The sequence below is a fragment of the Cryptomeria japonica genome, chromosome 8 (genome assembly GCF_030272615.1).
Source record: "Cryptomeria japonica chromosome 8, Sugi_1.0, whole genome shotgun sequence".
Lineage (NCBI taxonomy): Eukaryota > Viridiplantae > Streptophyta > Pinopsida > Cupressales > Cupressaceae > Cryptomeria > Cryptomeria japonica.
Window position 1 is genome coordinate 313873249 of NC_081412.1, and position 72089 is coordinate 313945337.

Here is a 72089-nt window from a genome sequence, read left to right on the forward strand (position 1 = left end):
CGCGGCCAGTATCAAATAGAATGTGAAGGGAATTTTAAGGCCAATGATTCGATGCCACGTGGTATTATGTAGCCAATAGAAAAGCGGGACCCAGATTAAAGACAAAGCCGTCAGTAACGAAAAGGTAACAGTGAAACACTTGCAGGAATGTTATGATCCGTTGGAGCGAAAAATACGAATTCTCGTATGAATTCGATTTTGAAGGGACGACCGAAGCATGCAAAATTAGTGTCATAGTTAAGGCCCTGAGTACAAGTATTTGATTTCCTAATAACTAAGTGAAGATATATTTTAAAAGATTTTGCAGAAGAGCAGGCGCAGAGTTATCTTTTTCAGATACAGAGCAGGCGGTTCAGTTGTAGAGCAATTTCCTTCAAGCAAGCATCAGGTTCGCTCATATTTTGTAGCAATTCTTGTGGGGTGTTTTAAGTAAAATCATTCTCGTGTTGCAGGATTGTTTAAGAGTGATATTCATTTTCTGGCATTTTCAAATGGCTCCTAAAAGGGAATTTTCCGGCAAGGTTAATTATTTAGAACGAAGTGTATGTGATGATTTTTTAGAACAGTTGACATTGTCAACTAACCAGGCATCAAAGGCCAAGGAGTTAGTGCCCAGGGCTCCCCGTCTGAAGATAGGAGAAGGATTGTATGACAAGGGTAATTGGCTGAGAGACCCACAGGTGGGAATGACCGGGTTGGGGTTATTTAAAGTCGGATTTGGAATGAGAAATTCGCCTGCCCCTCAAAACAGTATTTGGGAACTAGATGTTGGGAAGTTAGTAGTCCCAGGGGTATTCATGGATACAGACTTGTTAACCCAAATGGCATTAAATTATGATCCAGTAACAAGATGCATCCAGGATATAAATGGGAAAACCCTTGTGGAAATTAATGCTGAGGAATTTAGGACAGCATTCGGACTCAATGAGTTCACAAACTTCCTGGAACCCATCAATTTCACATCATTAGCCCAAGTGTATAGTGCACAGAGGAGTCATCTCAAGAATGGGCCTCTTAAAGAACTTTTTCTGAAAATAGGAGGGTTAGCAGTTGTAGGACCCAATACACAAGAGCCTTTCTCATTGAGTATGTTTACCTTGAGGGCTAAAGGAATGTATTGGGCACTTTGCCAAATTCTAGGAGAGGATGCTGAAGCAAATATACCAAATCATTACTTGCTAATGATTGTTCAGATTTTGAATCCTTCTCTTGCTATCACATTTGATTATGCTTCTTTTATTGCCGATGCTATCCATGGAGGGTTGATAGGAATAAAGAATGGAAAGGTGGATAGACCTTTTGGATGGTATTTGCTCTTAATGCACCTTTTCCTCTTCAAAGGTGGTGATTATTTTGCTAGTGGACTGGACCTAGTTAAAGAGAAGAAAGGAGAGAAAATGCCAGTACAATTATGGAGTACTGTGTTGTCATGGGACAGAGAGGATGCTAGTTTCCTAAAGTTTGATAAATATTTTGCATCTAAAATAAGGACTCTCCTTTGCTCTGATAACCCAAGAGTCCCCAAAGTTCTTCTGGAATTCATAAGGCCAAAAGAATTCGCAGAGAACATCAAAATTGTTCATAACTGGGGCGACATGTATTTATATCCAGTCTCCACAGTTTTTAGAGTTTTTGGTTTCAGGGGTACTCCATTTTTGTTACCTTACCAGGTCCCTCTCAAAGTGGGATTAGCGGAGATCCTTAGGCAAATTGGTGGCCTACAAGAAGCATAGTTAACAGGAAGAGGCAAAGGGACTATTTTCCCTGCAGCTACCATAGCCCACCAATTCATAGTTACAAAGGGAGGCTGGAATTGCTTTGAGGATTTCCTCAAACCTTACCATTTATCCACTGCAGTGTCCAGGTGTGCTGATCCAGAGGACTTCTTCAACGATGTGTTCAGGAAGAAGGTAGCATGCAGAGGTAGGCCTCATCAATTCCAATTTCCTGAAGACCTCATCAGAAATGAATTTGATTTGGATGAGCAGGAATTAAGGAAGGAAAAGTGGGTGGCTTACAAGAAAGCCTTGGATTTTGTGCATCAATTTGATGCTAGCTATGACCCATTGTCTAGCTTCTTCCCATTGGAAGAAAAAATAAAATTCTTGATTGTTTGTCTTGAAGATGTGATGCAAACATTGAAGGAGAAGAGGGAAGCTGTGATTAAGAGTAACCCTGAAAAGGCTAGAATGATCCTGAGCAAATCAGCCTCTACCAAAGCAATTCCTCCTGGTGATTACACATTGCACAAGAAATCAGGTTATAGTATGATAGTGCCTACAACAGGGGAGCCCTCCACATCCAAAGGAAAGAGGAAGGTACAAGATGTCATTCACATCTAGGATAGCCCAAAGAAGCAAAGGGTGGGGAAGGAAGTGCAATCAGATACACCTTTGTATTCCCCATCCCAATCCCCTATCCATATAGGAGATGAACAAGCAGCAGCCGAATACCTCTTGCAGTTGGGTAGCTTGGGTGAAATCGCATACACTTATGATGAAGTGGAGGAGGGAATGCCAGAAGAGCCCATTGATGCTGAAATGGACATCACCTCTACTGAACTTAAAGGCCAGGAGTGGGATCCTGAGATAAAAAAGGCAAGTAATGCCTTTTTAGCTGATGACAACTTTGTTACATCAGAAGCATTCATGCAGTTCATTTGGAAACAACATATAAATAGATATAATGCTAGATGTGAGACAAGGAAGGTTGAGCAGCCTGATAAAGACCCAGCCTCAGTGGAGGAAGAAATAAAATAGGAGATGATGGAAGAATTCAAAACCATCACTCCTGAACAGGGAAGAGATCTAGTAGCACAAGCTGGAGTGCTCATCTTACCAGAGTGGGATATTGCTGATGCTCTGGTGCTAGATGCAGTAAGAAAAGAAACTAAACCCATGGAAGTGGTTACATTCAGTAAGGATAATTCTACACTGGTTATGTGGTCCCTCAAGAGAAATGAGGACAAGAAAAGTAAAGACACCCCAGGGTCAAGTCACCTTGGTGGATTGATGGTAAAAAGAGTGCAGAGTATAGGGGTAGTAGAGGCTGCTAGCACTGTGTTAGAAACTGCAAAATTCAGTGTTGCAGTGGCTGAAAAGGAAGCCAAAGAAAAGGAGGCCCTCCAAATTAAGTTGGAAACAGTTTTGAAGGCCTACAATAATGCCAAGGAAGAGGTGAGAGGTAAAGATAGCATCATTGCTAGATTACAAAGCCAGTTGATGGGACAACACCAACAAGGTGAGCCTTCAACATTAATGATTTATTCCTCTCCTGCAAGACCTCCACCTACAAGCCCTATCATCGAATTTCCACTATCCCCAGCACCTTCCAGCTCCCAAATGATTGAGATTACTCCTCAAGAATTAGAAAACCTGAAGCAGGCTCAGGCCTTGTATGCAGGGAAATATGAGGAGAAAGTAAGGGCCACAATCTCCAGTTTTGCAGAGACAATAAATGCCTCATTGCTCTACAACAATGTGGGAAAGATTATGGAGATATGGAATGAGCTGAGAAGAGATAAGGCAATTTTGACACCCATTTTTGACAGATGGAGACCAAGGGAGCAAGATTTAGAGTTCATGTGTGTATCTTGTGATGAAGCAAGAGCTAATCCCATTATCAAATCCACTTCTGATGTCGCTAAGGCCTTATTGCAATTGGAAATAGAAGTGGATAATGTAGATAGAAGGGTTAAATTGCTTAAGAAGGAATACACTGATCAAGTTTGTGAGTTGCTCCCAGGAATTTTTGCCAATCCGGATCAGTTGAAAGATAAGCAAGTATGGCTTAAAGAGATAGAAGTCAAATTGTCAGCAAGGGTTAAGGGAATCATTGATCTTGATGATACCTCTTTCTTTGTTATAACAATACAGGAAATAGAAAAAATTAAATCACATTATAGTTTTCTTAATTCAGAAGTCAACAAACTGAGAAATTCTTGGAAAAGGTTGACTAAAAATAAAGATGATGTGATTAATTTTTCATGGCCGATAGAAGAGACATTTAATGAGTGGGAAGTTAAATATTCCACCCATGACCCGGAGTAGTTGGAGAGCGCCCTTGAAAAGATAGAAGAGGTTGCAACCGAACAGCCCGTTGAACAAACTGCAGAGGCTAAAAAGAGCGCATAACTGCTTTTGCGCAAAAATTGTAATCTCTTCAATTTTTGAAATAATTGTAACAAACTCTCCTCGAGAAGTCCGAAGCTTTGTGCATCCATGTTGTTATAAATGGATACCAGGACTAGAGGAAAAGGGATCACAAAATTTTTGTAAGAAAATGCTGCAAAAATTTATCTGAGCTTTTCTAAGTCTAATGGAGAATCAGAATTTATTGTAATACTCTTTGAAATGAATATCAATATACAGGCCATCGGTTTTGAGTAAAAGTTATGTGTTGTCTTCAAGTTTGTTCACAAATTTATTTACTGTCTTTATTCTGAATAATCCAGGGTTGTTTAGTTTGAATGGAATTGCAAAGCAATCTCAGTATAAGTGTTTGTTAGCTTTTCTCTTTAGGAGGGAAATTAAATACGCGGGATCACTCATACCAGTAAATTCTTTGGAAGGAACTTTGAATTTTGAGGACCATAGCTTAGTCTAGAATGATTGAATTCTTGTATGTGTCAGGCATATATCAGGATTAGTGGAAACCAAGCCGACGGGAAGCATAAAGATATATTGCTTCAGGAGTTTTATTTGAGTTTAGGTGACTCTGTAACCTTGGATAAGGCACTGGTGTTAATCAAGGTTGTTTATTGCATACTTTGTTGATCAAAAATGCTGAAGTTAAGTACAGTTTCTATTATTTGTTTTCAGTTGATTTCAAGGTGAATAAATCCACTGGTTTTCTGGACTGGTTTGTTGTGGGTTTATTGTTTAAAAGTGTGAAGTTAATTCACAAAGGTATACCCACCTGGGCTCTAAGGAAGCCCGAAGTGTAGAAGGTTTAAATAAACCTTGTCATATGTTGTCTCTGGAATTTCCTTATCTTTGATGTTTTCTCTGCACCCAGTTTAGACCATATTATCTTAAGGACATTGAAGGGAATCAAATTTTGAGGACAACAAGTACTTTGCTCAGGTGTTTATAAACTGAAGAGTCCCAACATGCATTATCGGAAGTCCATGAAGGTATTTGTGGATCTCATTCAAATGGTCTAATTTTAGCTCAGAAACTACTAAGGGTTGGCTACTACTGGCCAGACATGGAGAAAGACGCTATAAAGTTTTCTAAAACTTGTGAGAAGTGTTAGCTACATGGGAATCTCATTCATGCTCCAGTAAGGGATCTCATACCCTTCATTACACATTGGCCTTTTTAGCAATGGGCCTTTGATCTCATTGGTCAAATATATCCTTCATCATCCAACAGACACAAGTTTATCATAACTGCCACTGAGTACTTCACTAAGTGGGTAGAAGCGGTTTCGCTCATCAAAGCAATTGGTAAACAAGTAGCTCTGTTCATCCTTAATTATATCATTTGCAGGTATGGGATACCTTCATCCATTGTGACTGATAGTGGAGGACAATTCAAGAATAAAGATCTAGATGAGCTCTATGAAAAATTCAAAATTAAACAACACTGGTCATCCGTATACTACCCTCAAGGAAATGGACAAGCTGAAGCATCTAACAAAAATCTGCTGACTATCTTACACAAAACAGTAAACAAATCTAGGAGAGATTAGCATCTACAACTCAATCCTACACTATGGGCTTATAGAACAATTATTAGAACACCTACTGGGGCTACACCTTTTTCTTTAGTGTATGGATCCGAAGTAGTTTTACCTATTGAGGTGGAAATACCATCTTTGAGAGTTTCTTTGCAAGGTCTTGTTACTGATGAAGACTACATAATATCTAGATTGCAAGAACTCGAGTTGCTGGATGAACATCAACAAGTGGCGTTTTATCATCTAAGAGTGTGTCAAAAGAGAATGTCTAAAGGATATAACAAGAAGGTTCAACAATGATAATTTTAGGTTGGTGATCTTGTTATGAGAGAAAATCCTAAAAATCAACAGTTTCAAGACAACAAAGGGAAGTTTGAACCCAACTGGCTGGGTCCCTACATCGTTACTATAGTCTTTGGCTTTGGTTCCTATCAGCTCTCAACATCGGAAGGAGAACAACTCTATGAACCGATCAACACCATCCACTTGAAGAAGTTCTTCACTTAGTATTCTCTTCTCCAACAACATGTACAGATAAAAAGTCCTGAAAAAATCATAAAAAGTCCTCAAAAAAAAAAAAAGAAACTTTGCCAAGCAGGTGAAAACCTGGCAAATAGGTGCCTCTTGTACTCAAGCACTCCACTATCCACACAACGTTGGCATTTCCTACTTTCATGCATCTTTGATTTCACTCATACATATATTTTACTTGCTTTTGTGACATCCTAGTTCTTTCAAAACCCTCATGGCTTGAAACTGATCAATGTCCTAGTCTTAGGGTAATCGATTGAGCAATTTACGTGTCCTAAGCAGTATCAACCAAGTCATCATTCTGTCAGTGATACCTGATTGTCCAATCTGAGTCAGTCACCTGTCTCCTAACTACTGAAGAGTTTTATCACTGAGTACACAAGCAAAACAACATTACTAAAAACAATCACTAAACAGTTTGAGATATGCATGAAATTTTCTTTGTGTGTTGTCTTTTATATTGGTTTTCGATTATTATTCCCTATGAGTAACTCGAGGAAGTCTATCTTGACTAAGAGGAGCAAGGATTGGGGGCATAATATTTTCTTTGTTTTCTGCTTGTAGGAATGATTCTGATGATTTTTCCTTTTTTACACTCATATGGGTATTTTCAAAAATAATTTGGCGGAATAGATAGAGTCTTTATGTTCGTTAGGTATGGTTTGATCAGTTTTGAAATAATTCAAGATTTTTTTTCCTTTTTCAAAACAGTTTGAGTCAACTGATTCGTGTTTCACTTGATCCACCGAATAATTTGAAAGTGATTTATATTTGTCAAGAAGAAGTTCTGGAATATCCACTTGATCTTGATCTGAAGAAAAAGGTACTACAATGGATTCATATATACTTCCCGATAATACCCATAAATGAGTTGTCTCTAATATAAAATTAGACACAGGGATACTCTGGTGCATTTCTCCTGTCAAGTCAGAATATATATGTTTCTTTACTTTTTCTTTAAAGGGGGATCTTCTAGCATGAACCTCGACAATTACTTGTTCCGATTCAACGAGTTGATTATTCTGAATGAATAGCAAACTTTCTGGCGGAATCGTTAAGTTTTTTACTTCATATTGATTATTGATAGTCACGTCTAAACTATTATGACATATATAAGCAGGATGCCCATGACAAGTACGGGTAGGATAAACCAAATTTTCATTTAATTCAATTTTTCCGATGAACGGGGCTCGTACATGTTCTGCAATATCACCCGTGAATACTCCACCAGTATGAAAAGTCCTTAGTGTTAGTTGAGTTCCCGGTTCTCCAATTGATTGGCCTGCAATAATGCCGACTGCTTCTCCTAATTCGATTAAGTTGCTATGAGTAGTATTCCGACCATAACATAATTGACAAATCCAATATATACTTTTGCAAGTAAAAGGGGTTCGTATATATATTGGTTGTACTTGGAAATAATATAATTGATTGGCAAGTTTAATTCCAATATCTTCATTGTGCATGGCAATACATCTCCCGTGTATATATACATCATCTGCTAATACACGACCAATTAGTGTTTGTAGAACAAATTTATTTTTGATTGTTTCTCGATCTTGAATGAGATTTACAAAAAGACCTTGGATAGTACCACAATCTACTTTACGTACAACGAGGTGTTGTACTACTTCAACAAGTCTACGTGTGAGGTATCCAACATCTGCTGTTCATATAGAAGTATCCACAACTCCTTTACGAGCACCGTAACATGAAATAATATATTCCGTTAAAGAAAGTCCTTCGCAGAAATTCCCTTGAATGGGTAGATCAACAATTTTTCCTCGAGGATCTGACATTAATCCTCTCATACCTACTAATTGGTGAACCTGGGATGTACTTCCTCTAGCTCCTGAAAAGGACATCATATGTACTGGATTAAGAGGATCAGTCATCCTAAAATTTGGATTCATTTCTCGTCTCAAATATTCACTGGTAGCATGCCATACCTCAATCAATTGACTATAATAAAACTTCGTGAAAAAATAGCTCAAGAAATATTTGAAGATAGAAACGAGTTTCAACAAGGAAAGAGGTATTTCACTAGAAAACATAGGTTTCATTTTGGATCCAGTATTCTTATTGAAAATAAGGAGGAGAAGTTTTTTCATCAATCTTATGAATCTCGGTTTGAGTCGACTTTAGAGATAACTCCCAAAACATCTGAACCCATTTCAGAGATATCATACCCTTTTAAAAATTTGAAGAAAATACGAGAGGTTGCTGGCAAATGAATAATCGTTAGTAAAAAGTAACGAGCAGGAAATAAAAAATAAATTTTAAAAATTCCATTAGAAATGTCAAATCCTTATACAGATACTTTGACAATAAATAGTAATCAAATGCAAGGTCGATTATCTGCTTGGCTAGCCAAGCATAAGTTAGCTCATAGACCTTTGGGTTTTGATTACCAAGGCACAGAAACATTACAGATCAAAGCCGAGGATTGGGTCTCTATAGCCGTTGCTCTATATGTTTATGGTTTTAATTATCTTCATTCTCAGTGTGCTTATGATGTAGCACCAGGGGGTTCCTTAGCTAGTGTATATCATCTTAAGAAAATAAACGATAATGCAGATCAACCCGAAGAGGTGTGTATAAAAGTATTTGTCCCAAGGGAAGATCCCAGAATCCCGTTTGTTCTACATATTAGGAAAGGTGCTAATTTCCAGGAATGGGAATCTTATGATATGTTGGGAATATTTTATAAAGTCATCCATGTCTAAAACATATATTGATGCCAGAAAGTTGGATTGGGTGGCCTTTATGCAAAGACTATATTGCACCTGATTTTTATGAAATACAAGATTCTTATTGAGTGCAAAAAAAAAAAGAATGAAATCCCAGTATGAAAAGAGTTTATGCACGTAGATATAGATCTATATGTATAGATCTATGTCTATCTATCTACATAGGTTATACATGTAAAAAAATAGATTCTTTCTATAGGGATCATCTATAAAGTGAATAGGTATTCTATATTTAAGGTTGTTCACCTAAAATTAAGAGGAAAGAAAGAACTACAAATAAACTAACATAGATGTTATGGAGCAGAGCAAAACTATTTTTTAATTTTCTTTTTTTTTTTATTCACAAATATTTATTATTATTTGAATAATCATTTTTCATTAGACCTCCCATTCTATCTCTCTCCCATGGAGGAGCCGAATGAAATGAAATTTTCATGTTTGGTTCTGAATTAGAGGCGTTAATCAACGTTGACTATAACCCCTAGCCTTCCAAGCTAACGATGCGGGTTCGATTCCCGCTACCCACTCATTTATATTCCTTATTCAAATTTTTCATGTCAACTTCTCTCTCATTCACATGAATTTTTTATGCCCATGTTACATATCTATTCTTTCTCTTTCTTTCTCGAATCTGGTTGTGGATGGAGAAAAAATCATACTTTTTTGTTCCTGATAAAGTATTTCAAGGAATAATGAAAATAAAGCATCCATCGTCTAATGGATAGGACAGAGGTCTTCTAAACCTTAAGTATAGGTTCAAATCCTATTGGACGTAATAATGCGTTATGCTTTGTAAATGTTGCAAAATGATTATTAAACTCTTTTATCTTATTCCCAACATAAGAAAAAGTTGGATATTTTATTGAATAGCTTCTTTTAAAAGGCCTTCTGCTTGTTCCGTCAATATCCCAGTAGAACGTATAATTTCTCCAAACTGGGGTTTATTTTTTACTAAATACTCGCACAACTTAAGGATAAATTTTTTAACTTGTACGATATCTAATGCATCTAGATATCCATTCGTTCCAGTATAAATCATAGCTATTTGTCCTTCCACTGTTAAAGGATCCGATTGAGATTGTTTGAGCAATTCGCGTAATCGTTGACCTCTTGCCAATTGATCTTGTGTAGCTTTATCAAGATCAGAAGCGAATTGTGCAAAAGCTTCTAACTCTACAAGTTGAGCTAATTCTAATTTTAATTTTCCAGCTACTTGTTTCATAGCTTTCATCTGAGCTGCGGATCCTACTCTAGATACGAAAAGACCTACATTAATGGCAGGTTGAATTCCTGCATTGAATAGAACAGTTGATAAGAAGATTTGCCCATCGGTAATGGAAATTACGTTAGTTGGAATATAAGCTGAGACATCTCCAGCTTGAGTCTCCACTATTGGTAAAGCAATCAAACTCCCTCCACCTAACTGAGAATTTAATTTAGCTACTCTTTCTAATAAACAAGAATGTAAATAGAAAACATCTCCTGGATAAGCTTCCCGGCCAGGGGGTCTTCTTAATAGAAGAGACATTTGTCGATAAGCTTGTGCTTGTTTGGAAAGATCATCATAAATGATTAATGTATGTTGTTCTTTATACATAAAGTATTCAGCTAAAGCTGCTCCTGTATAAGGAGCAAGATATTGTAATGTAGCAGGAGAATCCACAGTTTCCGCTACCACAATGGTATACTCCATTGCGCCACGGTCTTCAAAGGTATTAACTACCTGAGCTAGGGAAGAAGCTTTTTGGCCAATAGCGACATAAACACATATTACATTCTGATCTTTTTGATTTATAATCGTATCTGTAGCTACTGCCATCTTACCGGTCTGCCTGTCCCCAATAATCAATTCTTGCTGACCGCGTCCTATAGGGATCATAGAATCAATAGCAATAAGACCCGTTTGAAGAGGTTCATATACAAAACGTCTTGAAATAATACCTGGGGCGGGAGATTTGATCAATCGAGATTTGAAAGATGAAATCTTCCCCTTACCATCAATAGGTCGAGCTAGCGCATTTACAACTCGACCCAAATAAGCATCACTTACTGGTATCTGAGCAATTTTTCCTGTTACTCTTACGGAACTGCCCTCTTGTATCATCAAGCCATCACCCATTAATACAACTCCAACATTATCTGATTCTAGATTTAGGGCAATACCTACTGTACCATCTACGAATTCTACTAATTCCCCTGCCATTACTTTATCAAGACCATGAATACGAGCAATGCCATCCCCTACTTGAAGTACAATACCAATATTAACAACTTGGACCTCGTTATTATATTGTTCAATCTGTTTACGTATTATACTATTGATTTCATCGGGTCGAATAGTTACCATTAACACTAGTTAATTCTCTTTTGAAAAATAAGACCTACTATATTATATATACTATTAATCAGTTATGTTTTTCATGGCTAGGAGTAGGTCGATATTATGCTCGATCGTACGTAAATGTAACTCGCTATTCAAATGACTATTCAGAGTTCCTAGAGCTCTTTGGACAGCTTGGTAAGAAATTTGTTTTTGAACCAGTTCAATTACTCTTTCTTGTTCCAAGTGAATGGTTTCATTCTTTAAATTTTCTAATTGTTTCAAATTAATAGAAGCAACATTGATAAGATCATTTTTTTCTTGTTGTATTTGAGAATATCCATTTACCCGAATTTCGCGTACCCACCTTTCTACTTCCCGTAAGCGAGCCCGAGCTTGCTCAAGTTGATTAGCAACTCCTTTACATAGTTCTTCAGAACTCTGAATAGTACTTGATATTTTCTATTTACGGTTATCTAATAGATTACTTAATGAAAGTAGATTATCTATTCATAAGTTGAACGAATGGATAATCTCTTCCCAAACCGAACATGAACCTTTCGATTCATTCAGCTCTCCCGCTCGGCTTTTTTTTTATCGAGCCTGCCCTTTTTGTTCATATTATGTATAAAAATAAAATCAATCTATCAAAGACCAAAATCTACGAAGGGCTCTTTTTCCAAAAGGGATTTTTTATTATCAACAAAGTTGTTTTTTCTTTTTCTTCTTTTTTTCTTTTCATTCATATTTCCTATTTACTTTTTCTTGAATAAATTCGCTTTTGTGTAGGTCGTTGGTTCCGCATTTAAACCCAAAAAATTGGATGGGAGATTAGGACTATTTTTCATTAGATAGATTGAATAATTCCATTGATATGAATATTATATATCGGATCTGGGCGGTCCTGGTAGCCAATTTGGCTACTTTTTTCTCGAGAATCCATACATATCTTATCAGTGTATGGAAGGCTATCTCTCGAGCACAGGTTGAAGTTCTTATTTATAAGCCTAAATGTGTAAAAAAAGCACCTAATAACACATCTTCACAGACCAAGAACTACGAGATCACCTTTTATTCTAAGGTGACAGAGGGATCATATCATTCGAGTCTTTTCATGCTTTTTTCGTAGGATGCGGGAAAGAAATCTATAGTATAGGATTCTTGTCCGACCGGGATACTTTTTATAGTTATAAGAAGAAGAGAAAAAAGAGTGGAAGTAAATACTTCCTTGGTCTTCGACTCACTCAATCACTATGAACAATTCCTGGATCAGTACATTAGGAAATCGTTATTCATCTCCTAATGAACGATGAGAAAAGCAGGATCGAAAAAGGATCTTGGAGTGTCTAGGATTGGGTTAGGAGGATCTTATTAACGCCTCCTTTTCTCTTCTCATCCAATTTTTGACTTCTTTTCTTGCCGTTGGCGAAGAAGAAGAAGGAAGGGGAACAAGTACACTTGCAGAGCGCAGTACAACGGAAAATTGTATGCTATGTTTGGGAAGGATGAGTCGCTCTTGAATGAAGAGAGAGCTGATTCTCACGTAATCATAGGTGCGATGATTTACTTCACGGGTGAGGTCTCTGGTTTAAGCCCAGGATAGCCCACCCATTATGCGCTATGTAGTAGGATTGTTGTCTGCTTCATTTGACATCTATGGGGATATAGCTCAGTTGGTAGAGCTCCGCTCTTGCAATCGGGTCATTGTGATTACGGGTTGGATGTCTGATTGTTTAGGCGGTAATGATAGTATTTTTTACCTGAACCAGTGGCTCACTTTTTTTCAGTAATGGGCGAAAGGACCGTAACATGCCACTAAAAAACTCTATTGAGATGAAGATAGACTATCAAGAACGTAGAGAAGGTAGGGTGGGTAGTTGGTTAGATCTAGTATCAATCGTACATGGCCCATAGTTGGAGTCGACGGCTCTCCTAGGGATCCTTCTTCTAGGATCCTTGGGGAAGAGGATCAAGTTGGCCCTTGCGAACAACTTGATGTGCTAACCCTTTTGAGCCCCAAAAATGGGGCAGAAGGAAAAGTCATGCCATGGACCAACCCCATCATCTCCACCCCGTAGGAACTATGAGATCGCTCCAAGGATGCTTTCAACATCCAGGGGTCATAGACCGACCACATACCCTGATTTGAGAAGTGGAACGCATTAGATGTCCCTTCCGATTGGGCAGGAAGGATCAAAGAAGGGAACTCTTTTTTAAGACCAAAGAGTTGGGTGGAAAAAAGAAGAGCTTTTTGTTCCTGGTTCTTCCGGAGTTTTAATTCTTCAGAACTTCAAGAATTCCTAGGGTCGACAACTTTTTCTTTTGGGAGGAGTTTCTCTTTGGAGAGCATAGTACAATGAAAATTATGAGCTGTGTTCGGGGGGAAGGCCATTGTTGGTTGTTGACCTTCTATAGTAGACTTAATCAAGAGGGTCCAATAGACAGTGGTTGACCCTGTGGCGGATGTCAGCGATTCGAGTCCACTTATCTCCATCCCGTGATGATTCTGCAGAGCAGATTAGTCAGAATCGGCAATTTTATCTATTATTTATCATTCATGGACGTTGATAAGATGCTTTCATGTCTTTACTATAGTAGCTCCTTAAGACGACCTTGAATGGCAAGGTTCAAAAAACTAAAGGGCCTACGGTGGATACCTAGGCAGCTAGAGATGAAGAAGGGTGTGGTAAGTGACGAAATGCTTTGGGGAGTGGAAATTGAGCATAGATCCAGAGATCCCTAAATAGGTTAACCTTTTTAACTATCTGTCGAATCCATAGGCAGACAAGGGGCAACCTGGCGAACTGAAACATCTTAGTAGCCAGAGGAAGAGAAAGCAAAAGCGATTCCCATAGTAGCGGCGAGCGAAATGGGATCAGCCTAAACCGTTTAAATGGGATTGTGGGAGAGAAATATAAGTGTCATGCTGCTAGGCGAAGCAGTGGGTGGAATACCGCACCCTAGATGGTGAGAGTCCAGTAGCCGAAAGCATCGTGACAGCTTACGCTCTAACCCGAGTAACATGGGGCACGTGGAATCCCTTGTGAATCAGCAAGGACCACCTTGTAAGGCTAAATACTCCTGGGTGACCGATAGCGAAATAGTACCGTGAGGGAAAGGTGAAAAGAACCCCCAGTGGGGATTGAAATAGAATATGAAACTGTGACGCTCTCAAGCAGTGGGAGGAGATCCGACCACCTGCCTGTTTCTCATCTCAAGCAGTGGGAGGAGATCTGACCGCGTGTCTGTTCAAGAATGAGACAACGACTTATAAGTAGTGGCTTGGTTAAGGGAACCCACCGGAACCGTAGCGAGAGCGAGTCTTCATAGGGCAATTGAATTGTCACTGCTTATGGACCCGAACCTAGGTGATCTATCCATGACCAGGATGAAGCTTAAGTGAAGCTAAGTAGAGGTCCGAACCGACTGATGTTGAAAAATCAGCGGATGAGTTATGGTTAGGGGTGAAATGCCACTCGAACCCAGAGCTAGCTGGTTCTCCCCGAAATGCGTTGAGGCGCAACGGTTGACTGGATCTTCTAGGGGTAAAGCACTATTTCGGTGCGGGCTGCGTGAGCGGTACCAAATGGAGACAAACTTTGAATACTAGAGATAAACAAGGGTCAACTAGTGAGACGATGGGGGATAAGCTTCATCGTCAAGAGGGAAACAACCCAGATCACCAGCTAAGGCCCCTAAATGATCGCTGAGTGATGAAGGAGGTAGGAGTGCAAAGACAGCCAGGAGGTTCGCCTAGAAGCAACGATCCTTGAAAGAGTGCGTAATAGCTTACTGCTCGAGCACTCTTGCACCGAAGATGATTGGGACTAAGAGATCTACCGAATCTATGGGATGTAATAAAAAATGCATCGGTAGGGGAGCATTCCGCCTCAGAGGGAAGTGTCTGCGCGAGCAGATGTGGATGAAGTGGAAGCGAGAATGTCGGCTTGAGTAACGCAAACATTGGTGAGAATCCAATGCCCCGAAAACCTAAGGATTCCTTTGCAAGGTTCATCCACGGAGGGTGAGTCAGGGCCTAAGATCAGGCCGAAAGGCGTAGTTGATGGACAACAGGTTAATATTCCTGTACTACCCTTTGTTGGTCCCGAGGGACGGAGTAGGCTAAGTTAGCCGTCTTTCTGGTTTGCAGTTCAAGGTCAGAAGGTGACCCCAAAAAAGCGGGGTCAAAACGGGGTAGAGAAAATACCTCAAGCCGATGTCCAATGAATTCCAGTGTGTTTCCACGTCGGGTAACCCACGTCATACTCCCAGGAAAAGCTCGAACGACCTTCAACAAACAGGTACCTGTACCTGAAACCAACATAGGTAGGTAGGTAGAGAATACCTAGGGGTGCGAGATAACTCTCTCTAAGGAACTCGGCAAAATAGCTCTGTAACTTCGAGAGAAGGGGTGCCTCCTTGTACAAAGGAGGTCGCAATGACCAGGCTCGGGTGACTGTTTACCAAAAACACAAGTCTCCGCAAAGTTGTAAGACGATGTATGGGGGCTGACGCCTGCCTAGTGCCAGAAGGTTAAGGAAGTTGGTGACCTGATGAAAGGGAAGCCAGCGACCGAAGCCCCGGTGAACGGCGGCCGTAACTATAACGGTCCTAAGGTAGCAAAATTCCTTGTTGGGTAAGTTCCGACCTGCACGAAAGGCGTAATGATCTGGGCACTGTCTCAGAGAGAGACTCGGTGAAATAGACATGTCTGTTAAGATGTGGACTACCTGCACCTGGATAGAAAGACCCTATGAAGCTTTACTGTTCTCTAGGATTGACTTTGGGCTCTTGTTGCACAGCTTAGGTGGAAGGCGAAGAAGGCCCTCTTCTGGGGGGGCATGAGCCATCAGTGAGATACCACTCTAGAAGAGCCAGAAGTCTAACCTTGCGACTGAACCTACTGTCCAAGGGACAGTCTCAGGTAGACAGTTTCTATGGGGCGTAGGCCTCCCAAAAGGTAACAGAGGTGTGCAAAGGTTTCCTCGGGCTGACCGAAAATCGGTCCTCGAGTGCAAAGGCAGAAGGGAGCTTGATTGCAAGACTGACCCGTCGAGCAGGGATGAAAGTCGGCCTTAGTGATCCGACGGTGCCGAGTGGAAGGGCCATCGCTCAACAGACAAAAGTTAATCTATGGATAACAGGCTGATCTTCCCCAAGAGTTCACATCGACGGGAAGGTTTGGCACCTCGATGTCGGCTCTTCGCCACCTGGGGTGGTAGTATGTTCCAAGGGTTGGGCTGTTCGCCCATTAAAGCGGTACGTGAGCTGGGTTTAGAACGTCGTGAGACAGTTTGATCCATATCCGGTGCAGGCATTAGAGCATTGAGAGGACTTTTCCTTAGTATGAGAGGATCGGGAAGGATGCACCTCTAGTGTACCATTTATCATGCCCTCGGTAGACGCTGGGTAGCCAAGTGCGGAGCGGATAATTGCTGAACACCTATAAGTAAGAAGCTCACCTCAAGATGAGTGCTCTCATAAGGTCATGGCGAGACGAGCCATTTATTAGATGATAGGTGTCAAGTGGAAGTGCAGTGATGCATGCAGCCGAGGCATCCTAAGAGACTGAAAGATTTGAACCTTGTTACTACATGACATGACCCGATTGATCTGATCGGGTACACAGAGTATGTTTTGATATAACATTTTACTGTAGATGTGATAAAGAATAAAAAAAGATCAATAAAGGGAATCGAGTCTTTCCGACTCCTAATCAATATGTTCTTTCCATAGATTCGATCGTAGTTTATAATTAATAGAGATAGCTTTCGTACTAATTACAACATTTTCCATAAAAAAAGTGGAATCAAAAGATTTTGATTCCTGAGATGCCATTTCTCACTATTGCATTAACGAATAGAGCAATACCATATTAATACGATGTGAGATGTGCTAGCAAGTTCAACTTTATCTATTTGTTCCATATTCAAATATTAAAATAAAGTTAACAAAACTAAACGACCTAGTTAAATATATTATTTGAATATGGAACAAATAGATAATGTATTTGACAAACCCAAACTATCTAGTATAATATAGTATTCGAAATAGGGAAATAATTTTTTTTTTTTCTGCCTTGATGGTGAAATGGCAGACACACGAGACCAAAACAGTCTCGTCTCAGTAGACACGCGTCGCAAAATGGCCCGTATACCCCGCATACCCCACGTATCTCACATGTGCTTACAAGCACAGACGTGCTGATACACGGAGCGGTAGTACCTCTGCTCCACCTTATAGACACGTAGATTTTCTCACTTGCTCAATGAGGACAGAATAGTTCTATATTATTCCCCCAAGCGGAGAGGTATATTGCCCGCCATGCGGGTCAACAAGAGCAGACGTGCTCTATAAAAGAGCATACGATATGCACGAGGTAAACACCTAACACGCGTTACTGCTGAGTGTGGAGGTTTGAGTCCTCCTCAAGGCACACATATTGGAATAAAATGTTCAAGGGGAAATCAAATTGATACTATGTCTTTCTAGCAAATCGAAAAAAAAACAAAAACAATAGAGTTCGATTATATATCGATTATAATCGATAGGTACCGATCGACCCGTGGAACCTATGAAATCTTTCATAAAAAAAATGATTATGTGCCCATATTCCGACATGATTTCCGATCTATTATTCTGTATAACTCAGATATTGGGGAATAAGACTCTGAGTCGCAGTCAAAAGAATATTATTTCTTATAATTCTATATTCTTTTTTGCTTTTCATTCATATTTCCTCTTTACTTTTTCTTCAAAAAATTATCTTCTGTGTTCCGCATTAAAAACAAAAGCGAGATGCTCTATTTTTAATTTAAAATTAGCATCGAATAATAGGGACAATATGAGAGAGAAAGAATAGTTTTCTAATTGTTGTTGACATTGACATGTAGAAAAAAGAATAAACTATCGAACCATTTTATTGGGAATGACAAACACATCTCTGAATACTCAAAGTTTTCTGTTAGAAGCGAGTTTTCAGGAGACTACTCAGGTCCTAGCTAAATCTTCTCTTCAAGGTCGCATTGATTGGTTGAAGGGCTTGAAGGAAAATGTTATTCTGGGGGGAATGATACCCGTCGGTACTGGATTCAACCGTTTGGTAAAACGGAGCAAAATGAATTCGAGAACGAGTAAAAAAAGTCTATTTATCAATAAAGTCAAAGATTTTTTTTTTGAGCATCAATATCAAGTCTTGATTTTATCTCTTAAACAAAAAACAAAAAATAAAAAAGAAGCTAGTAAAAATAAAAAAGAAACTAGTAAAAATAAAAAAGAAGCTAGTAAAAATAAAAAAGAAACTAGTAAAAATAAAAAAGAAAAAATCAAAACGAGCAAAGCAAATTGTTAGATTTCATTTAAAAAATGAAATGAATACTTGTACCAAGTACGCTATGGCAAGCAATCTAACCCATTCCATTGGAATGTAGATATTACACATAGTAAAAAAAGAAAAGCAAAAATGACGAAAAAAAATTGGAACATCAATTTGAAGATGGTAAAAGTAGGAGTTCATTTTGGTCATGAGACCAGAAAATGGAATCCTAAAATGGCACCTTACATTTTTAAAGAACGTAAAGATAATCATATTATAAATTTAACTTACACCACTCGTTTTTTATTAGAAGCCTGTGATTTTGTGTTTGATGGAGCAAAAAGAGGAAAACAATTTATGATAGTTGGTACAAAACATCAACAGCTGATGTTGCTAAATTAGCTGCTTTAGCAGCTCGATGTCATTATGTAAATAAGAAATGGCTCGCGGGTATGTTAACTAATTGGTTTACTACAGAAGCAAGACTTGAAAAATTCAAAAATTTAACGAAAAAAAAAATACGGGAGGATTTGATGGATTTACGAAAAAAGAAGCAGCAATACTCAAGAGAGAATTGAACAAATTGCAAGAAGATCTAGGGGGTATTAGATACATGACAAAATTGCCCGATATTGTAATAATTCTCAATCAAAAAGGAGAATATACTGCTATTCGGGAATGTAGAACTTTGGGTATTCCAACAATTTGCTTAGTTGATACAGATTGTGACCCAGATCTCGTGGATATCCCAATCCCAGCCAATGATGATGGTAGAGGACCAATCCGCTTGATCCTAAATAAATTAATTTTAGCAATTCGCGCGGGTAGAGAATTGTACTATAAAAAGTGAATTAAAAATAAAAAAAGAGAAGCTATAACTAAGTTGGCTACTATTCCCAAATCTTATAGAATAGATTAAGATAATCTATTTTGATAGAAATAAAGAAATCTTCTTAATCAATCAAATAATCATTCCATTATTTTATTTCGTAGCCTGACTGATGATAGTGTAAATAATTGAGGAATCGGTCATTGAACCAAAATCATTTTTTTTTGAAGTTCATATTTCTATATAAAGGGTAATATGGATATTTTACAATTTCCTATTAACATGCTGAATTATTTCTATGAGATATCCGGTGTGGAAGTAGGTCAGCATTTTTATTGGCAAATAGGGGGGTTTCAAGTTCATGCACAGGTACTTATAACTTCCTGGATTTTAATTGCTATCTTATTAGGTTCAGCTACTCTAGCTGTTCGAGACCCACAAATCATTCCGAACGGAGCACAAATTTTTTTGGAATATGTTCTCGAATTTGTTAGGGACTTGGCTAGAACTCAGATTGGTGAAGAAGAATATGGTCCCTGGGTTCCTTTTATAGGGACTATGTTTCTATTTATCTTTGTTTCTAACTGGGCAGGTGCTCTTTTTCCTTGGGGAATTATTAAATTACCTCATGGGGAATTAGCCGCACCTACAAATGATATTAATACCACAGTAGCTCTAGCTTTGCTCACATCAGTAGCTTATTTTTATGCAGGTTTTACACTATTTAAATTTGTTGCTTGTTCCGCATCTTTTTATGTCTTTGCCAAAAGGCAAAAGGAGATATCAACGTTGCTTGCTCAATCCAAAAGAACATGTTTTGGATTTTATCAAGTTATAACACAAATCTGAATCAAATAGATGATAGAATATCTGAGAAGCAAGAAACAATAAGTTGGGAAAGTCCTTCGGAGAAGGAATTGAATGGTGTCGAATGGGAGATTGAATAATTTTCTACTCGCCTTTTATTATTCCGAAGTTTGGATCGTTAATGAAAAAAATCTTTTCTCTATGGGCAAATCCCGTCCAGAGATACAATTTATTAAAGATTTATTAATAATTTATCAATTCAAAGTTCTTTTGAATTATAAAAGTGATCTGTAACATATGGGTCCAGAGATATGGATAAATAAATCTGGATATGAAGATAATGATTGTATTAATATTGATATCTTTTTTACCACTCGACGAGAAAGACATTTTATATCTCGCAACAGTCCATTAAGCACCTATCAGATATGTCATAATAAATATGAACACCTCTCTCAAATCGACTTCCCTATCATAGTCGCTCTAGTTTTGAACTGGGAAATAAAGAGAGGAACGAGTTGAGAATATATCTTTTTTTTTATTCGGCGGGTTTTTTCTCATGTCTCGTTTGGAAAGAGGAGAACTCAATGACCATTTGTTCACCGGAACTAGAAGTAAAGATCATAGTGGATAGGGATCCTGTTAAAACCTCTTTTGAAAAATGGGCTAAACTCGGTCATTTCTCAAAGACACTAGCCAAGGGACCTAATACTACCACCTGGATCTGGAACCTACATGCTGATGCTCACAATTTTGATAGCCATACCAATAATTTGGAAGAGATCTCCCGCAAAGTATTTAGTGCTCATTTTGGTCAATTAGCAATAATATTTATTTGGCTAAGTGGGATGTACTTTCACGGCGCTCGCTTCTCCAATTATGAAGCATGGCTAGGCGATCCTACTCACATTAAACCCAGTGCTCAGGTAGTTTGGCTGATAATAGGCCAAGAAATTTTGAATGGAGATGTGGGTGGAGGTTTTTGAGGAATACAAATAACCTTTGGGTTCTTCCAGATTTGGCGAGCATCCAGAATAACTAGTGAATTGCAACTTTACTGCACCACAATTGGTGCATTGATCTTTGTAGTGTTAATGCTTTTTGCTGGTTGGTTCCATTATCACAAAGCTGCTCCAAAATTGACTTGGTTCCAAGATGTAGAATCCATGTTGAACCACCATTTAGTAGGGTTACTAGGACTTGGCTCTCTATCTTGGCAGGACACCAAATACACGTTTCTTTACCTATTAATCAACTCTTAGATGCTGGAGTGGACCCTAAAGAGATACCACTTCCTCATGAGTTTATTTTAAATTGTGAGCTTTTAGCTCAACTTTATCCCAGTTTCGCTAAGGGATTGACCCCATTTTTCACCCTGAATTGGTCAGAATATTCAAATTTTTTGACTTTTTGCGGAGGACTCAACCCAGTAACGGGGGGTCTGTGGCTGACCGATACTACACACCACCATTTGGCTATTGTAGTTCTTTTTCTAATCACTGGTCACATGTATAGAACCAATTGGGTTATTGGTCATAACCTCAAGGATATTTTGGAAGCTCATAAAGGTCCATTTACAGGGGAAGGACATAAAGGTCTTTACGCGATCTTAACTACTTCATGGCATGCTCAATTAGCTCTTAACCTAGCTATGTTAGGGTCTTTAACTATTGTCGTAGCTCACCATATGTATTCTATGCCTCCCTATCCATATCTAGCTACTGACTATGGTACCCAACTGTCTCTATTCACGCACCATATGTGGATTGGTGGATTTCTCATAGTTGGCGCTGCTGCACATGCAACTATTTTTATGGTAAGAGACTATGATCCGACTACTCAATACAACAATCTTTTAGACCATGTTTTGAGACATCATGATGCAATCGTATCACACCTCAATTGGGCATGTATTTTCTTAGGTTTCCATAGTTTTGGTCTATATATTCATAATGATACTATGAGTGCTTTAGGATGTCCTAAAGATATGTTTTCAGATACTGCTATACAATTACAACCTATCTTTGCTCAATGGGTGCAAAACACTCATGCTTTAGCACCCAGTTTGACAGCTCCTGATGCAACAACAAGCACCAGCTTAACCTGGGGAGGCGGCGATTTGGTAGCAGTAGGTGCCAAAGTGTCTTTGTTACCTATTCCATTAGGAACTGCGGATTTTTTAGTACACCATATTCATGCATTTACTATCCATGTGACTGTATTAATATTACTAAAAGGTGTTTTATTTGCTCGCAGTTCTCGTTTAATACCTGATAAAGCGAATCTTGGTTTTCGTTTTCCTTGCGATGGGCCTAGTAGAGGAGGAACATGTCAAGTATCTGCCTGGGATCATGTCTTCCTAGGATTATTCTGGATGTACAATGCAATTTCGGTAGTAATATTTCATTTTAGTTGGAAAATGCAGTATGACGTTTGGGGTAGTATAAGTGATCAGGGAGTGGTAACTCATATTACAGGAGGAAACTTTGCATAGAGTTCCATTACAATTAACGGGTGGCTTCGTGACTTTCTATGGGCACAAGCTTCTCAAGTAATCCAATCTTACGGTTCTTCATTATCTGCCTATGGCCTTTTATTCTTAGGTGCTCATTTCGTTTGGGCCTTTAGTTTAATGTTCCTATTTAGTGGCCATGGATATTGGCAAGAACTTATTGAATCTATTGTCTGGGCTCATAATAAATTAAAAGTTGCTCCTGCTATCCAGCCAAGAGCCTTGAGTATTGTCCAAGGACATGCTATAGGAGTAGCTCATTACCTTCTAGGTGGAATCGTCACAACATGGGCGTTCTTCCTAGCAAGAATTATTGCAGTAGGATAATGACTAGGAGGATTTGAAAAGCATTATGGCATCAAGATTTCCAAAGTTCAGCCAAGGCTTGGCCCAAGACCCAACTACTCGTCGTATTTGGTTTGGTATTGCTATTGCACATGACTTTGAGAGTCATGATGATATTACCGAAGAGCGTCTTTATCAAAAGATTTTTGCTTCTCACTTTGGTCAGTTAGCTATAATCTTTCTGTGGACCTCTAGTAATTTGTTCCATGTAGCTTGGCAAGGCAATTTCGAAGCATGGGTCCGCGACCCCTTACATGTAAGACCTATTTCTCATGCAATTTGGGATCCTCATTTTGGTCAACCGGCCATAGAAGCCTTTACCCGAGGAGGTGCCCCCAGTCTAGTCAATATTGCTTATTCCGGTGTTTATCAGTGGTGGTATACAATTGGCTTACGCACTAATGAAGATCTTTGTACTGGAGTTCTTTTCTTGCTATTTCTTTCTGCTCTCTTTTTAACAACGGGTTGGTTGCATCTACAACCTCAATGGAAACCAAGTGTTTCATGGTTTAAAAATGCCGAATCTCATCTCAATCATCATTTGTCAGGGCTTTTTGGAGTCAGTTCTTTGGCTTGGACGGGGCATTTAGTTCATGTCGCTATTCCTGAATCAAGAGGAGAACACATAAGATGGGATAATTTTTTAGATGTATTACCGCATCCCGAAGGGTTCGAACCACTTTTTACAGGTCAGTGGAATCTTTATGCTCAAAATCCTGATTCCAGTAGTCATTTATTTGGTACTACTAAAGGGGCGGGAATTGCTATTCTAACTCTTCTCGGGGGATTTCACCCACAAACACAAAGTTTGTGGCTAACTGATATCGCGCATCATCATTTAGCTATTGCATTTGTGTTTTTCATTGCCGGTCATATGTATAGAACCAACTTTGGGATTGGACACAGTATAAAAGATATTTTAGAAGCACATGTTCCTCCGAAAGGCTTATTAGGATGCGGGCATAAGGGTCTTTCTATAGAAATAGAGAAACAAATTATTTTTCAATTTTGTTTCTATTGTAGAGAGAAAAAAAGATATGTTTCAATCATTCATTTCTAGTTGAAACAAATTATGGCAGGACAGACCCGGTGAACCGACGATCAGAAATGGAAGAGTCTTTTCCTTATTTCATAGATTTCAGCGTTGATAATGGAAGAAATGAAAAGAATAAAAATGAGCCAGCTATTGGGATCGAACTGATGACCATCACATTACAAGTGCGATGCTCTAACCTCTGAGCTAAGCAGGCTCATATGCATGCAGTATGTAGTCACATACTTATTGGCTGAAATGAAAAAATCTCTTCAAAATTGCTAGAATTATAGTGAATCGAATTAGAATAATGCAATTCAGATTAAAATGAATTGCATTGTGTCAAATTCCTGGAGAGTTATACATTTGTGTATTTATAAGACCATTGGCTATTTCTTGAAGTTCAATCTCTCCTCCAGATAGACCATATAGCCAAGAAAGACCACAAGCAAGAATGGAAGAACTTGTTCCACCCATAAGTAAATATTTCATAATAGCCTCATTAGACCGTACATCTCTTTTGGTATATCCAGATAATAGATAAGAACATAGACTTAAACATTCTAAAGATACGAAGATAGTTGTTAAATCATTAGCACCACATAAAAACATTCCTCCTAGAGTAGCTGTTAATATGAACAGCAAAAACTCTGTTACAGCCATTTCTATACATTGAATGTATTCCACGGATAGAGGAATACATAAAGTGGAACATAATAAAATTAGAAACCGAAATATTTTATTAAAATTGTTTGTTTGGAAATTACCAAAAAAACCGATTGTAGGTTCTTCTTTCTATTGAAATAGCAAAAAGGCTGTGCTTAGCACTAAATTGGTTAAAGAGATGAAATAAAACCAAGTTGTCTTTTTCTAATCAGAAATGAAGTCGATCACTAGAAGAAGGAATAGGCCGAAAATCAGGATACATTCTCGAAAAATGGAACTTCCATAGAAGAGAAGCAAATGAAATTCTTTCATAAAAATGATTTAAAAGTATTAATTGAAAATGAGTTTTTCATTTTGTCCGGATCATAATTTAGTAACTTCAATGAATCTTCGAGCAACATTTTCTTTCTTTTACATTTCTATAAACCTAATGAATAAGATTGAATATTCACCCATAATCTCCTTATTATCATTTATCTACGATTTATTTTTCATTCTTCTTTTCCTTTCGTTTTCGTTCCAATAAAAGAAAATTTGGATAAATTTTGACAAAGTAAGTTTTCTTTTATTGGCCAGAATGCAACAAATCTGTGGATCTATTTATATAGTTAGTGGGTTAATGGTAATGCACAAAAGCTTTATTGGATTCTGCCATTTTATGAATCTCCTCCTCCTTGCGTATAGCATTGCCTTTCTCTCTGGCAGCATCCATTATTTTGTAACTCAATTTGAAATGCATATTTCGACCAGAACATTTTCTGGATGATTCTAATAACCAACGAATAGCAAGTATTTTTCCTTCTTTCTTTTTTATTTCAATGGGAACTTGATAAGTGGATCCACTTACACGTCTTGAATTTCCTATCAATTTGGGAGTTAATTTTTGTATTGCTTGACGTAGAACAATTAGTGGATTTTTCTCTGTTTTTTGTTGAATCTTTTTTAGAGATTGATAAAAAATTCGATAAGCTAATGATTTTTTTTCGTGTTTAAGAATACGGTTAATGACCATGTTAACTAATTGATTATGATAAATCAGATCAAATTTCTCAATTTTCTTTTCTACAGTACTTTGGCATGACATGAGTGTGAAAAAGGTGTTAATAAATGTATCGAATCTTCGTTTACCATGAGGAGGAGTTATTAGAACTGGATCAATTTTTTTTGGAATATGAGTTGAAGCAATAACAACAATATTTTGTTTGATGGTGGTTTCTTTTTCACCATCAATCGCATTATATGGATCCTCGAGGAGTTCTATCAATAATGCAATAAGGAAGAAATAATCATTCAGTTCATGAATGCTTGGAATCCATATGACGCAAGGAGACATCAATTTTGCCAATTTGAGTGCAAACGCAAATTGGATTACTCTTCTCGCAAAATACTCTGGAGGGTTAGGATCCCCTACTCGGTCATACAAAAACTTATGGGGTTTTCTATCATAATGCGCTTTTTCATATACGTCTTTTGGCCTGCCTGACTAGCCGAGAGACCTAAGGATATTTTCATGCTCAAGGTATGATTTTTTAGCTGAAGATGTATACTCGGGTTCATAGCGAGACAAAAGTTTCTGTTGCCTCAAAAAACTTTTAGGAGATATTCTTATTAAAGGTAAATAAGAATCTGCTGCTAAACTTTTAGCCAAGTACGATCGTCCAGTTTCCTTAGGCCCTATCAGCAAAATTCGATTCGAAAGGGACGGTACCAAGTAGAGTGGGTAAAATCTCACTTGGTCAGATAAAGATGAGTGAATTGGTATTGAAGTAATCTTCTGATAAAAAGTAGCGAAGATTGGCATTTCTGCTAAAAACAATGAATTTAATGCAGAGTTCATTAGGCCTATTCTATGAGTTAGGCCTAGCTGAATAAATTCAGCTAAATATCGAAAGTAAAGAAGTCCCGACTGTTCTCTTTTTTCAAAATATTCATGAAAGAAACCAATAGGGGGAGTTAACTTCTATTCAAAGTAAGAGATTTGTTCTTGTACTAAAAACAATCTATTTTCTCTCAAAAGGAAATCATCCACTTCAAATTCATACAAAATTGTTTTTACAATTGAGTGAAATTGACTAGAGTTTTTTAAACGCCATTTAATATTTTTGACATACCAAATTTTCAGTAGTAGTAATAATCCTATATCATCAGGATCCGATTCCATCTCAGTATAGTCCAGAAATGTAAGCCAAGAACCATACCAATTTAAATTAGAAAAATTTCTAAGCATTCTAAAAGATCTAATCATTTCTCCTACTCCGTCAAAGCAGGAGTAATTATACTGCAAAACTTTGATGAGATAGAAGTTCCTATAAAACTGAACCAACAATAAGGGAATTATGCAAGAAATATAAAAGAAAAATCCAATGAAGATACAAAGAAAAATATCATATTCCTGAACATTGAGTATATATTTCCATGTATCAAATGATATTGACGTATCCTTTCCCTCAACTACTGTTTTATTTATTGATTTCAATAAATTGGAAACATCCAAATGGGATAACAAAAGATTCAATTTCGGGAGAATTTTCTCTCTAAATTCCCAAATAGAAATACATTACAAATATATCCGCTTCTCAATTCTATTTTTTGAAACTGTTCTATTAATAGATAGATGTTCACCTTTGAGACAAAGGTATAATTCCATAGCATAATCTGTCTCTAATGTGAGAAAGTTACATAGTGTCTACTTTTTCTGATAAAGGGGTATTTTCATGGGTTTGCCTTGGTATCGTGTCCATACCGTCGTGTTGAATGATCCTGGTTGGTTAATCGCTGTGCATATAATGCATACAGCTCTAGTTTCTGGATGGGCCGGTTCGATGGCTCTTTACGAATTAGCAGTTTTCGATCCATCCGATCCTATTCTTGATCCAATGTGGAGACAAGGTATGTTCATTATACCTTTTATGACTCGTTTAGGAATAAAGGATTCATGGGGTGGATGGAGTATAACCGGAGAAACCGAATCTAATCTAGGTATTTGGAGTTATGAAGGTGTGGCCGGGGCACATATTGTGTTTTCTGGCTTGTGCTTTTTAGTAGCTATCTGGCATTGGGTATATTGGGATCTAGACGTATTCTGTGATTCCCGTACAGGAAAACCTTCTTTAGATTTGCCTAAGATTTTTGGAATTCATTTATTCCTCTCAGGAGCAGCTTGTTTCGGATTCAGAGCGTTTCATGTAACGGGTTTGTATGGCCCTGGAATATGGGTGTCTGATCCTTATGGACTAACTGGAAAAATACAGCCTGTAAATCCGGCATGGGGAGCTGAAGGTTTTGATCCTTTTGTTTCGGGAGGAATAGCTTCTCATCATATTGCAGCAGGTATATTGGGTATATTAGCAGGTCTATTCCATCTCAGTGTTCGTCCTCCCCAACGTTTATACAAAGGATTACGTATGGGGAATATTGAAACTGTCGAATTATTTGGTCCTACTCATTACTAGTGGGATCAGGGATACTTCCAACAAGAAATAGATCGACGAGTTCATGCCGGTCTGGCTGAAAATCTGAGTCTATCAGAAGCTTGGTCAAAAATTCCCGAAAAACTTGCTTTTTATGATTACATTGGGAATAATCTAGCTAAAGGGGGGTTATTCAGGGCAGGTGCAATGGACAATGGAGATGGAATTGCTGTTGGTTGGTTAGGACACCCTATTTTCAAAGATAAAAATGGACATGAGCTTTTTGTACGTCGTATGCCTACCTTTTTCGAAACATTTCCAGTCGTTCTAGTAGATGAAGAAGGAATTGTGAAAGCCGATGTTCCTTTTAGGAGAGCAAAATCAAAATATAGTGTTGAACAAGTAGGTGTAACTGTTGAGTTCTATGGTGGTGAACTTGATGGAGTTAGTTTTGGTGATCCTGCAATAGTCAAAAAATATGCTAGACGGGCACAATTAGGTGAAATTTTTGAGTTAGATCGTGCTACTTTGAAATCGGATGGTGTTTTTTGGAGTAGCCCAAGGGGTTGGTTTACTTTTGGGCATGCTACATTTTCTCTTCTTTTCTTTATGAAGCATGGCTAGGCGATCCTACTCACATTAAACCTAGTGCTCAGGTAGTTTGGCCGATAGTAGGCCAAGAAATTTTGAATGGAGATGTGGGTGGAGGTTTTCGAGGAATACAAATAACCTCTGGGTTCTTCCAGATTTGGCAAGCATCTGGAATAACTAGTGAATTGCAACTTTACTGCACCGCAATTGGTGCATTGATCTTTGCATCATTAATTCTTTTTGCTGGTTGGTTCCATTATCACAAAGCTGCTCCAAAATTGACTTGGTTCCAAGATGTAGAATCCATGTTGAACCACCATTTAGCAGGGTTACTAGGACTTGGCTCTCTATCTTGGGCAGGACACCAAATACACGTTTCTTTACCTATTAATCAACTCTTAGATGCTGGAGTGGACCCTAAAGAGATACCACTTCCTCATGAGTTTATTTTTAATCGTGAGCTTTTAGCTCAACTTTATCCCATTTTTGCTAAGGGATTGACCCCATTTTTCACCCTGAATTGGTCGGAATATTCAGATTTTTTGACTTTTCGTGGAGGACTCAACCCAGTAACGGGGGGTCTGTGGCTGACCGATACTGCACACCACCATTTGGCTATTGCAGTTCTTTTTCTAATCGCTGGTCATATGTATAGAACCAATTGGGTTATTGGTCATAACCTCAAGGATATTTTGGAAGCTCATAAAGGTCAATTTACAGGGGAAGGACATAAAGGTCTTTATGAGATCTTAACTACTTCATGGCATGCTCAATTAGCTCTTAACCTAGCTATGTTAGGGTCTTTAACTATTGTCGTAGCTCACCATATGTATTCTATGCCTCCCTATCCATATCTAGCTACTGACTATGGTACCCAACTGTCTCTGTTCACGCACCATATGTGGATTGGTGGATTTCTCATAGTTGGCGCTGCTGCACATGCAACTATTTTTATGGTAAGAGACTATGATCCGACTACTCAATACAACAATCTTTTAGACCATGTTTTGAGACATCTTGATGCAATCGTATCACACCTCAACTGGGCATGTATTTTCTTAGGTTTCCATAGTTTTGGTCTATATATTCATAATGATACTATGAGTGCTTTAGGACATCCTAAAGATATGTTTTCAGATACTGCTATACAATTACAACCTATCTTTGCTCAATGGGTGCAAAACACTCATTCTTTAGCACCCAGTTTGATAGCTCCTGATGCAACAACAAGCACCAGCTTAACCTAGGGAGGTGGCGATTTGGTAGCAGTAGGTGCCAAAGTGTCTTTGTTACCTATTCCATTAGGAACTGCAAATTTTTTAGTACACCATATTCATGCATTTACTATCCATGTGACCGTATTAATATTACTGAAAGGTGTTTTATTTGCTCGCAATTCTTGTTTTATTTATCTTCAGTTGCTCTAATGAATCGAAATGACCAGTGACTAATGGAACCTCTTGTCGGCTTTCTGTGAAAAACTCATTTGGTCGAGGGCTCCCGAATACATCATAAGCTAAACCCGTACTGACAAATAACCAACTTGCAATGAATAGAGAAGGTATAGTAATGCTGTTGATAACCCAGTATCGAATACTAGTAATAATGTCAGCAAAAGCGCGTTCTCCCGTATTCCCAGACATGCTAAGCTCCCTATATTATTGTAAAATCAAGGGTAAATTGATCCCATGAAAGAAAGAGATCAGGAAATGGAAAATTACTGATATCTTCTACAATCTTTGCTTGATTTTCAATATGATACCAAGGGTATATTTGAAGTATACTAAGTATAGCTAGCCTGCTTCTAACATAGCAATATAATTTTCCTTAACATTAAAAGAGAGCAGGATAGAACCATCCTGCTAGTTGCCAGTTACTCCAGCTCTGTTTGATCAACTTAATTCAAACATTTTTTTTTTTACTGAACAGAAATGAGAGAATCTCGCATATTTCAATTTAATAATAGCTTCCGGAAGGAACCCTATCTCTATATTGCAACAATTGGATATACGGATTATGGGGAAATTAATTTCATTTGAGCATTAATAATTGTAATGGCTCTCACTTCCACAGGTTACTTTATCACTCGAATACACGCATATTGTTTTAAGAAGATTAAGGAGTATCATTCATTATAAATACAACTCATTTAAAATATTATACTTTTTCTTTTTCTATTTTGTTTTTATGTTATTTATATTATGTGTTTATAATACTATATGAACTTAATGACTTCTGTAGATAGCACTTCGAAGTGTCAACGACCAAAGTGTTATTCCTCTTATGAATAAAAAGAAATCGATGAATAGTGGAAATTATCTTGATCGAATTGTAACTATGTTATTCTATTCCTATTTTCCTTTAGAAGTTCTTTTACAAAAAAAGGATTTCAGGTTTTACTAAAAAAACCTGCCCTTAAAATTAAAGGGGCATATGGAAAAAGTGAATACATTTATAGCGTACCGTGTTTTTACTATGCTTGGCGGTAGCAAATTTTTTTTTCGTTCTAAAGACCAGTAGAGATAATGTAAGGTGATTTAATCAGAATCATTGTCAAATTCATTCATCTAATACTTGATATTAGACTATTACGTAGGATAAATTGTAAAATTACTACACAATTGGTATTTATTTTATATATGAGTGGGAGATTTCATCTTCACTTTTTTTATAACATAATACCTTTTTATTGTCTATTCTCTCTATGTTTGTTCATAACATTAACAATTGTTAGATATTCCATTCTAACTTTGTATGTATTTATTTAAACTCTTTTTTCTGCTCCTAGATAAAAAAATTGAGGTAATTGCCTGACAAAAATACGTATCAATCATTGCTTTTTTTCATCAATCTCTTCCATGCTTACTATAATTAGTTATTTTGGTTTTTTATTAGCTTTGCTTATTTTCACCTCAGTCCTATTCATCGGGTTAAGCAGTATATGACTTATTTGAAATAAAATAAAACCCTCAATAGGGATTGAGATTCCGAGTCAATTTGAGGTACTATGTAGATTAGCTATTAATCCTTACCTATTCTTTTTTAATAAAAAAAAATATGATTGAAGTTTTGTTATCCGGAATTGTGTTAGGTCTAATTCCTATAACTTTGGCTGGAAAGAGCTACCGGCTTATCCCTCCATCGAACTAAATTAGCCAAAGGTGTGCGTTCATGAGCCCATGCAAGAGTTTCAATCAGTTCTTGCCAATATCCACGCCAAGAAATAAGAAACATAAATCCAGTAGCCCAAACAAGATGCCCAAATAAGAACATCCACGCCCATACAGATAAACTGTTCATACCAAAAGGATTGTATCCATTAATTAGTTGTGAAGAATTTAACCAAAGATAATCTCTTAACCATCCCATTAAATAAGTGGAAGACTCATTAAATTGAGCTACATTTCCCTGCCATAAGGTAATATGCTTCCAATGCCAATAGAAAGTAACCCATCCAATGGTATTCAACATCCAGAAAACTGCTAAATAAAAAGCATCCCAGGCCAAAATATCGCAAGTACCGCCCCGTCTCGGACCATCGCAAGGAAAACTATAACCAAAATCTTTCTTATCAGGCATTAGCTTAGAACCGCGCGCATCTAAAGCACCTTTTACTAAAATCAATGTAGTTGTATGCAAACCTAGAGCAATAGCATGATGAACCAAAAAGTCTCTGGGACCAATTGTTAAGAACAGTGAATTTTTATTATCGTTAATAGCACTCAACCAACCGGGTAACCATAAGCTTTTGCCAGCATTGAATGCTGGATCATTTGCTGAAGATAAGAGTACATCAAAACCATATAAGGTCTTACCATGAGCAGATTGTATCCATTGAGCAAATATGGGTTCAACCAAGATTTGCTTTTCTGGAGTACCAAAAGCGAGCATAACATCATTATGAACATAAAGTCCCAAGGTATGAAAACCTAGGAATAAACTAACCCAACTCAAATGAGAGATTATGGCTTCCTTATGCTCCAACATTCTCGCCAATACATTATCCTTATTCTGTTCTGGATTATAATCTCTAATGAGAAATATAGCTCCATGAGCAAATGCCCCTGTCATAATGAATCTGGCAATGTATTGATGATGAGTATACAATGCAGCTTGGGTAGTAAAATCTTGTGCTATGAATGCATAGGCAGGTAAAGAATACATGTGTTGAGCTACCAAGGAAGTAACAACTCCCAAAGAAGCTAGAGCAAGACCTAATTGAAAGTGAAGAGAATTATTGATTGTGTTGTAAAGACCCTTATGCCCGCATCCTAATAAGCCTTTCGGAGGAACATGTGCTTCTAAAATATCTTTTATACTGTGTCCAATCCCAAAGTTGGTTCTATACATATGACCAGCAATGAAAAAAAGAATTTTTTTTCTTCTTATTTCTTTTTTCAATAATACTGTTCCACCTGGGACGGAAGGATTCGAACCTTCGGAATAACAGGACCAAAACCTGTTGCCTTACCGCTTGGCCATGCCCCATTGTTGCTTTATTTTAATAAATTAATATCAATTGACGCAATGTTTCATTTTAATTAATTCTTATCTAGTGCTATGCAATTATGCATAGAAAAACTGGAGGGATCATTTCTTTAGATCTATATTTATAGGGGAACCTAAAAAGAAACAAGAATATACATTCATTGGTCATTCTCTATCAGAATGGTTAAAATATTCTATGAAGAAATTATCCCTTCCAACTCGAAGACTAAAAGTCTAATCTTGCCGAAGAAATTCGATTGATTGGCAAAATACTTTTGGATCTTTACATCATTTTTATTCATCAGAGAATCAAAATGCCAGTTATCCTCAACCTCCATATTTGTCTAGACGATGCCGCTTTTCATTTGAATAATCCCCTTTTTGCCAAATTGCCTGAAGCTTATGCAATTTTTGATCCAAATGTTAATGTAATGCCAATTATCTCTCTGTTCTTTTTTTTATTAGCCTTTGCTTGGCAAGCTGCCGTAAGTTTTAGTTGTAGATGTCGACAGGTCCAAAAATAAAAATTGGGAAAATGGACTAGGTAGTCTTTTTTTACCCGGAGAACTCGTTGGATTATCACGAGTACAAAGAATGGATCGCGCTCTAGAAAAAAGAATAAACTATCGAACCATTTTATTGGGAATGATAAACGCATCTTTGAATACTCAAAGTTTTCTGTCAGAAGTGAGTTTTCAGGAGAGTGCTTAGGTCCTAGCTAAATTTGCTCTTCAAGGTCACATTGATTGGTTGAAGGGCTTGAAGGAAAATGTTATTCTCGGGGGAATGATACCTGTCGGTACTGGATTCAACCGTTTGGTAAAACGGAGCAAAATGAATTTGAGAACGAGTAAAAAAAGTCTATTTATCAATAAAGTCGAAGATTTTTTTTTTGAGCATCAATATCAAGTCTTGATTTTATCTCTTAAACAAAAAACAAAAAATAAAAAAGAAGCTAGTAAAAATAAAAAAGAAGCTAGTAAAAATAAAAAAGAAACTAGTAAAAATAAAAAAGAAGCTAGTAAAAATAAAAAAGAAACTAGTAAAAATAAAAAAGAAAAAATCAAAACGAGCAAAGCAAATTGTTAGATTTCATTTAAAAAATGAAATGAATACTTGTACCAAGTACGCTATGGCAAGCAATCTAACCCATTCCATTGGAATGTAGATATTACACATAGTAAAAAAAGAAAAGCAAAAATGACGAAAAAAAATTGGAACATCAATTTGAAAGAGATGGTAAAAGTAGGAGTTCATTTTGGTCATGATACCAGAAAATGGAATCCTAAAATGGCACCTTACATTTTTAAAGAACGTAAAGATAATCATATTATAAATTTAACTTACACTACTCATTTTTTATCAGAAGCCTGTGATTTTGTGTTTGATGGAGCAAAAAGAGGAAAACAATTTATGATAGTTGGTACAAAACATCAAACAGCTGATGCTGCTAAATTAGCTGCTTTAGCAGCTCGATGTCATTATGTAAACACCCAGTGATGAAAATTAAGCATTTCAAATCTAGTGACTAGTTTTTAGTTTGCATTCATTCTGCATTTTGTGCATTTCAAGTGATTTCTGCATGATAACAATGATCTCTTTATCTTCTGAATGAGAGTTTGAAGTATCATCATTTCTAAGCTAAGTGGTCTCTCTTTTTCATCATTTCTCCGATCGAGTACTTGGGTATTGAGATGTTAGCTGCATCCATAAGCATCTTATATAGATCCATACATTTCATTATACACACTTATTTGCATTCATATTATTGCATAGAAAAAATAAAAAATTGCATTACTAGTTACTCATTTTCATCATTTATTTGCATATGAAAAGAAAAAAAAACAAACATCCATATTCATCTGCATTACATACATCCATATTGAACAAATATGCATACATATAGAATAAAGCATATAGAAAAACATCTCGTAATCAATCAACACAAGTACGATGAAATCAAACCAAGATTTCGTATGTATCATCATAAATATCTTGGAGTACAAATAAAAGTCTCAGGGTACAAATGATATCAACTGTCATCTACAATCTCCCATCGGAGCAAGAATCGTATGGGCTACAAAAAAATGGAGTATATAACAAAATCTAAGAGCTACAAAAATCTATCTCTCTGCCTCTCCCTCATCGCCAGGTGGTGGAGGAGGTGGAGCCTGTTGACCAACATCCTGCCTAGGTGCCCAAGCTCCCTTAGATCGAGCCATATACTAAGAATATGAGACAACCTGCTGCACTACAGGAACTGCTATGCTATATGCCACAACATAATAAGCCGCCCGACTCGTCTGGTGCAAAACCTCCCACTAAAGAGTGTCTTGCTCTGCCTTTATCTCTACCAGCTGTCGGTCTCGCTCTGCAAGCTATGTCTGAGCCACTCTCAATTGTGACTGCTGACCTACTAATCTTGATCTCATAGACCGTGCGGCATCAGGGGCCCCCTACTCCCTCACAGGCTCTCCACCTCCATCTCCACCGCCATCTCCACCCTGCTCATCCCTTTGTTGCCGTACCTGTCTAGGAGCTGCTTGCTCCTCCTCTCCTCTACCCTCTACCGTTCTAGCACCACTAACCCCCATGCCAAAAAATCCAAGGGATCCATCCTCTCCTCTCTACCTCTTTCTCCCCCTAGCTAGTACCCTATTGCTTCTCGCACTAGGATCACCACCTGCCTGCCTAGGAGCCTCTACTCTCCATACTTGTCCTTGTGCTTGTACTTGTGCATGTGCAGGGTCATCATCCTCAGTCCTCTATGAGAGGTGCATGCTCAGCTGGATCTGTAAATCTAGGAAAGGGATGACTCTAAAACCAATCCCTATACTGGGGCAATACCCCTGCATCTACAATGTCATCTAGGTAGTCCCACCGAAGTCATTGTAAATCTGCCAGCGCCTACATGCTCAATGCATATGACAACCTAGGGGCCCATCCTCATCTCTCCTCGTCTGCATAACGAGCGTAGGTAGTGAAATCTTGTGAAATCCCTTGAGGCCTACCATACTGCCTCATGATCTGAGATACAACAAATCACTCAATAACTGTCATCGATCTGCCGATAAGAGGATGAGTTATGAACATGTCACGCCGCACAACTCTCTAGTCATCCCAAAGCTCAAGACCCTTGTATGGTCTCCATACAACAACGATCAGATCATCAAGCTATCATTGCCAATACTCTGTCTTGCCCAGATGGGGTTGAGTAACGTATCCAGAATATCTAAAACTATCGGCTAGTGTGGATCTCTGGCATCATCCACAATAGGTCTACAAATTGGGATATGCTCCCAGGCCCATATATGTAAAACCAGGACACCTGCTGCCATGCTCTTTCCCTCCTTGTATACAACCTCATGCATCTCATGATACATGTGGGCTAATAGATAAGAACCCCACCCTAATCTCTTAGGATAATCCAAAAGTCTCTCCAACATCCTAGCCCAGCCGCATAAGAAACCCTACTGTCCTGTATCCAGTATAATGAAGCAACTAATGAATCCTGCCAAGACACATGCCGAGGGAAATTGCTCACTCTACCTAGCCATCATATCATCCCAACTAATAGCCCGTGTAAGGATGTCCTCATCATGAAAATGCATCTCAAGGCTAATATACTAGGATGTTGAGCAGAATCGTAATCAACCTTATCCCCAACAAATGGAATCCTCAATATCCTGTAAACATCCTTTGGAGTGATGGTCATCTCCCCAACTGGTAAATGGAAGGTGTTATGCTCAGAATAAAATCTCTCAACTAGTGCAGTAAGCATCCCATGATTCACACAGATATCCGACATCTGTAAAAGGTGGGTAAACCCACACAAGTCAATATGTGCTCTATTTATATCAGATAACTCATGAGCTAGCCTCATTATAGGAGGATGAACACATTGAAATAGGACATGTGGCAATCAAATTTGCAAGAATCAAACAATAGAGCATCATAAAATTATCCAAATTAAGCTACAAAATAAATTAAACATCATGCAAATCCAAATACATCAATTAGAAAATCAAATTTTCATGTTTGGACACTTAAAAATGCTCACTGTTTTCCATACGACATTTCATAGTCTATGCAGAAACTCGTACGAGTCAGGAATGCACCTAGAATGACAAAAGACTCCTGTACGATAAACTAAATGCACTCGCACGATAAAATGGTCTTTCAAGGAAACACTTGTACGATATGCGGGGAGGTCCTAGATGACAAATCTAATGGGCAAAAATGACAAAACACAAAAAGACAGTTTGTTGTACGAGACACAGTATCCTCTCGCACGACACAACGACACTGATCAATTTTTAACGTCATAAAAAGCAAAAAATTTAATAAAAAATCAAATTTGATGAGATAAAAAGGCACAAGATTAGTCTCTTACCACTGGCTTGTAGTTCCATGGTCGATTATGATGTCTGTGGCGCTCGAATCGGTGCTCTTGGATCAGAATGACCATTTTTATTCACAGAGAGCTTTTCAAATTTCAAACTTGGAATGGTTAAAATGAATTGAAAATGACACTTGGACTCCTTATAGAGCCAAAACTTAATTTTTCAACTTGCTCCGATGGACATGGAAATTGTACCCTTAGCTAATTTGCCTGTCTTGATTCCATTTTCGGGATCGAAATCGAAATCCGAGATCATTATTTTAATCAATTTCGCACAACTATGACCACTTAGCACTTTCATCAAATGCTCATTCTTTTCTTCAATTTGCGCTCAATTTCTCATCAATGATCGCTAAATCATCAAATATTCCTCTGACAAAATCTTTGTGCTCAAATAATTATCATCGCCAACAATTGCCTATAATTATCATGTACCCTCGCTATCTTTCGATTTCGCTCCCGAGGGGGCATACTCATGACCTCACATCTTCGAAGTCGAGAAAATTCTCAAATCTTCATCAAAAGTCGAGAATTTTTTTTTTTAACTAAAGAAAATCAAACAAATTCTTATCGCTAAGGGGCATCTCAGCTTCATTGCTTCATATCAAATTGAGATTTCTCATTCATCTGAGTCAAATCAATTGCTAGGGGCATATCAGTTTCATCACTTTAAATCAAGCTGATATTTGCCTTTTTCTGAGTCAGTCTCTTAACGTTAGTCAGTTTCATTGCTTTTCATCAAGATGATTATTCGTTTAAACTCAATCAAAATTTTAAAGAGTATCTTTGATCACACGCTCAATCTAAGCAGGTGTTCAGTTTTATCGCATCAAATCAAGCTGGACAGTTTGTCTTCACTCATCATGTCTTGATCCATAAAGTTCAAGATCAATTTTTATCTTCGCTCATTGTGTCTAGTTCAATCAAGTTCTAGATCTGTAAGATCCGCTTCTTGATCAATCAAGTTCAATTTTGGTATCTTTTCTCTTCATCGGTCCTAGTTCAATCAAGTTCGGGATCGATATCACTTTAATCAACTCTATTCAGTTTCATCGCTTCAAAATAAGCTAAACACCTCGCTCTTCATCTGGTTTGTGATCAATCAAGTTCAGAACTGGTATCTCCTAGACATCAACTATTCTTTGAACCAACGCACTGCTCGCACATTAATTCAAAGAGGGGCAAATGTAATACCCAAAAAATGGTCACCTAAACCTTGGACCCCTAATCTCGACAACATCACCAAGGTCCTAACCAAAGGCAATTAAATCAACTTTGAGCACACAATTAATTAATTTTTCAATCATTAAATGTCACATGACAAGTGAATTATTCTATATTAATTAAATATTTATTTAATTAATTAAATCATTCCAAGAAAATCATTTTGATCAATTATCCTATTTAATTTATTAAATATCCTAGCATATTTAATTAATTAATAAATTTGCCATTAATCATAAAAAAGAATTAATTTATCATAAAAGAGGAATCAATATGCAAAGCAAGAGTTAAATTAAAAATAAAATAAAAGAATTGAATTGAAAGAGAAATCAAACTTGAGATATTATTTCTTCTTCTAAATTGAGATAACTTGAAATCAGAAAAGCAATTAAAAGAATTTAATCATTCTATAAAATTGGAACTCAAAGCTTTTGAGAAAATAAATTCAGTTGCATTGAAATGATTTTTTTCTTGAATAAATCAAAGAATATGCATGGAATTACCTATTTTCATCTCAAGTGCATGGAATTAATTGAATTATATCTCTAATGCAAGCTCAAACTTATAATCTGAATGCATTTCAATCAAACTATAATTGGAATCTATTTCAAGGTTAACTGAATATGATCTCTCAATTATTTCAATTATCCAAAATTGTGCTTTTTCTTGAATAATCTCAACCACTAATTGCTAATTGATCTTAACCGTTGGTCTCTCTTGTGATTCTCTATAAATTCAACCTTCATCTCTCATTCAAAACACCCTGGAGATTTATTATTATTATGCAATTTTTGCTCTGGAGTCATTAGAGATATTGTGCTTTTTTTTTGAGTTTATTGCATCTTAGCTTTTCTTTTTGCATATTTAGTTCAATTATGATTGCTTGAATTCATATAGCTTACCATTCATCCATCTAGCATAACCTTGCATCCATTTAGCTTAATATCATGCTCATATAGATTAAATTCTTTTTTTTGGTGTAGTCTAGTCACTGGTATTGCTTATACAAATCCGAGAGAAAGTCTAGACTCACATATTTTAGAAGGCAATTGGTCGATTTGTTATGGTTTTATTATTCATGCTTATATCTGTCTAACCATAAATGTAACGACTTAATTGAAGTGTTGTGTCTTACAACTTACAGATACTTATTCCACTTTTTACACACACACCTTGATGAAAAGAACAATACCCTATTAGGAGTAACCTCACTGGAGGATTTGAGAATCCAAACTAATGGACAACCTTGTTAGAGGATTTAAAAAGTAACCAAGCTTGTTAGAGCTTACCCGGTTAGGGGATTTCAATTTCTGCTGTAATTGTTAGAAAACAATAGGTTTTCTTGATCTGTCTGAATAGCACTACATCTGCTTGATCAGATCCTTGTTAAGCTTCAATCTGCCTTTACTCAAACTGAAGATCCATCCACCAATTAGGCAACCACACACTCAACTGGTTTTCTCCCAATCTTGTCAAATTTTCCAACACTTAACAAAATAATATCATCGACCTTAAATACAAATCAACTAGGTCGGTAACACAACAAAAACATAATTCTCATCATCGAGATTACAAACAAGTCGGTACAATCTTGACCATTAGAAATCATAACAATCTCTTCACATTCTTAAAGAAAATTCCAACTGCTTCATTAGACTTTGTAACTCATCACGTGCTATGCATTAGATGCAATCCACTTTTCTCCTTTCCAAGATAACAAACGTGCTAAATCAATCTGAACTAATCCTCATTCAATGATCACATGTGTCTCCATCATTACTGCTCAATATTAGATCTTAAACCAACAAACTTGATCGGTTAGGGTTTAACAGAAAACAAACGGTAGGGTTTATCGGTTACATAACATAGAAAGGTTTAACCCTTTACACCTATTCAACTTACAAACTACCATTTACCGGTTTACAACATCTTCCTTAAAGTTTATCATACCGGTTACAAGACAATAGCAATAACAACAATAACATCAACAATATCATGAATATCATTCACCGGTTCAATTGACATCAATGATAACATATCATTAATGCAATCTATATGGAAAATGCCAACAATCTGAAAATTCCAACAATGAACTGGATTTCTTGAGATCTGTATAACACTTTGGTTATCACAAAAGATGATGGTAGGCTTTCTTATTAGAATGCCAAACTCAGTGAGAATATTTTAAAGCCAAATAGCCTCAATGGTGGCATTAACTTCCCCTTAATACTCAACCTCTGTTGATGAAAGAGCAATTGTAGACTGCTTCTTTCTCGACCAACAAATTGGACCAAAACCAAGTGAGAAGCAATACCTTGAAGTAGACTTGCGATCTTGAGAATCACCCGCCCAATCTGAATCTTTATATCCCACCAAGTCAATATCCACGCCTGCTGCATACTGAATTCCATAATTGTGAGTACCCTTAATTTAGTGGAGAATCCGCTTAGCTACTTTCCAATGCAACTCATGTGGTTCTTGCATGAATCTAGAGACCAAGCTCACAACATATGAAATATCGGGTCTCGTATGAGTCAAGTAGATGAGGCTCCCAACAAGCTATCAGTATAAAGTGCCATCAACCAAGGGTGAAGATTACTTAGCCTCAAATTTGACCCCTGATAAAAATTGAGTAGGTGCAGGCTTACAATCAACCATGCGAAATATGGAGAGCATATCAAGTGCATACTTGGGTTGTCCAAGGAAGATACCTGAAGAAGACTAAGTGATATCAATCCCTAAGAAATAATGTAGAAGATCCAAGCCTGACATAAAAAATCTATCATGTAGAGCATTTTTCATTGCCTTGATGGTGGATGAGTGACTCCCTGTTATAAAAAAGCCATCAACATAAAGAACCAAAAATGTGAGAGTATCATCTTGCTACAGAATGTATATGTTTGAATCAGAATGACACTGATTGAAACCAATTATCAAAAGTAATTAGTCCATCTTGGCATACCAAGCCCGAGGAGCCTATTTAAGGCCATAAAGAGACTTTCGAAGTCGACACACAAGTGAAGGATCTTGAACAAACCCCTATGGCTGCTCCATGTAGATTTCCTCCTGATGGTCAACATGAAGAAATGTACTCTTCACACCCATTTGATGAACTTCCCAATGATGGGATACAACTATAGCAAGGACAAGTTGGATGGAATTCATCTTAGCAACTAGAGCAAAAGTCTTAGAGTAATCAACCCCTGGAACTTGGGAAAAACCTTTTGGTACAAAGCAAGCCTTATACTCATCAACCAACCCATCTGCTGCAAATTTTGTTTGATAGTTCCACTTGGATCAAACAATTTTACTTCACTTAGGAAGAGGAACTAAATCCCATGTGTGATTCCTTTCCAAAAAATTAAACTCTTCTTGCATTGCAGCATCCCACTCGGGAACACCTGAAGCTTCTCGAAAAGATTGTGGATCAGAAGCTGAAGCAATGAAGAGATGTGGAGCCTTCTCAAATTGTGACCTTGTTCTTCTAGTATCTGATGGATCATCAAGACAATCTCTTGCTGAATCAAATGTTTGTTGAGCCCAAAGAGGCATTGAGGCTGGAGAGTTTGGGGATAATTATCAACCTCTGAATGATGACTATGAGAGAAATGTGAATCCTCATCATCATTATTTCCATCTGAAGTGGAAGAAGACTCCCCATCAAGATTGGGAGGATTAAGATCCTCCAAAGATGTAGTGTCCACCCTTGACTTGAATTTTATCTTATGCACGATAGACCTATTTAGACTCTTTATGATGTTTTGGGATTATGATCATGAATCTATGGTGTTTCAGTTACTCATTATAATGCTTGATGTATGTGGACTTATGCTACTTTGATGATTTTTATGGATGATAGTACTATAATTATTTATCATGTGATTTGATGGATTTTATATATATACATATGCTTGGTGGTTTTACATGCCTCACTGTAATGATGGATTATGATGGATTATGCATTTGATGATATTATAGATGTGCCAACCCTATTTTATGGATGTATATGATGAGATGTTTGTATGAAGTGTTTGATCATTGTTTTGTATGTCTTCGTGGAAGAGACAACGTCTCATCACTCATTGTGAGCGGGATGTGTTGTTGCGAATCTCTATCACTTGCTTGCCTTATATGTATATGTATAGATGTATTATCATTTTGTGGTTGCAGGATTTGCAGGTACTAGACATTGACTCCACCTGGCTCCATAGGTCTAAGTGTGTCTTTAATCCTAATGGCATAAGTGGTTTGGAGATGAAACAAGTTCCCCTCACCTACTCTAGGTCTAAGTTGATTACTGTGAGTTGTCAGTGTCGTGGCGTAATCTGCCATGTTAGTCAGTCAGTTTGGTCTTCTTGGCTTCGTGAGTATGTAGTATGTGCTAGTTTATTTAATTATGTGATTAAATTATGTTTAGATTAATTATTTGATCCTTGATGTGTGATTCTATAGCTAATAATGTCTAATTTAATATATTAAATTATTGGCTTTTGATTATTCAATTATTTGATAATTAATGTTTATTTATTTTATGTTGTTTAAGATCTATTTAATATTTATTGTTTGATCCTTATTTGAGGTTTGATAATTTATTTGATATTTATTTATTTATGTTTATTTATTGTTGATAGTTTATTTAGTTTATTTAGTTTTTAATGTTTAATTGCATTATGAGCTTTGATTTATTTAATGGTTAATTCCCATTTAGATTATTTAATTTATAGTCTATGCCTTATTTATATAGTTTGATTTAAATGTATTTGAGGAATAAATACTTTGGAATAAATAAAAATCCCCACTCATATGGGTAATATGCTTTATATTTTATTCTACCTACCTTTTTATTCTCATTGAAGATAAGATGTAAGCAAGAAAAGAAAACCAAACAAAATCTCCTTCAATTGACCTCCATTGTTCTTCTTTCTCCTTCAAATTGTTGTGGATCTCACCTACAAAGCAACTATATTTGAAAGCAAGATGATAGAAAATTGACATCGTAAGGATACTAGAAATGTGGTTGTTGAAAATGAGCAATGAGAGCTCAATTTATAGAAAAATTAGGATTGATTGGATGGCCAAGATTGATTTGAGACTGAAAATAATCAATAGATGAGATTGGGTGCACAACAAAGCTGCCATTCGAGGAAGGATGAAGATAGAAGAAAGCAAATGAGAAGATAAGGGATTAAATAATTAAATGAATTATTTAATCAAAGAGGAATAGTTAGGATTAATTGATTAAGATCAAGATTAATTGATTAGAAAGAGATATTGATGAATATTAATTAAATAATGAAGATTATTTAATTAATAGTTTAGAAGCACAATAATTAAATAATTAAGAATTATTTAATTATAGGAAACTAGAAGAATATTAGTACTAATTAAATAATTAAAACTATTTAATCAGTTTAGACGAAAAAGGTTAGTGAAAAGTGTCATCGAAGACTTAGGACAATTTTTAGTGTCAACATTTTGCCCCTCTTTGAGACAATGCGATTCTGAGCATTGTTTCAAAGAAAAAATTGAGAAATCATGCCCCACTAGATGACAGGATGGAGGTAAGATGCCCCCTCGAGAGATTGTTTATGTATGAAAGAAATAAACGATCTCTCGAAAGAAGAGAAGAATATGTTAGAGAAAACACGATGAAAGAGAAAAATGTTAATAAGAAGGGAAGAATGTTAATGGATTGTAGAAAAAGGGGTGATTGATACCAAATGAAGAAATTATCGATTAATCAGATAGAATATATAGCATGAGAATGATTGATGGGATAGAAGAAATGTTAGCTAGAAGAAATGCAAGTGAGAAGTGAAGAATGATTAGTGTGATGAAATATTGCTTTCACAAATGCAAATAGTAGGTGAGAACCTTTATTTGATATGACAAAACGGATGCGGCGCACCATGGTAATGAAGGCCAGGGCAATAATGCAATCTTTGCATAAAAAAGACACATTACAGACAAGGAATGGTTCAACCATCCTAAGACATTACGCGTGTCAAGGGTCGAGGTATGTGCGACGTTCACAAAGAAAACACACTTATCATAGAAATCCAAGACATACGTGCCCCATAAATTTATGAAATATTTCGCAAACAGAAAACAAAACAAAAATGATCTTGAGCCATCCTGACCACTCTAAGTCACTCAGTGACATCATCAAGCGACATAGGAACATGATCCAAGAAAAATCAATAAAAGCATAAGACTTGCAATTCAAACAAGTCAAACAATCATTTTGATCTTTGTTGTCAAAAGTGATAATGTTTTATTGAAAGGATGATCATGCCGTCTGGTTTCAAGGAATGCAGTACCCCGTCTAAGACAGGACACAGTCTGGTTTCAAGTATACCACACCATGTATAAGACCCATGATAATATTGAGAATGGACCGATGTTGATATTGCTAATTAATAGGACAAGTTCAATCAATTTGAATGCTTGGTTGGTTGAACAGTTCATCTGATAATGTGTGATTTGCTAAGCACAATGTTTTATTGTGTTTTTTTGTCTGATGTCTGTCCATATACAAAATGTCCAATTTATTGATGGAATGAAATGATTGTTTTTAGATTTTGATGTTTTCCAATTTTTAGGGGTTTTTTAAACATTTTGATTTTTTGTACCTTTTTCAGGACATTTTACAATGTTTTTGGATTATTTCAAGACGTTTTATGAATGTTTTTGGGATTATTTTAGGTCATTTTTCAATTTTTTAATTTATTTTTTCAGGACTTTATTTGATTTTTAGTGATTTTTCCCCCAGTGTCTAACAAGGAAAGGAATATGATGAATGGATAAATAATCTTGCTGAAATGTTGGTGGATAGAGGGAAAATGGAAGCCATTTATTACAGAGACAAAGCAGATTCAATTTCCAAGGGTTATCACACGATGGGATAGGGGATTGGATATGACAATGTAAAGAAATGACATGGCATGAGGAGCATTTAAAGAGGTTTTTGAAACCATGTTTACATTTTATGTCCTTATGTCAGATCAAGATCAAGGGACGAAATAGAGTGTATGGATAGTCATAGGATATGGATAGGACAACCAAGATCAAGAATGGATAATGAACATGAATAGGATAAGGAATATGGACTGAAGGTTGCAATAAGTCAAGGAATATGGATGAAAGGTTGTGATAAGCCAATGGATAAAGACCAAAAGCTATGGTAGACTAAAAGTTGGGAACAGGATGCATGATATTCATGAAGATCCTCAGCCTTGTCAAGATCAAAGGTGGAAAAGGGAATATGGACATGAGGGATGATAGGATAATGAAACCTGCCCCCAAGTGTGGAATGCAAGAAGTTCATAGATTACGCATGATGCCTGTTTTCTAGGTTTTCATCATGGCACTTTCCCAAGGTGCCTGTTTGCCAGGGTTTCACCAGAGGATGAATTATTTCTCTTTACTCTTTTTTGTTTGTTTGACTTTTTAGCAGAAAATGGAGACATGATAGGGGATGGAAAGATTCAATCATCTTGGTGTTTGGATAGTAGCCTTGAAAATTTGTGCTGCAATGGACCATGACTATTAAAAGTATGCTCAAAGACATTGGTAGGATCATGCCATAGAAATTATATCAGACCAAGGCCAACATCTATACAAAAGATTGGATTAGAGGGATGGAAGGATGGAAAATATGCATTGGATAATGGATAGGGTATTGGAAGAATTGTGTTTGAGTGGATGGAAATATTGGCAAGATCAATTTTGGCACACACCTTGAGGGGTGGTAGACTGATGGAGGAAAAATGGATTTTGGATATTGAGATTTTGATGGGGGAAAGACTAGGGATTTTGGGACATATGGACCCAAAATGGATGAATGAGGAAATGGATGAATATATTTGAAATGTTTGAATGGAGGAATAGAAATTTTGGATACCAATTTGGATTCTTCTTTATATTGTTGTGCTTTAAGGAGCTGCTTAGGAACCCACATTGTTTTTATTTTTTCATGCTTTTGTGGTCCCTTGGAATGCATTGCTTGCACAAGAGATTTAGGAACCCATATAGCTTTTGAATTTTCTTCTTTTTGAGCAATGGGCCTTTGTGGCCTTTTGGATTTTTCTTTTTCTTTTTGGATCATATTTTTCTTTGTTTTGACATGTCGATTAGATTGGACATGTTGATGCTTGAATGCATGTGGATTGCTGGACTTATGACTTTTATAATTGGCATCCAGATTGCTTCAAGAGGGAAAGGAATGTATGGATGGATAATAATGATATGGAGGTATTTTGTATTGATAGAAGGTGCTCAAAGGTGTGTGCCTTTATTGACCTTGCATAAGGGATGAAGGGATATAAGGACCTAAAATGGATGGAAGGGATGAAGGGGAAGGGATATATTTGGATTTTGATGGAGGGATACCAACGTCTTGAGGAACGTCACTGAAGCCATGACCATTAAGATTTTATTTAACATGGAGGGATTCTTGCTCATGAAGGTTTACCCCTTTGCCTTTATAAATATTTTTACATGTAGGATAGTCTTTTCTTTGGGAAGAAGATGTGAGTCCATTATGAGGTGGATCTAATATAAAAAAATGATGGGATCATGAAGTGGATCAAATTGGACCAAAGTGGAGGAACCCATTGTACATGTAAGGGATTCATGAACATCTTGCACCAACATGTTAGAATCATGAGGGGGATCAGGATCAATGACAAGCTCTTCATGAGATGGAATTGGAGGAATAATGGGGTCATCAAAGGAAATGAGATTTTGGAGCATATATGGAGGATTAGGATATGGGGATGGAGGGAAAAAGGAACCTTGTAGAGGATATAAATGGATAATAGCTTCTTGTGGTGGACATGAAGCTAAAAGAATACTTTGATCTTGACAAGGAGGAAGATCATTAGATTCCTCTTTAAAGGTACTCTGCTCTTGACTTTCAATGAGATCATTAGAAATGATGGAAGGGATATCTTGATCTTGCTTAGGAAGTGGAATGTCAATGAGATTTTGGATAGGATGGATAGTTATAGGGGGATCATCAAAGGAAATGAGATCTTGGTCAAATGTAGTATGCAATAGAAAAGTTTTAGGGTCTTGATCTTGATCCATTTCAAGACTTATTTCTTTATGCTCCAAATCATCCTCTTGACATGGGGTTGGACTTTGGATATAAATGAGGGATTATAGCAAGGAATCAATTCTTTGACATGCGGGAAATGGGCTTTGAATGACTTATTTTGAAATAGGTTTGATGGGAAATGAAGCACATGGTGGTATTGGATCTGTCATTTCTGAATAGTACAAGGGATTGGTATAAAGACATATATTATCTTGTATTTTTGTTGCAGACAACCCTTGGGAGAATGCATTATTTGATGTATCATTTGATGAGGATGATATGGGAGGTTCTTTCAAATTTTCAAAAGGTGTAGCAAAAGATGCTATTGGAGAGTCAATTTTTTTATGGAGGGATGGGCCATTGCTAGACATAGGTACATGATTTTGATCTTCTTGAGAAAAATCACTTAGGACTCTCTTTAAGAGATTTTTAATAGAGATACCTTTCTTTGGAGATGCACTTGAATCCTTGCAAGGTTTTGATTTTGGACTTGTTTTGGGACTTTTTTGAATTGGTTTGACATGTTTAAAATTTGGCTTGGTGTGTCACAAATCTTGTTTTTGAATTTTTGGTTGTAGATGTTGATATTGACATGTTGATTGGATTTAATGATGATACTCCACAGTTGGTTGAACTAATTATTGATATTTTGTAGTTGGTTGAGCATATTGTTGAAATTTCATAGTTGATTGTATTAGTTGGACATGTTGGACCATTGGCTATGTTGGTTGGAAATGTTGAACTACTGGTTGTTGTTGTGGGATATGTTGAACCATTGGTTTTTTCTATTGGATATGTTGTTGATTCGAGATTTGATTGAACAAGTTTTGATTTTGGACTTGATTGAAATTTGTGTTTGTTGCTTGAAATTGTTTCAAAATATCTATTTGAGAGATGAGAATTTGTATGTCTGATCGTTTGATAAGAGCTTTTACATCAATTGGCTCAAAGTTTGGGTTTGGACCTTGAAAATTTTGAAATATTTTGGACATTTAGGATCTAATCTTTTCATTATTTTTCACTTTTTGTTCCAAGATCTCTTTTTCTTGAGCTAGTTTCTCCACTAGTTTTCGTATTTGGATACATGTTTCATTATAAAATGTTTGACTGATATTGCCTTGTTGGGTTGGATAAAACTATGTTTGCCTTGGATTAAAACTGATTGCATTGTGTTATTCATTGGTCCAATCATCGATTGATGTGATAAACTTAGTTGCATCATAGGATCTTAGAATCTTGTTTCAATAAACATGTCACTATGCAATATTTTTGGGACTTTTGATTTAAAGGATGATGTATGCAACTAATGTAAATTAGGTTATTGACAATTCAACTTATGTTTTTTTGTCTTTTTTGAATTTTTGGAATGACAATGATATGCAACTAAGTATGGCTTTGGGATATGAACATGCAACTTGGGGCAGGAATGCAACCTATGTTTTTTGTTGTTTTTGAAGATTTGGACAAACTTTAAAATGCAACCCTAAATATGTGACCCTTAAAAGGACAAAGGACAAAATGACAATGTCTCACCTATACACTTGTAATACTAAGCTAGGTTTGACAAAATGATGTTTATGATAAAAGGACAAATGTTGGACAAGGTCAAGACTCCCTAACAATGACTTAGGGTTTAATCTAAAGTTTTAAATTTTCAAGTTTGGAAAAACTAAATCTTGAGACTATAATGCAAAAGGACAATTATAATGACAATGACCTAGGGATATGAACCCAAAATATGATATGAAAATGATGTCAAGATTTATTATGACTTGGAGATATTAAATGATAAGACATAATCAAGCTAAGACAAGACTAGGGTTTGGAATATGCAATGATAAAGCCAATGTGATATGGATATGTGAGGACCAATGACTTTGGAAATGTAAAATGCAACCTAGGCAAAGAGCTAATTTTAGTATGACAATGATAATGCAAAAATGTCACCTAAGTGAAAACCTAGCTTGGGTATGACAATGAAATGAAGACTTAGGGAAGTGATTTTAAACCTAAGTGCAAAATGAGGATGCTAAAATGAAAGGTAATGTCTATGTGACCTAAAACCTAGGGTTTGAACTATGCAAAACCTAACCTAAGTGACATGAATTTTGAAACAAGGATTTCCAATGTTTTGACAAGCCATGTTGAAATGTTGGATGAATACTTGGACAAAATTTGGACCTTTGTTTGGACTTTGTTTTGATTTGAAACTTGTGTTTGACTTGTTGGAATTTGTTTGAACTTTGAAAACCAAGGTTGTTTATGACCACCTGTGAGAATAGTTTTTGATTCAACTTTTAACAAGCACGAAAGACAAAATGTTTGTTTGACTTTGACACAAGACAATCATTCACCTTCGACAAAAAATCTTAAGGTTGGAAAGGACAATAGCTATTGGATCTCACTTGGTTTCCCAACTACACTTACTCAAAGTGGATACTTAGATGCTTTACCCCATTGGATCCACTCCATGACACTCACTTCTCCAGGGGAGCCAAGCATCAGTTCTCATGAGAACTCGCCATGGCAAACTTTGTAAATCTACTAAGAGCCGTAAGAATGTGAGACATCATCAGAGGTCCGACCTCTTGTACCAACAACTAGAAGGTTTTTGGTCTCTAACCACAAAGTTTTTAGTTTAGGCATCCATTTGGGTGGCCATACATGGGGCGTTTCACTCTGTTATGGAGGCCTCCGATGATGTAGACGTTACACTCTACAAATTTACACATGCCACACTGACACTGAGGGAGACTTATGTCGGTATGACACATTGGCACCCGTCGCTTGCAAATTTCATCACAAACACATTTATTTATAGTGGTTCGGAAAAGCTTGGCCTTAGCCCATTACCACTTGGGTTGTTCCCTCTCACCTAGCCCTATAGGTTACTCAGGAGGCAAGCCCTCTAAAGGTTAGAGCATGCAAAACATCTAAAAGAAAACTTGGAAAACACTTTTTCATTAACCTTTAGAAATTGAAATGTTCTCTAAGCTACAAAACACAAATAAGTGTTTTAAGTATAATGCTTTGACTGCAAATAAATTAGGAGTTTGCACTTTAAACTTTGACTTGCGTTTGTCACAGAGTTGCCAACAATGTTAGAGGCTCAAGAACTATAAATCACCATCAAAATTAATCCATCAAAATTTTGATTCTTTGACCTCTTAGATTAATCTATGTGAAACTTGTCCAATTTACCACCCTAGATTAATCTAGATGAAATTTGCATGAATGCAATATTAATTTACCATCATAAATTAATCTAGATGAGAGTTGCATGTATGCAATATGAATTTATAATCCTAAATTAATCTAGATTAAAGTTGCATGAATGCAAGATCAATTTACCATCCTAAATTAATCTAGATGAAGGTTGCATGAATGCATGATTAGTTTACCAACCTAAATTAATCTAAATGAGAGTTGCATGTATGCAAGATTAATTTACCAACCTAAATTAATCTAGATGAGAGTTGCATGTATGCAAGATTAATTTATCAACCTAAATTAATTTAAGTGAAAGTTGCATGCATGCTTTGAATTTTTTTAATTTTTACAACAGAGAATTAAAAATGTCGTAACTCACTAGTACATTTGGGGCTGATTTCAGACGACCTATCATCGATATTTCAACTACTTTTCATTGGACTACCGACAAATGAAGCCATCAAAAAAATCATCGTCGAACATTCCAACGATGCCATCTAACATCAGAATTCCAACTACATCCTAAACTCTTCCGACGACGGTCATGACCGCTCCTCCAACCAAAAATATCATCGGATGTATGTCGGAATTTCGATTCTCACCACGAATATGCATCGACTATGAATACAATGACCGTCCGACAAGAAAGTACCATCGGACATACAAAATCCTTGTCAGATGTTTCTTTAATTGGCATCCTAATTTCGACGCCTTCTAGAAACTTTACACCGATGAGGATGCTATTGATCCGATGGTTTGGCCGTCGGTACAAAGTTGTGTTATCATCAGAATTCTACAACTATGACAACCGTCCGACAAGAAAGTATCGTCAGACATACAACATCCTCGTCGGATGTTTCTTCAATTGGTGTCGCAATTCCAATGCCTGCTAGAAACTTTGCATCGACAAGGATGCTGTTGATCCGACGGTTGGGCCGTTGGTGAAAAGTTGTGCGGCCGTTGGAATTCTGATGAAGATTGATTTAAAAAAATATGCATGCCAATTACTGTGGTGCTTGTTGGTTCACTTTTAGCATTTGGGGTATGATTCAGATTGAATGAGAGGTAATACATAGGAATTTTAATTGTCATTGACAACATTAAAATTCAATAGTCAGGTATCGAGCTAGCTACAATTTTCAACACACAATAGAGATCACTGCTCCACTAAGGTTGAGATTGCAACACTAATAATAAGGTTGCTGCCTTAGTTGATAATATGACCACTCCTCAAAGACAATGATATATACCTTGATTGCTGTGTATATCATTCTTTGCATTAACAAAGGGTTAGATTGATGTTTGGGCATGATTTGAGTTATAGAAAATTGTGAAGTCTTGAAACAAGACAATTTTCCCTTATTAGAGATTGTGTGAGTCTAGTTGTCATGGCGGGGACATGATAGAAGCTTGCACGTGAGAGTTAGAGTTGAATAGTTTTCTATGTAAGGGTGGGAAAGTGTTGCATTTTGGTTGTAAGGGGAGATAGATCTAACTTCGTATGGCGAATTAGGATATACAACCATGGTGAAAAGCTTGAAGAGTCTATTCATGTTCTGATCAGCCTTGGGTGTTAAGGACTTCTATAATTTCATTACATGTTTGTGATTGATAAAGTTACCTAAGTTACCTTTGGTCAAGTCATGGTGTGGGAGTTCTTGGACAAGAGTGTTTACTAAAGCTTATAGTTCAACTATGGAATGTAATTTAAGAAGATTAAACCATTCCAAGAGGATCCTCCAATATCCATGGCCATGATGTAGTGAGCTAATGATTCATTTTTTAAGGTTTGTAGCAGTTTGTTGCATATTGTAGATTGTGTAATTGATCTCCCATTATCTATTAGGGAGTAGGAGACACTGATTAGGTGACTGAATTGATTTGTTTAGGTCGATTTGACATTTATTATTTATATGATTTGGGTTTGCATATGAATATTTTGAGTATTGATTAAGGCACATGTTGGCCGTGAATTGTGAATGTGAGGGTCATAATTCCCAATTGTATAACATAGGTAGTGAAAATATAAAAACATCTTAACAACCCAAATAGTTATGAGAGTTGAACTTTAGGCTAGATTTAGTTGTAAAGTCGATAATGAATTCAAATGATAAAAAAAATACAAGGAATTCTTGTTATCTTTCATGCTAGGGCAACAAAAGATCATGTAAACTATATAAATAATTAGTTGTATATATATTTTAACTTTTCTCCAATCCAATAACAAAATATCCTTGTGATTGACCAAGCAAAGTGATCTAAACCTTAGAAACTAATAAACTTATCCTGATGTTTGCCAAAAATAGTGATTCAAAACCTTGAAACATTAATCTTTCCTTGATGATTGCCAAAGAAAAGTGATACCGAACACTAGAAATAAATAAAAGTATATGCATTTTAGCTATAAATTCTGCAATTATTAACTAAAGAAATATGTATATATAGTGCATGGCATCTTTCAAAAGAAATTTAAAGCGTTCACCAAATGAGGAGATGAAAGTTAGATGTACGGGTTCTATTAAGTTTAGAGAAATATCATTTTGGAGGAGATGTAATTCTAATATTGTGGTTTGGAATTCTCTATTCAGTAACGTTCATTTAGCTTTTGTGTGTGTGATATGCTTGTGTTATAAATATCTGAATTACAAAATGGATGTCTGCAATCTGACCTTAGATATAAAAATGTTGTGCACAATGAATGATGATAATAAGGAAAAGGAATACCTGAAGTTTTGCCTCAAACCTAGCAAAGGCAGATTGACCAATATTCTCAGATCCAACCATGTGGACTAGCATCAATCTCCCTCCCATGGTAGGTACATCCAAAGTTATCAAATAAGCATGATAATGGAAGATAGAAAAGAATGAACCATACGAAGATCTACTGAAATAAAACAAACTTAAAACAGTAAACATTGTATTAAAAATAATTGCCCACCTCGAGAGTGTTTTATTTTTAAAGTGCTTCTCAAGTCCAACAATTTCAGACTCATTTCTTTGACTTTCCACTAGGTTGGTTTCTCCCTCTTTATCAATCAAATTTGTTTTTGATTAAGAAAAAATAGGTTTTAAGGGACCCAAAACCCGCTTACAATACAAAAGATGAGCATGAAAGAAACAAGACAAAACAGCTGCAAAAGACCAACACAAAAACCAACATCTAGGACAAAAAGATAGCAAGGAGCCAACAAGAAATTGGCATCCAAAACCTAGCATTACATATCAATTGAACACTTTTATAGACTCCTCAGCATTCTGAACCAATAGCATCATCGCTTTGGCCGCTTCCCTTAGATCATTGCTCTCCTGTTTTAGTTGGATGTCTTTCATTTTGGTCTCCATCTCAGTGGTGTTTAGCCTAGTCCTTCACCTGGAAATTTGATGGGTGGAGCTGGAGGTTGGTGCATCTTCAATGATTACCAAGTTCTTATCTTGATTTTTCCTCTCTAAGTGATCCACCAAGGCATTCATATTCTGTGAAAATTTTTTTAGGACCTCAAGACTGTGGTTCATGAAACTTTTCAGAGCCTTCTCAGTACAAGCAACCTGGATATTGATATTATATTTATCCTCCCCAACCTGTTCTTTCACAATTCTGATAACAATAGTTTGTAGACATATAACAAGTTATCAAACCAATTAAGAATGAAATAGAATGAAAAAAAAATTAGAAAATATAATTTCATGAATATATTTAAGGCATGATTTGAACAAGGATCATACATGTGAATATATGTATATTATAAAGCATGGGATGTGTTGGTTCCCAAAACCATAGATTGGAAATCACAGAGTATTGCTACTTCTCCTAATGATCTCTCAATCGGTCTTGGCCAATAAACGGGAATGGTTGCAGACCAAATTCCCTTGCACTTCAGGCTTCGCTCAACCTAGGCAGGTAAACTTTATCACCCAATCCACTTTGTTGGTGTGAAACGTTTCTATAGCAAATTTAGAAAACCTTATAGCTCCAAGATGACAATTGTTCTTGAACCCGATTTTATTATCTGAAAAACTGTAACTATTACTTGTAAATGAATGTTTATAAAATGATAATTGTATGATTTAGAAATATATTTCCTTAATGAAGCTCACTCTGAAAAATACTTGATTCAAATATATAAAATCAACAAAAGACCACTGCCTTAATTCCTTACTGATTTCATACCATTTCAAATAAGAGTTTCTACGTATAACCTTAAAGACATTTTTCAATACTTGTTAATGAAATGAAACCATCATTTCAAAGGCTTCTATATGAGTTGCAATTAAAATATAACATCCAGTTAGTCTTACTGAATTTAACCTTACTATGAAAGACCAATAAGACAATTTGAAGTTTGTCAACCAATCCTCCAAACTGATATTCAAACTAAAAAATCAATCTTAATCACAACAACATAAGACTGCACAATGAAACAATCTAGGTAAATAAATTTATCTGAGGAAATAGTAAATTCAATTGAAAGATAGATACCATAATGAAATAAAAACACTTAAATCTTTATATTGAAAATATAATACTTAAACCAGTTGATTTCTGCATGTATCATCCACCAAATTGATACTTCCAGACAACGACTTCATAAGAAAAGCATGAAAGATTGTCTTGATAAAAACTATAAAGAAATTATGTCATATGTTTTTCCTAAAAGATCCTCTATATATGGATGAGGATTCAGTAAGAAGATGAAAGGACATACCCTTTCATTAAAATTAAAACTAACAAAAAACTAACTAGAAACTAACTACCTAAAAACTATCCTAACAGACTAAAACTAACTTAACTACTGGACACAGTACATAAAAGCACTTGAAAACAACAGTTTGCAATGTTTTAAAATAATTTTAATCTCCAAGGACCTCGCCACATTTTCGAATATGGTTCAAGTATTCTTTTGATTTATAGGTGTCTGCATCATGGATTAGGTCCCTAACAACAATCTCCCATGTGATGAACTTTTCCATCTGTTCCATAGTCCTTGTCAATTCCAAACCATCAGAATGAGCAACATCAAGAGAAACACTGAGAAGGGTCTGACATTCTAAGAGCCACTTGTCTTTATCCTTGATTTCTCCATTCTGATCTGTCAACTCTACAAAACCATACTGTGTTATTTCTTTACATTCATCAAATTCACTCTTCAATTCTTCTCCAAACCTTTCATGTGCATCTATAAGACCCTGTATTTCTTCAATCGATTTTTTATTAGCACCTGCCATCCTCTTATCATGTTGCAATGTTCCCAACCTGTTGTAGATCTAATGATGGGACAGGGTAGTGTCCATGTTCTTCTGATATACAATCCAAAATTCTCCTAGAGGTATCAACAATTTATTAAATTTGTTTGTTAGCAATACAGAGGAAGTGTCTGATCTCACACATTGAATTTTCCTTTGAATCCTCTTATTTTCTTGTAATAACTCTTCATATTTCTTTTTGATTTGGGATCCATCATGAATAATTGGCAGTGGTTGACCTCCTCCTCTTAGCAATCCCTCATATAAACCTTTATATTGATCTCTCTCTTTTATCACCTTGATTAATTGTGCTTTATTAAACCGTGAAAGATCAATACCCATATTTGCTGTTATAACAGGGTCCACTTCACCTACCTTCAATTTAATCATGTGCCCAACGGCCTTATCCATATCAATGATTTTTTGTCTTTTGTTAGGAGGGTAAAGGGCCCATAACCGTAGAGCTTCCTCGTCTTGATCAAATCTTGAACCAATAAAAACATCTTGAACTCCCTGGATATCTAATTTGAACTCTTTATTTTCTAATTTCAACATATTGTCAAAAATGAAAGATGCACTTAAGTCCCATCCTGGGAAAAAAATAACACTAACTTCAATTAAAAGTTGTCTCCCTCTATGAGGGGTCATAGTTGTGACCTCTACATCAATCTCTTCCTTAAGTTTTCTCAATAACTCCGCTTCATTTTCAGGGGTAATATTAGGGACAGAGTCCCTTAACTTCTTGGCTTTGAAATGATAAAGAAAATATTTAAATTCCTTAGACTGAACAAATACATCACCTGAAACAAAAGCTAAATAGGCATCATACCGAGGATCACTATGAATACTTAACCTGATGATAACTTGTTCCTATAAGTCTGGTTCCTCAATAATATCAGGTTCCTGCTGTCTGGATATGGTTTCAGTATCCTCTGATTCTTCTTCACCTTCCTCTTCTTTTTCTTCCATTTCTTGTAATCTCAGCCTGTTCTCCTCTAGGTCTTTATTCAAATTATCAATAACCAATTGGGCTTCTTCCTCTTCCATATTTCGAAACAAGTCCTCTGATTCCACAGGAATGTGCACATAATCTCCCAAGCTTTGTCCTTTCTTGCACATACCTATGCATCCTTTGGGGTCATAATTAGCTCTGGAAGTAAATTTGAACAGATTGTATTCTTCAATTAGCTTTCTGTCAATGACCTCATAGGCCTTGGTTGATACAATAGTAAAATCTCCAAAACTAAGGGTTCTAGGCAGAAACAATTGTTTGCGCATGCTTGCAAAATGTTTATCATTTGATACACTTAACTGCCTCACAATTTCCAAATAGGCAATTCTGTTTGGTATAAGTTTTGGCAGTAGATAAGTGTGTCCTTCAAAGCCATAAATTCTAAAACAAGTGAATTCCTTATGCACTAGCCAATCAGCCCAGTTGTGGATCACCAAACCCCCATCATCAAAGGCATCAGGTCTTCAAAATTTCTTAATTTCAAGTGAAATTGATCCCTCACATGGGACACCGAAAATTTGATATAACGGTTTTATAATCCATTCCTCAAACTTAATGTAATTTGATCTTCCATACCGTGAGTCCCATACCAATGTCCACATCTGTACAGGTTGTTGTTTTCCTTTCCTGTCTACTGTGTTCAATCGTAGACTCAATGGCCACATGCCCTGATGTCTTCCATAAAACAAAATTATGTGCATCAACAATGAATAAAACTGAAATGTGGGTTCCTTATTGTCCCTGAGGTCCAAGAAGCCCTCGTGTAATTTCTCAGCAAGATATGCAACATAATTAAAGAGCCTTGGTTCATACATTTGTTTATTAGCTGCTAATACTAGAGGCCCAATGTTGGCCAGATCTGGAACTTCAACACCCTCACTTGTCCACATGACATGTAAGTATACTGCAAGTAATCCTTGAATATGTCCATGCTAAAAGGGGGACCATCCTCATCAGTCAAAACACCCTTCTCAGCCTTATGAAAGGCGAGATTCCACCCTTTATAAGCAGTGTCCATTTTCACAAATTCTTCTTCCAGTTTCTCAAAAGATAAGGGCACATTAGGATTAAAGTAAAGGTTAAAAACTTCATCTATGGAACCTCTGTTAAACCTGATAAATACATCATCATTTGGAAGCTGTATGCACCTCTTTACAAATTCATAATTCCTAACCAAAGTTTCCAACAGTCAAATATTTACAAACACATTTGGAACAACCAGCTTGCCTAAATTCGTCATCCACGGGTTACAAATTGGAACTTACCTATTCCATCTTAAGAAATGAAACAAGAAAAGTTTGTAACCCCTTACCTTAGTCCACACATCTCTGACCCTCTTAAGTTTGTCCTCTAGTTGATCTCTAACAGGCAAATTTTGTTTTGATCTTCTGGATTTTGGCCTTGGTGCTTGCATTTGGTTGATCATATCCTGGTTCAATCTCCATGTAGGAGGAGTCTCTGATGTTTTTGGTTTTTTTGATGTGGACTCAGACCCTTTATCAATTCTCTTTTTCCCTGAAGAACTCGAGGCCTCCATTTCTGCAATTGTAAAGATTTCTTATCCCTAGTTCTTCAATTATGTTATCTACTTGAAGAAGATACGTTGTGTGAAGAGTTATGAACATAAATTCTCTATTCATGTGCTTTTATTTCCTGAGTGAGTTCTCAATTAGCCTCGTGTGAGCCACCAATTTAATTGAGAGTATTAAATATAGGTTGCTTCTGGTTTCAGTTTGAATTAACTTTGCAATGGCTTATTGGTATTACTTTTTCGATGAAATATTTCCTTCGCACCACAAAAACTTTTTGTCCTGAGTTATTTTATCGGCATGTGTTTTACCGATGTTTCCATTGGGTATCGATATAGCCCTTATCACCTCATACCAATGGTTTTTTCTTCCCCGATGAACCTTTTCTTTTGTGTTTCCATTGGGTATCGGTATAGCCTGTCAAGCCACATCCCGATTACTTAGGTTACCCCGATGGCTTGTAACTGTTTCCCGATAGTGTTTTATTATGAACATATCGGTGTATGTCTTCCCGATAGACCCATCGGGTATCGGGATAGCTTATTTCCTTCTGCTCCGATAACTCATGTCTTCTCGATGGCTTTGCTAATAAGCCTTCTTTGGGGTAAGTTACACTGATGGATAGATAAGCCTTTTTCTATAACCAAACATACTTATCTTAATGAAATATCATTTCTTACAATGTTATATATAAGAAAAAACCTCTTAAAAGCTTAACATCTGAAATATCACATAGATCCTGCTCTTCAAAATCAAATTTGTCGGGATAAAAACCTATAAAAACTAAAATTCAATTGCCCTCTTACATTTCTGATCACTTTAGGAATTGTCTGACAGGTTTAGCTCCCAAATAAACCTTAGATGTCTTATCCCAAATAAGTGCCACTCCTTAGTCACCCATTTGATGGTTGAATCTCAGAAGATGGATCATAGATAGAAGAGGATTGATGTTGTGACATCATCCCTACACAAAAAATCTAGCAGTAACTATTCTCAGGATAGAGAGTGTTCAATGTATAAAACCAAGAAATAGAGAAGAGCAACATTTTAAGAGCATAATTAATTTAAAAAAATATATACTAACAAGATGTTCATTGTAACATGTAGAGTGTCCATGAATTCACTTAAGCACACATGTTGTCCATGGAGCATGAAGAATACACTCAAAACATGAGGAATACAAATGAATACACATGAGTCATAAGACATACATTAAATGAATACCTTGAAGCATGAAGCATACAATAAGCACTTGAAGCATGAAGCATACAAACGAATACACTTGAATTATGAAGCATACAATGAATACTTAAATAATGAAGCATACTCGTGAACATACTTAACACATAAAGCAAGAAGCATACATAAAGCATGAGGCATCCAGATGAATCCACTGAAGTTATAAAGCATACACTTGGATATATGTAGAGCATGAATTCTTTTAACTCATAAAACATACACATTGTTACACACAAGGCAACAACATGAAGCATCCACGTGTTGGTTCCCAAAACCAAAGATTTAAAAACCAAAAGACTTTCCAAATCCTCAAGTAGTCCAATTAGCGTTCGCCAATGAACAGGGATAGTCAAGGACTAGATCCCTCTACACTTTAGGCTCCACTGAACCTAGGTGGGTATGCCCCTTCCTCTCGAGCATAAAAGAGGCTATTTATAGTGGATTTAAACCTTTTAGAAAGTTTACACAACTAGAAAAATATTGTTCTGCAACTATGCTTTATTATGTGCTTTAAACGAATGCTTTTAAAAGAAATGATTGTGAATGTATATTGAAAATGAAATTGCTTTTAGGATTTAAATGAAATCTGCGTAGATCAGTTCATATAGGATTTGGGAAGAATGTTTCTCTATCAAGGACCTTAAATGCATACATATAAAAATCTTAAAAGATCAATAATAAACCAGTGCCTCTATCCAGGGATATATATGACACTTTGTGGACAAAATTTCTTATCAACTCAAGAGACAATTTCTCATCAACTATGTGATTCACATCATAGCAAATCTATAAACAGATTTATCAAGAGGATAAAGATAATCATCAAAACAAAAGTGTACACAATATTTAGAAAAAGAAACAACGAACCTTGTATATTAATCTTCAAGAAATAATTGCATACATAAGCTGCACTTGCAGATACTCCATTATGCTTGCACAAAATGATACTTCTTCTTCCTATAGACTTCTCTAATACAAAATGATATTCAATCCTTACAACAATCTGTTATTATTATGACTCTCCCCCCTTTTACAGATAAGAATGACTCCCCCTAAGTATGTCAATCAAAAGACATATATGAAAGAACACACCCTTTCATTCATAGAAGAGAAAGCTACAGACAATTACATTCCAAAGGACACACCCTTTGGTTTAATAATTAATTACAAATGAGAATCCTTAAAAATACTAAATGATACTTAAATCATGTGTCTTTTATTCTCCGCCTTGATAAAATTCCTCAGCAAATATCCATCATCTTCTCATTATCTCCTGCACACAAGATAAGCCAACCAAATTCCTTGATTTGAAAATTAAACATATTCCACCTTAGCTTTTAGTTTAGAAGTCAATAATCTTTATATAAGTACTTGTTTAAAATAATTCAATAAAACCAAAGTATTTTCTTTCTTTTAAGAAAATAATGTGCAAATATAACATTCATTGACATAAGATAATAATTTATACTAATAAGATTGTTAAATAAAATAAAATAAAATACTTCCCTTTATTATGATATCCATGAATTAGTATTATTGTTTCGACCAAAATTCCTCCCTCGGTGAGGTGTTCATAGGTCTTATCAATTCTGTAGTTTCATTGATACTTTTTATTTTATCGGAGGGACCACTTCTGATTTCTTTGATGTGCTTTATGTCGATGAAATTGATGCTTTCGGTGAATCCTTTTAGAGATCTAATGTGGCCAAGTTTTGTTTGATAAGTCATTTTATGAATTTGATGATGTGCCACCTGACTACCAACTCATCACCCCCGGTCTACCACCTCAGCACCACTGGACCCACCATTTCACTCTATTTCCTCTTTGTCACCGATCTGCAATAGATATTGATTGTGCAACTTTCAATCATGAAATAGTGATATCCGTCAGATCTTCTATGATCTTCTCACTCTTTATCCCATTCTTTATTGCATGTGCTATGTCACTGATCTGCGATGAATAACCATCATGCACTTTCCTATCGCGGTATAGCGACAACCGTCGATCTCCCTCGAACCTGCCAACTCTTTATCTCTGCTTTTCATTTCTATGCCCTGCCATGTGTTACTTCTGAATTGGTTTGCGAGCCCATCTGGGCACCACTTCATCCGCCACTTCAGCACCGTTGGACCCACCACTGACCTTGACTCTTCTTTGTCGCTGATCCGCGATAGGTATCTGTCGTGCACTTTCCCATTGCGGAATAGCAACAACCGTTGGATCTCTTTCAACTTGCTCACTCTTTATCTCTTTGTCCATCCGTGCCATGTGTCAGCCACCTGTTTGCTCATGGATCCACCTGTTTGCCAGCTAGACCTGCCATTTGACTTGGGCCCACCTTGTCATCAACTCATGATGGGTAACTGACAAGCAGTTTCCCATCGTGGTATAGCGATGACAGTTGATCCACCTTTTACCTGCTTGATCGTTAACTCGCCTTTTTTGCACATGCTTTGTCGCTGATCCGCGATAGGTATCTGTCATGCACTTTCCCATTGCGGTATAGCAACCACCGTTAGATCATCCATCCGACCATCAGATCTTTAGCCTCCATCCTTGCCAGTCTGTCATAAAAATTTGGTTGCCTCAAGATGCGTGTCTACATGCATGGGGTCCACTAGGTTCAACCCTCTTCACGCCAAAAACCATCTGTCTTTTGACAGTTATCATGCGAGTCACTTTGGACTTAAACGTTGAAAGAGACTATCCCACAAACAATGTGGGATAAAGGCTTTCCCTCTTTTGGGTAGCTCCATTTTCTTCTATAATGCTCTTGCAAAATGATTTACTAATATCCGACTGGAAAGATCTGGATTTAGAATTGCATATTGTAAATTTGGATAAGTTGTATTTAGATTTGCCTTTAGAAAACATATCAAATAACCTCATATGAATCCAAAATTTGAAACGTAGGTCGTTAGATATACATGAAATACAAAGGAATAATTAATTTGACCTGATAGTGTTGAAATGAAAAAGAATTATGGTTTGAAAAGGTATACCTGGCTTGATTATGGAATTTGTGAAACATATACATACCTTGAGCTGACCTCTTGATGGATGCATCAGACATGGTCTCTGAAAGTTAGAATTGAATGAACCTACTTGATTATATATGTTACACATGATTGAACATAAAAATCTGCTTTTTGGCATGAATCTAGAACTCTAAAATTTGAAAACTTTAGGGTTCCAACGATGGCTCTTTCTAGGGACGTATGCTCCATGTGAGCATAGTGAGATCTCAGCTATCTTTGGATAAGTAGACCAAAATGAAAATTGAAAACATATAACAGAAAACAAGAGAAAAACTATATTACTATAATACAAGAAATACTCCCTAATCATCAAGAGAAGAAATGCTTGAGGTATTGAGCATGGACTGGAAATTCCAGCAATTCGCCATTAGTACCCTGCAAGTAATATGAGTTTTCTCCACCCTTTTCAAAGATGATATAAGGTCCTAACCAGAGTGCATCAAATTTTTCATGTTTTCCTTTGTCTTGGTCTTTGGCATTCCCTTTGAGTACCCATTCTCCCTCCTCAAAAGTTCTGTCACAAGCCCTTTTATCATGTAAAGACTTAACCATCTATTGCCTCTAGATGGTTCTTTCCTGAGCCTCTTTTCTACATTCATCTAACTCAACCAATGCCATCAACCTGTCCCCCATAAAGTTCACTTCTTCTGAAAACTCTTCTGTAACAAATTTATAAACTGGGAGCAAATTACTCAAGGGTAATCTTGCTTCTTTGCCATATACAAGCTCATATGGAGCGAATCCTGTGGATTTATTAACTGTCACTCTATCAGCCCATACTACTAATATCAATTTCGAATCCCAAGCTCTTTTATTATCACCCAACATCCTTTTGATAATATTCAACAAGTTTTTATTGCTGGATTCCACTTGTCCATTTCCTTGGGGATGGTAAGGTGATGAATAGGACAAAGTGATGCCATAATTTTTACAAAAATCAAAGAACTCATTGGATCAGAAACACATCCCATTATCTACCACAATCTTCCGGGGCACCCCAAATCTAGTCAAAATGTTTTCCAAAAGAAACTTTATCACAACTTTGCTGGTAGCCTGTCTTGTGGGAATGACTTCAACCCAACTTAGTAAAATAATCAGTAGCCACCAAAATCCATTTATGCCCACCACTAGATTTATTTTCTACTTCCCCTATGAAGTCAATACCCCACATCTATAACGGTTCCTCTGTATGCATGGGTATGAGAGGAATGGCTCCATTATACTTAAGTTTTCCCGAAAACTTTTGACATGCTTCACATTTTTTGATATAAGCATGACTATCTTTGAAAATTTGGGGCCAATAATAACCAGCATTTTGAATTTTATGAGCAGTGGTTGTGTCTGGAAAATGACCTCCACATACGCCTTCATGTAAATCTTTTAAAACAACAGATGCTTGACACTCATCTAGACACAATAAGGGAACACCATCTCTGTTTTTCCAATATAAATCTCCATTAAGTAACACATAGATATTTGAAGCTTTAAAGTCCTCTTCTGACTATCATTTAAACTATCCAGACATTTCATGTATTTCAAGTAATATACAATATTTGTATACCAAGGACACATCTCAATGCTAATTTGTGCATCTTCCAACTCTACCTGATTTACCTGTGCTACTTCAAAATTGGATTCTGCCATTAACTTTGCCAAACCTTGACCCCTTACCAACTTTGTGATTTGTAGATCAATATTGAATTCTTGGATCTGATTTATCCATTTGCATCTCCTTCCAGTAGTTTCTGATTGTCTGAAGATGTCTTTAACAACAACATTTTGCACATATGTAATGACAGTGGCACCAACGAAATAGGGTTTGAAAGATTTTATAGCTTTCACAAGAGCATAAGCCTATTTTTTCGTTCAAATCATAGTTCAATTCAGATGCTTGTAAGGTTTTGCTAAAAAATTCCATTGGTTGTTCATGGCCCTCATCATTCTTTTGTAACATGACAACAACAATGGTATGGAATGAAGCAAATGAAAACACCTGGAAGGGTTTAGAGAAATCAGGTGATTTTAATATAGGGGCTTCCTTGATGGCTCTTTTGATATTTACAAGAGCTTCATTAGTCCATTTTTTTTCAACACCCTTTTTCAACATTTTAGCAATAGGCTTTATGATTTCAGAGAAGTTTGAAACAAATCTTCTTACAAAGTTAATTTGACCAAAAAAAGATTGAATTGCTTTAACTATTTTTGGGATTTGAATTTTATCAATAGCAGCAATCCTTTCTGGGTCGATTCTCACACCATCTTTTGAAACAATATGACCTAACAACTTTCCTTTAGTAACCCCAAAATGAAATTTTTTAGGATTCAAAGATATGCCATATTCTAATGCTCTAATAATTTTTTTTCTAAGTCGTTACAACGATCATCTACATTTTTAGAATAAGCAGTCATATCATCTTGGTACACTACTAAAATATGATCAATTAACCATTCAAAGACTACATCCATATCCCTTTGGAATGTAGCTCCTGCATTTTTTAACCCGAAAGGCATCCTCGCATACACATAAGTGCCCCATGGTGTAGTAAAGGCTATCTTGTATTTCTCTGACTTCTTGACCTTAAATTGGTTATAGCCTGAAAAACCCATCCATCATAGACAACAATTCATTTCCTGTAACCTTTTGCAGCAGAGCTTCCATGTTAGGCAAAGCATAGTTATCCTTCAAAGATGAAACATTTAGATTTCTGAAATCTACACATAACCTAATATCTCCATTTTTATTTTGTATTGGTACTAAGTTTGACACCCATGTTGAGTGCCCTATAGGCTTAATAATCCCTACATTTATCATTTTCATTAACTCCCCCTTCATATTAGGAGCCAAGGTAGGGTTTATAGGCCTTTTCTTTTGCTTGAAAGGTTTAGCATCAGGTTTTAATGGTACCTCATGCTGAAAAAAGGTCTTATCTGTATGCTTTAAAGTCATCATATGACCAGGAAAAGACATGCCTATACTTCGCCAATAAATTTATCAATGCTGTTCTAATCTTTGGTGTGAGCTTTTTTCCAATATACACTTCTCTTGGATTCCTCTCACTTCCCAATTTTAATTTTTCAACACCTTCACACCCTCCTGAACTAGGTCTAAAACTAGTCATGTCTTTATCATCAAGCATTCTTTCCAGCTCTACCAATCCCTTCGGGATTTTATTTGCCTTTAGCTGCAACACCTCCTGCCCGAGCACTGTCTCTATGCCATCCTTGTCTTCTACAAGTCCATTCCAATCAATCTACTAGTCTGCATATTGATCTTCACAAAAGAGAAATCTTAGCAGATCCCTGTCATCATCAAACACTTGCCAACTCTTAACATTATCAGGAACATATGGTCTTGTTTTAATTTCAACTTGTGTAATACCATCAAAAGGGATATCATTATGTTTAATTGCCAGGTTAGCCATAAAGTCCACCAAAATATTATTGGACCTTTCAGTCCAATTAATGGAAAAAAGCATCAAAAAGTTCAATATAATCCCAAACCTCATTCCTATAACTTCTTAATTTTGTATTTTTTGCAACAAATTTGCCTCTAACTTGTGAAACAACTAATTCTGAATCACCATAAACTATTAGTAACTTAATGCCATGCCTATTTGCTAATTTAAGTCCTAATAAGAGAGCTTCATATTCAACAATATTATTAGTACATTCAAAAGCCAATGAGAAAGAGTATTTAAAAGATTTTCCATTAGGTGAAATAAACACAACTCCTGCTCCATTTCCACCCTTCCTGCAGGCACCATCAAAATACAATTTCCAAATTAAACTTTCATTGTGTTTAATAGCCTCTACAATTTTTTCAATTTCTAAAGGTTTAGAAATACTTACCTGAAAGTTGTTCATATCGGAATGGCAAAAGCAAGTTACTTGATCCGGATCCACTTCTGTTAGGTCCCGGAGACAACTGAGAGGGGGGGGGGTTGAATCAATTGTCTAAGAAATTCAAACCAAAAACAACTTAACCAACTTAATGCTGAATATCGGTAAACCAATCTTTTATATCGGTTGACAGTTTTATCAGATAATTGCAATACCAGTAAAGATTAATGCATGAAACAAAAAGACAAAGTCATCCACAACATATAACACCAATATTTGTACGTGGAAACCCTGTAAGGGGAAAAACCATGGTGGAAAACCTTACCCACAATCAGATGATACTACTACAGATAGTAAGTGTATACAAATGGGGTCTGCACATGTAGAAAGGCCAAGTGCCTAGAGCTCACTGCTCAAACACAAAATAGGAGTCACACTGACTACAATTGGATGGTTAAATCCAATAAGGATGTACTGCTCAAAATAGCATCTTTATATGCTGGATTTAGTATCGGTGTAGTTCTGATATGCTTTCACAAAAACCTTTCTTCACCTTCAAATGATGTCTGCATGTATAGCTCTGCTTATTCTCGCATATACCTTCACACAATTCTTCTTTGCATTCCACATTCGATCTTACAAATAAGATCTTACATTTTTATCATAACCTAGTGTAGACAACTAAAAATGGTCAACACTTGCGGAATCATACTTTAACATTCGCGCATTGCCTTATTTTAGGATTTTGCATCGCATTAACATTTTCTGCTATGTCACGCACTTGGTCTTTATCATTTGTGAGCATCGAGTCCTTCTTATGCAATCTTCATTTATCTCGCTCTCAAATATGCGTATTCATTTGTCATTATTCTTATGAGTCCTTCTTATGATAACAATATTTGTCATGAATTTGGTCGGTCTTATCTTGTTGCATCAAATGTGCGTATTCATTTGTCATTATTTTTGGACATCGTCAATCCTAATTAGGGTTTTGTCCTCTTATCGATCTTGTCATCTTGCGATTGATTTGTCATCGATCGTTGTCATTTTTCAATCTTGTCATCATGCGATCGATTTGTCATCGATTCTTGTCTTTTGATCGATTTGTCATCAATCTTGTCGTTTTGCAATCTATTTTGTCATCGATCCTTGTCTTCTTGTCAATTTTGTCATTTTTTGCGATCAATTTGTCATCAATTGTCGTCTTTCTCAATTGTGTCAATTTGGATCAATTAGTCATTGTTCCTCGTCAATTGGCGCATTTGTTAATCAAATCGTTTGTCAGCATTGGTCCTTTATCAGTCAGAATCATGATTAAATCGAATCGATATCGATTATTCTTTGTCAAGACCTAATTGTCATCCTTGCATTTCTAATTCATCTTCTAGGGTTTTATGATTTATTCATTTAATCCTGTTTGTCATTTCTCTCTCTAGGTTAAATAAATTATTTATTTATCCTAGGTCTTCGAGTCACAATTAAATGTTTATTTAATTGGCTAATTATTCCTCTTTTTGTGAATTAATTAATAAATGACAAATTATTAATTAATTTACCTAATTTCACATCATTCCTAATTTCCTAAATTCCTCAATTTCTAAATTCCCTCTTTGTGAATTAATTAATAAATGAAAAATTATTAATTCATTCACTAATTTCCTATTTCCTCATTTTCTAATTTCCTAATTCCTATTTTCTATTTTTCTAATTTTCCTAATTTTCCTAATTTCTAATTCAATTTCCTCCTATTTTCCTCCTGATTTCATGGGAATGACATTTCAATTTGTCATAATTTGTCATAATTGACAATCAATCAATTTTGACATAGAAATTTGTCATAATCTTGTCATAAATTATCAATCAATCAATTTTGCATAGAAAGTGCAAATTTGTCATAAATTTGTCATAATTGACATTCTTGATTTGCAATTTCCATTTGAATCTCTTCATGCTAATTTGATCATCTCTTCAATTTTTCTATAAATTGGATGAATTTCTTCAATCTCAATCTAATAATCACATTATCTAATAATCACATTGTCGATCTAATAATCACTTCATCAAATCAATCATGCTTCGAGTATTCTTGAGCAATCATCTTGGCTACTTGCTTTCATATCATGATCATGCACTTGTAGGTGAGATCCACAACCAAGCTATTTGAAGAAGAAAGAAGGACAATGGAGCCGCATGAAGGAGACATTCAGATCTCTATTTGGTTTGCTTAGCTTTAATCTTGAATGTTTCGTTTTCATATCTCTATTAGATGTAATTAGGATTGATCATTGCATTTGAGCTTTCGTGATTGAGCTATGACTAATATTTATATTTGCTTTGATGATTTCCGATTTTTTAGCTACACCTAGGACCAATTTTAGTAGGTCGGCTCTAAAGGATATTACAATAAAATCAATTTACAATTAAAACAATATCCGATGTAATAACTGATACAACACGTCGACTTGATGCATTTACAACAATAATAAATCATCTCCATAGCGTGCCATGCTGATCTGGAAAAGATAATCCTGCTGGTGTATAACTTGGACCAATTTGCCGGTAACAACAAATATGCTAATATGAATATGCCAATAAACAAATCTTAAAGACAAAGTGTCCAAATGATTTCTTCAACATAACCAAGTGTTTTCTGTGCCATTCCAAGTGTCAGTGATCATTATATCCTGCCGGTGTACCAGATACCGGTGACTGTACATAAGTCATTTGTTTGCCGGTGAATGTTGCTGATTCTCCAAAGTGCCAAAGTTGATAAGTGTTAGTAGGTGTTGACATCAATGACAAAACCATACCAAAATACCAACAATCTCCCCCTTTGGCATTGATGGCAACACAAGATGGAAAAACCATCAAAGTGCTAAATACCAAAAGCCAACAAAAGCCAACAATCTCCCAAAAGAGATCATAACCAGAAATAAAAAATTCAGATATAAATAATCTCTCCCAAAGTAACAATCTCTCCCCCTGAGAGTGACATGTGTTTCCTTGTGTTTTTCCATACCAATCTCTCCCCCTTTGACATCAATTGCCAAAGTAAAAACATTTTTCAGATACAAAATACCAACCAATTTCAGTATACCAACTACTCCCCCTAAGAAGTAGCTTCCTCATCAAAGCCGGAGTAAAAGATTTCTTTGTTAATTCTATCAGTTGATGAAAAACATCAACTTCCTAAGTCTCTACCGGTGGGGTATGACCCCAAGATGATCTCTAAGATATTCAAAAGTCTCCTTAGGCAGAGGTTTAGTGAAAATATCTACAATCTGCTCTTTAGTATTCACATAAACCAGTTTTATTTCTTTTGCTTCAACATTCTCCCTTAGAAAATTTAGTTTGATAGAAACATGTTTGGTTTTAGAATGTAGTATCGAATTCTTAGATATATCAATTGCTGTAGTGTTATCACAATAGATAGTTATAGGTTCCTTGCATTTTACCTTTATGTCTTTCAACATTTGTTTAAGCCATAGTACCTGTGTACAGTTAGTTGCTGCTGCAACATATTCTGATTCTGCTGTTGATAAGGATGTACAACTTTGTTTCCTACTCAACCAAGAAACTAGTCTGTTTCCAAGAAAAAATGCTCCGTTGGTGGTTCTTTTTCTATCATCCACATCTCCTACTCAATTTGCATCTGTGTATGCACATAATTCAAAGTTTTCATCTCTAGGATACCATAATTCAAGATTTGTAGGGCCTTGTAAGTACTAGAAAATCCTTTTTACTGCTGATTCATGTTTTTCTCTAGGATTACTCTGAAATATTGAAATAATACATACTGAATTCATGATATCAGGTCTTGTTTGTGTCAAATACAGTAAACCTCCTATCATAGATTTGTATCTAGTCAGATTAACAGGTGTAGATTCATCCATTTGTGATAATTTGTCATTTGTAGTCATAGGTGTGCTTACCGGTTTAGTGTTCTCCATCCCAAATTTCTTTAATAACTCCTTCAAGACTTGGATTGACTCAAGAATATACCTTTATCAGTCTGTGAAATCTGCAATCCTAAAAAGAAATTTATTTCTCCAATCATAGACATTTCAAATTCTTGCTGCATTTCAATAAAAAATTCTTTACATAATTCATCTTCTCCTCCAAAGATTATATCATCAACAAAAACTTCTATAACCAAGATGTCATCATTTGTCACTTTATAATATAAGTTTCTGTTAGCATTACCTTTAGAAAAACCAATATTCAAAAGATACTTATCCAATCTTGCATACCAAGCTCTTGGAGCTTGCTTCAACCCATACAAAGCTTTCCTTAACCTGCAAACCATATCTTTGTTATCTATCAAATAAAATCCATCAGGTTTCTCAATGTAAACTTCTTTTTCAAGATCTCCATTCAGAAATGCACATTTAATATCCATTTGATATACTTTGTAGTTCTTATGTGCTGCAAAAGCCAAAAATAATCTGACTGCCTCAATTATAGCTACCGGTGCAAAGGTCTCATTATAATCAATTCCCTCTTTCTAAGAATATCCCTTACATACTGGTCTTGTTTTATTTCTGATAACCTTACCATCTTCATTAATTTTGTTTCTGAATACCCATTTGGTTCCAATTACATTTTTGTCTTTAGGCCGGGGAACTAATGTCCAAGTGTTATTCTTCTCAATTTGCTCTAATTCTTCTTCCATAGCTTTAATCCAGTGTTTATCTTCACATGCCTCATTAATTGATGATGGTTCAATTTGAGAAATAAGACATACCTCTTCATTTGCCAATCTTCCTCTTGTCATAACTCCTTTATACTTGTTTCCAATTATCTGATCTTTAGAGTGATTTAGTCTTACATACCGGGGTGTCTTCGTTTGCTATTGTTCCTCAATTACTATGGAATTTTGAGATGATACCGATGTAACTGGATCTTCATTTTGTACCGGTGGGTTTAGTGTAGGTTCATTTGTCAGAATTTCTATTGCCGGTTCAGAATCTATAT

The 72089-nt window shown here is 36.3% G+C and overlaps 4 protein-coding genes and 3 pseudogenes across 4 annotated transcripts; 3 read left to right on the forward strand and 4 right to left on the reverse strand.

Annotated features, from left to right (window-relative positions):
- Positions 1-9405: 9405 nt before the first annotated feature.
- Positions 9406-11674, reverse strand: LOC131064681 (ATP synthase subunit alpha, chloroplastic-like). Its single transcript, XM_059210839.1, has one exon. The coding sequence runs from the start codon at positions 11308-11310 to the stop codon at positions 9823-9825; it is 1488 nt and encodes a 495-aa protein (XP_059066822.1). The 5' UTR covers positions 11311-11674; the 3' UTR covers positions 9406-9822.
- Positions 11675-18606: 6932 nt separating this feature from the next.
- Positions 18607-19642, forward strand: LOC131064672 (small ribosomal subunit protein uS2c-like; annotated as a pseudogene).
- Positions 19643-20821: 1179 nt separating this feature from the next.
- On the forward strand, positions 20822-23132 carry LOC131064669 (photosystem I P700 chlorophyll a apoprotein A1-like; annotated as a pseudogene).
- A 1334-nt stretch (positions 23133-24466) lies between these two features.
- Positions 24467-24787, reverse strand: LOC131046962 (NAD(P)H-quinone oxidoreductase subunit 2 A, chloroplastic-like). Its single transcript, XM_057980784.2, has one exon. The coding sequence runs from the start codon at positions 24785-24787 to the stop codon at positions 24467-24469; it is 321 nt and encodes a 106-aa protein (XP_057836767.2).
- Positions 24788-25406: 619 nt separating this feature from the next.
- Positions 25407-25874, reverse strand: LOC131046932 (small ribosomal subunit protein uS7c-like). Its single transcript, XM_057980763.2, has one exon. It carries the CDS (start codon positions 25872-25874, stop codon positions 25407-25409), a length of 468 nt encoding a protein of 155 aa, XP_057836746.2.
- A 1519-nt stretch (positions 25875-27393) lies between these two features.
- LOC131057886 (photosystem II CP47 reaction center protein-like) lies at positions 27394-28824 on the forward strand (annotated as a pseudogene).
- A 3060-nt stretch (positions 28825-31884) lies between these two features.
- On the reverse strand, positions 31885-56438 carry LOC131064668 (photosystem I P700 chlorophyll a apoprotein A2-like). The gene is made up of 2 exons (XM_059210344.1): positions 56213-56438; positions 31885-33227 (listed from the first exon to the last, which is right to left on the reverse strand). Exons 1-2 carry the CDS (start codon positions 56436-56438, stop codon positions 31885-31887), a joined length of 1569 nt encoding a protein of 522 aa, XP_059066327.1.
- Positions 56439-72089: the final 15651 nt, after the last annotated feature.

Bases quoted from the DNA above. Each gene is read 5' to 3' on its own strand.
- LOC131064681 (XM_059210839.1), bottom strand. From the start codon at position 11,310: ATGGTAACTATTCGACCCGATGAAATCAATAGTATAATACGTAAACAG.
- LOC131046962 (XM_057980784.2), bottom strand. From the start codon at position 24,787: ATGGCTGTAACAGAGTTTTTGCTGTTCATATTAACAGCTACTCTAGGA.
- LOC131046932 (XM_057980763.2), bottom strand. From the start codon at position 25,874: ATGTCATGCCAAAGTACTGTAGAAAAGAAAATTGAGAAATTTGATCTG.
- LOC131064668 (XM_059210344.1), bottom strand. From the start codon at position 56,438: ATGGCAGGTGCTAATAAAAAATCGATTGAAGAAATACAGGGTCTTATA. The intron at 33,228-56,212 runs GTTTGGAATTGA...GTTATTCCGAAG, and splicing joins TGATGTTGCTCATTCTGATG to GTTCGAATCCTTCCGTCCCA.